Below are 70418 nucleotides of genomic sequence, written 5' to 3' on the forward strand. Positions count from 1 at the left end.
TTCTTATGAGGAAATAAATTATCACAAAGTAATCACGTATAGTCATAACATTGTTGTACACATATATTGTTAAAGAAAGTCAAAGCAACAACCAAACCTTTTTAAAGAAAAAAAAGCCAAAGCACAACCACACCCTAATAAGGGGGATTGTGTATCTTTCCTAATATAATGTTTTAAAAATCAATGAAAATATTTGCCAACTCTGAGTTGTGAGGGAAATTGTGATCATACTGTTTAGATTTACTTCTACTATAGCACCACCTATGAGGAAAAGCCTTTTATCAATACTTCTATTGTTTAGGTTTCGCTGAAGATACAATCCCACAATTTGATCCATAATGACATCAATACCTGCAGCAATTAAGGCAGTGGCAGCTGAGATAGATGCTTCAATTATTGCACAAATTAATTACAAAATTTAGAGAATAATATACATTTCGCTCTTGTTTCTTCTTTTAATCGTGCAACAGAGTCTTCTGTCTTATAATTGACAATAACATTAGCTCAAAGATCCTCACAGGCAGGTAGTCTTTCTTCTCTGCCTAAAATTCAACGCTAACTATATTGTTTGTTCTAAACTGGTCAATTATGTCCTCTTGAAATGCAAAGCAATTAGAGTTTGTAAACATGTTACTGCCCGAAAGAAAAGGTATTATGTTCACTTAAAAATTTTGGATTATAGTGATAAAAGTAGCTTCACAAAAGAAAGCTCATGCATTTATAAATATGAAAAAGAGAAAGCTATTAGATCACAATTTAATTTCAGATTGAGCAACGTGTTTTCTTTTGTTATCCTTTTTCAAATTTAATTTCAGAATTACACACATGTTCAAGTTAGAACTGAGCATAGAACTTAATTAATCTACATTAGAACAATATCATTAATCGGAATAACATAGAATGCTTTACTTACAATATACTCATTTAAAAATTTTTATTAAAGCAAATCGATAAAGGACCTTAATAAATACCAATATTGTTACCTATTGAAATTTGGAATGCTTTACTTACAATGATAATTATGCAGAAATGAAATAAATCAAGCTGCTTCTATTTAAACTCACACATGCATTTTAACTTGTTAAGTTACAAAGCTTCAATTTTATTTGAACACTACAAAATGGACAACTAAGATCATATTTAGCCATCATCTATGTATATATCTTAAGAAAAATTAAATCAACTTTTCTATCATCACCATCACTGCTATCTAAAATGATGGACAATTTTAAAAAGTGAAACACAGAAGAATTGAAAATTGATGAAGAGAGTTTGTTTGTATTCTATTAATTAGTCCTCTAAAATTAGCATTAATCCATGTAATGATTAAAATATTATACTATGTCAAATCATAATACAATGCTTCTGCAAACTATCCCTGGCTATGATGTCTTTGAAACTATCATAATATAAAACAATTTACTACTAATTACTATCTCGATATATTTTCTTTGAATGCAAAAATTATGTAAGAAAAATTATGCCTACAATCATGTAAGAAATTATTACTTTAGTAGCAAATATATTCTAGAAAAAAAATGTTAAATTGATTATGCAAACATTTCTTCTATATTGAAGGAAATTCTTAGCTTAGGTAGTAGTATTATACCGTGTGAAGTTGAAAACCAAAATTATGAGTAAATTTAGGTAATATATCTACATGAGTTTTTAGAAGGCATATCTCAAGCCCAACCTGACGCAAACCAAATAAATAAAGAAAACTGAACATAGCCAAACAGGGTATCATATTTTAGTTATGAAAGCTAAACTTCTTAGTATAATCTAATTAAACATAATAATACAAAGACCGAACACACTTATTGTGTTGTAGATAAGAGATGAAATTAACTAACATATATAAATATATATATATATATATATATATATATATATATATATGAGGAAATCTGAAAGCTAATGACCTAAACAAATAAATCTTTTCATAATGTAAAAATTGGTGGGGTGACTTTTGCAGATGAGAGATATTCTTACTTTTCAGCAATTTCAAGCAATTCAACTGCAGTTTCAACAACAATAACCAACTCTTGCCAAACCTCAAGTGATGTCATTGGTGTTAGAACACTCCCTACCAAAATTTATTATCAGATCAACTTTGCTATTTGGATTAAATTAAGATCATTCTCTTTCTCAACTTCAATTTCTTTTTCAATTTCCACTATAAAAAAGATACAAACTACTTTCAATCAAAAGTTATTTACTCCCATTTTTCTATAGTTGCCAACTATTTATTTTTCAGTGATCTATAGTTAAAAAGGCCAAAGGATATCCCACTAAAACAAAAAAGCACTAATATGGACCAATGAAGTACTTCATAATTCACAAATTCATCTTTTGAAATGTCTGAAAAATTCTCTCTCCCTCTTACCTGCTAATTCTTGAAGGCACATTCATTTGTAACAGATGACCACCATTATGTCACTAAGAGATAAAAATTTCTGCAAAAATCAGAAAAAAAGAAATAGAAAAAGAGAAGTAGATAAACAAATAATTTTTTAAAAATATTCAAATAAAAATTTTGCGAATTAATTAAAATAGTAAAGTAAACTACAAATTGATCTTCCAAGGAAAGTAAAATCAAAGACCAAACTTCGATTATATAATTTTCTTCTGACTTTTTATTTTTTTGAATAGAGTAGTAAACTACAGATTGATCTTTCATCTAGATATAATTAGTATCAAACAGAAGATATAAATTCTGATCCCATAAAAAAAAGGCAACAACTTGCACTAACCCAATAGCAAAGAAGTATATGGTGGCAAATATTCAGTATAATATATTTTTGTTTAAAGAAAAACACATGTTCCACATAAATGTCTCATGATTCACCACAAAAAATGCATAAAAGTTTGCAACAATGTAACATTTAGGGAGCTCCATATGCAACATAAATGATGAAATGAACAAAAAAAAAAAAAAAACAGGTATAATTGTATCATATTATAATTGAATAACTTCAATTGAAACTTACAATACTTGTTGATGATATTTTTCATAGTCTCTCTCTATCTAAATAGAATACCTATATGACATTAAAAATGAATTTTAAAAAATATAAAAGCCAATGGAATTGATACTTTTTCTGAAATGAAATATGTGAACCACACCTTTAAAAACCAACTTACCTTGTCTAGCTCATACTTAACAATGTTAACTTTTCTAGTTTCAAACAACATACCATGCTAATCCATTTCAACCACCTTTGCCAATTGTAAACTGCCTAGAACTCCAGGGGTCTAGACATATATTGCAGCAATAACAAAAAGTAATGTTAATGTTAAAAACTTATTAGTTTATGCATATTCTCAAGTTTAAAGCACCAAAATTAATATCCCTTTCTTTGATGAATATGATTTTAATGTATTCAATTATTTTAAAAAACTTCTACTTATTCTCTTCTTATTTGCTAAAAATGTAAAATTTGTAAATATTTAAAAGAATGTTTTAAGCATAAAAACACTAAATAAATTTTGGAATACTCAATTGATTTTTGAAAAGTAATAAAAAACATAATAATCTGCTTGGCGTATTTTTCTATCTATTTTATAGAATAACTTTGACCAAATTATTATAAAAATGCATAAGCAAATTATAGGTATTTGAAATTTTAATTTGCATTCTCATAATAACACCCAATTGGTTTTTCTTTAAAAAAATACCGTAAATTTTATCATATATATAATTAATTTTATATACCTTTTCTTAACAAAAAATTCAAATTTTATATAAAAAATTCTAAATTGATAGATATCAAATTAACAATCAGATAGCAAGAACTAAGTTGGGCATAAAATTTAGCTTACTTGTTGATTAATTAGCCTATACACTTGTCAAATACATCTTTAAAGATGACTGCACTGAACAACAAAAACGATAAGCAACAACAAACACGCTAAATCATTTGGTTAAACAAAGATAAAGCCTTCTCCAAATCATCATGGAGTTCCTACAACTCTACCACGTATAAATCTAAAAATAAGAAGCTATTAAATCAAAATTTTAGATTGAACAACAGAAACATGTTAGTCAAACTTTTCTATAATAATTTTAGGATTACACACAGATAGAACAAAGCATGGAATTTTAGGATTACACACAGATAGAACAAAGCACATGGAATGCTTATTAAAGCAAATCAATAAAGGATCTTAAGAAACACCAATATTATTGCTTATTAGAATGCTTTTTTTTTTTTTTGAAAGAAGGAGCTCAACACAAAGTGGAGCGAGGACAAACTAAAATAAAATAAAATACAACGCAGTAAAACAACTAGACCTACTGATCTACCCCTTTGTCATTTCCGGCATTGCCATCAACAACTAAAGGGGTCAGCACCTAACCACTCAGTGTAACTCTGAACAGACAAGTTGATAATCTCCTCAACACCTTTTTCTTTATTCTGAAAAATTCTCCGGTTTCGTTCCAACCAAATGTTCCACATAATGGCACAGAAGCACACCATCCAGCACTTGCGCTCCTCCTTATTAATTGATGCCTCGGTCCAACTCTGAAAATGCTCCTTGACTGTACCCGGGTATATCCATTGCAAACCAACATGAGATATCCAAGCACACCAAACCTGCCAAGAGAAATTACAGCCAAGAAACAGGTGGTAATCATTTTCATTGCATATTTTACATAAGACACATAAAGAATCTTCTTGGCTAACAACCCCGAACTGACGCAATCTCTCCTTTGTATTGACCCTGCCAATCAAGCCAAACTAGACAAATAACTCCACCCTAGGAGGGACAAGGCCTTTCCAAATTGACCTAGTAAAGTTGTAGCTTGAGATATCCTCCGGGGCCATTTCTACCTGCAACACCTGCACAAATGAGTTAGTAGAAAAAATTTCCTTCTTATCATATTTCCACACAACTCTATCCTCTCTCCCAAGTACAAGTTTGACTATGCTCAAGGTGTTGTGAAGCTGGTTCACTAGATCCAACTCCCATTGGAACAGCTCACGCCTCCATTGAAAGTTCCATATCCAAGTTAACCCATCCCAAAACCCACAATCCCCAATCACTGATCCTCTTTGGTTTGAAACAGAGAAAAGCCTTGGATATCGATCCTTTAAAGACCCTCCTATAATCCAGACATCCTCCCAGAACCGAGTACGTCTCCCATCACCCACTTCCATAGCCAATCCAGTAATCATCTTCTGCCTAACTTCTTGATCTTTGAACTGTAGTTGACAAATGTCCTTCCACAGACCCCCTGTCAGGTAGTCTCTGAGAGGATAGAAGCTCATTTGGGTTCAAGTTATTACAAGAGCAAACCACCCTCTTCCACAACGGGCACTCTTCCTCAGAGAACCGCCACCACCACTTAAACAGAAGGGTTGTATTGCGTAACAAAGCATCACCAACTCCCAATCCTCCTAGCCTCTTAGGAGCCTGAACCACTTCCCACTTCACCATGGCCATACCCGAACTCCCATCCTCCCTACTCCAAAAGAATCTTCTTTGTAAAGAAATTAGTTTCTCAGCAACAGCCTTTGGCATCTTATATAGGCTCAAGTAATAAACTGGCAGGCTACTCAACACAGATTTAATAAGCACCAACTTACCAGCTTTGTTGAGCACTTTGGCTTTCCAAAGGCTAAGCTTCTCCTCCACTTTGTCTATTATTGGCTTCCACGTCTTAACCAGTCTTGGGTTCGCGCCTAATAAGATGCCCAGGTATTTAACTGGAAGGGATTCTTGTTTGCAACCTAACACATGACACATACGGCGTACCCACTGCTCATCACAGTTAATAGGGATTAAACTCGACTTCTCAAAATTGATGCTTAAGCCTGACATCAACTCAAAGCACCGAAGTAATCTCTTGTAGTTCTTGATAGTCTCATCTTCAGGAGGGCAGAACAAGATAGTATCGTCAGCGAACTGTAGGTGCGACAACTGAACATGATCTCTTCCAACCAATAGTGGTGATAAGCGGCCATTCCTCACTGCCTCTTCTAACATTCTATGTAAGACATCCACCACAAGTACAAAAAGGAATGGGGATAAAGGATCACCTTGTCGCAGGCCCCTTTCCATCTTGAACGGCTTAGAGGGCGAGCCATTTATCAAAACTGACATTGAGCATGAGCTTACACATTCCATAACCCACGCCCTCCATCTCTGTCCAAATCCCATCTTCTGTAGCACAAGGTCAACAAATTTCCACTTTACTCTGTCATATGCTTTCTGGAAATCTAGCTTTATTATTGCCGCTTTCAACTTTCTCGCTTTGACCCACTGAACCGTCTCACATGCGATAAGCGCCCCATCATGAATCTTTCGACCTTTGACAAATGCGCTCTGCGTCTCACCCACTAACCCAGGCATAACAGCTCTCATCCTCCTCACTAGCATCTTTGAGATAACCTTATACAGACAACCCACCATGCTAATCGGGCGTAAATCTTTGATTTCCTTAGCACCAGTAAACTTAGGAGCCAGTGCCACCCACGTTACATTAGCATTTGCCGGCAGCCTTGAAGATTGGAAAAAACCCAGAACCGCTGTCATGAATTCAGAACCAATTTCTTCCCAACACTTCTTTATAAAGTTCATGTTGTACCCGTCACTTCCTGGTGCCTTGGACGAGTCGCAATCCCACACTGCCTCTCTAACCTCCTCAGGAGTTGGTAGTCTCTCCAAAGCCATAGCATCCTACTCATCAATCCTTACCACTAGTCCGTCTCTAAACCCCACCATCGGAGATTCCTGTTGATGATATAACTCCTTATAGAACTCCCTTATAGCAATCTTAATCCTAGCTTGATTCCTTATCAACCTCCCATTAATGACCAGTGCATCGATTCTATTATTTCTCCTTCTTGCTGAAGCTAAGTTATGGAAATACCTCGTGTTTTTGTCCATGTGTCTCGCATGTCTAGACCTCGACATCTGCTTCCAATGTATTTCTTTTCGCACATACCACTTCTCACAGCAAGTAACTAAGGCCCTCCTTCTAGCTTCCATTGTTCCATCATATGTCCCATTGCTAACCATATCATCAATTTTCTTAATCTCTTCTTCAAACTTAGTGATTTTATTTTCCATGTCACCAAAATTGTCTTTGTGCCATCGTCGCAAAGGGCCCGTCAATGCCTTCAATTTGTCAGTGAATTGTATATCCCCCAACCCTCTCCATTCCTCCTTGACCATCCTTAGAAATCTTTCATGAGTAAACCACGAATCAAGGCTATGGAACGGCTCGGACCATCCCTTATTCTCTTGTCTTCCACTATAATAGGACAGTGGTCTAATAATCCCCGCGGTCCACCTCTCAACTGGGTTCCTGGAAATGCCTCAAGCCAGTCCAGGCTGACCAGGGCCCTGTCAATGCGGCTACAAGAGCAACCTCGAAACCATGTAAACTTCCGGTCAGTAATCGGTAAGTCCACCAGTCCCATATCGTTTATCCAATCCTTAAAATCTTGCGCTGACAAAGACAAGCTATCCGTGCCTCGCCTTTCCTCCCCCTGTGTAATTTCATTAAAATCTCCTAAAAAACAAAAGGGTCCCTGACATAGCCCAGCCACATAGCATAGCTCCTCCCATACAACCAGTTTCTCATCTCTAGCATGTGCACCATAAACCAAGAAGAAAGCACAGTTCATAGAATTTTCTGACAGAACACCTTCAACACACAACCATCTCTCCCCTTTATAACTATTTGTCATTTTAAAAAAATCCTCATCCCACATTAGCAACAACCCACCAGAAGCACCATCAGAACTTACATACTCCCATTCCGCACAACCTCTACCCCAAATTTTCAGAACATCAAATCTCATCACTATCTGTCTTTTGGTTTCTAACAGTCCTAGCATATTCAATCTAAACTTGTTCTTAAGATCTTTCACCATTCTCAACTTTCCGTCCCCCCTTAGCCCCCTAACATTCCATGCACTAATAATCATTTTAAATTTATATGACACACCTCATTGAGGCATTTAGGTCTGCTTCGCCTTGCTTTAGCCTTCTGTTTTGCTAACCTTCTTTTCCGGGCAATTTCTTCATTCTGTTCTTGTAGAATGGCCATTATGTCCTCCTCTTCATTGCATAGCATTGCTCCAGATTCCTTTGCTAGATCCCACGTCTTTTGGTTTTCCCGCATTTGCTCATCCAAGCTTACCCACTCATTGCCGCTATCATCATCAGCATTGCCCTGCCTTTCTTCCTCGTTATGGTCCTCGGTGTCCCCATACCCCTCTCCCTCATTCTGACCCATCAGGTTATTGCCATCAAGGGAAAAAAGACCCAAGCCGTCGTTTGCTATCTCTACATTAGCAACTACCTCCTCTGGTGTAGCCTTCCATTCGCAGCTTCCTTTGGTGAGAGACCTTCAGATAATGTCGCTGAACCTATCTTCTTCTTATCCCTGGTAGCAACACAATCCTCTACACATTTTTGCTTCGCTGTATCTCCCGGAACAACTTCAATTCCATTAGAGATTTCATTAACTATCAACAGGGTTCTTCTACCTTCCTCTTGCTCAGTCCGCGACCCCTTACTCTGTATAGCCGCCGTGTCCCTCCTGAAACCCCCTCCCATCACCACGTTAGCCACTCTCGCTGTCTTAAGCTCTCCATCGGCATTCTTCAGATCCGGCGCTCCACCAGCAACCCTAGCAGCTCCTTCATCCAGGATCACCCGACCAGGCGTTCTTCCTCCACAGCCGCCCTGTACCGTTGCGGTCCCCCTCCTGGTCCAAGCGACGCCACCGCTCTCCATCCTCAGCTGGTACAGCGCCCTCCCCTTCATGGTGTCTGGCGTGCCCCCCGAGCCCAGGAGACATCCCATTCAATCCTGGATTGGTGCCCGACCCGGAGTTTGCCACTGGACCCCTAGCAACCCGCCCCGATTTTTATGCACTTCACCCTCCAGCCCATGATTTCCCTTCACTCCACCCTCCTTACCATGCGGTAGTCCCCTTTGATCCACTTGGCCCATTACCCTTTTGTTGAGGTCATAATTACTATTGGCCCAATTATTGTCTCTCATGCCATGACTTTTTATTAATCCCTTTGCAAGCCCATTAGTATCACCGTTATAATTCCACAGGATTGTAACCTCTGAGTCCGTTTCAAAACTGTCTTCAAATCCCCCAGATTTAGCTAGTCGCTCAGTATTTTCATTAATCGGATGATACGTTAATAAATTAGTTTGATTGGGACTTAAATTGTCATAACTCCATTCGTTCAAAATTGATTCTGAATTTACCATCCTACCCTCATCTTCAACCTCCGTCCTTCGCACTTCCATGGCCACTATCGCTGCTTGATCACCAGAATCCACCAAATCTGATGATTTTGACAATCTTATAGCCACACCATCAGAGATCTTTGTTGTTTCATTATTTGTGAGGACGCCACCATTAACTTCCTGCATATTGTTTTCCGAGTTACATTGCAAGCTATATACTTCCTGTCCCATCTCTTTTACCAGAACGTCGAATCCGCTGGTTCCTAATGTGATATGGATCCATTCATTGATCACATCCATAACACAAGTGTCAATCAGTATACGTCCAACAGAAAAGGAGGAACATGATTCCGTCGCTTTTTCGCACCCAACCACCTCTCCCCATTGGCCACCTATCAACTTGAACGTATCTATCGACCAAACATGTAGCGGAGCCCCAAAGCACTCCAGCCATACCCTTCGAGATTCACTTCTCTCTGATTCGTCCCATCTCCAAACCCTATGAAAAATCTGAAGTAGGCTATTCATTTTGAAAGTGTACGTCTCTTCAGCGTTCAACAGGCTATCAAAAGTCAATAAAACTTTATAAGCTCCCATTTCGCGGACTTGGACAACTTGCGGGAAGTTCTTCACCACCATAGCCTTCAAGGACTCAAAGTCAATAGCCGTCATCGTTCCGCCTATCAGGCTTTTCTGCAGCCAATCCAAGTTTTCTTTTGCCACAGCTACTTCCAGCTTTTTCGTCCACCCGTTCCCATGTGAGTCTTGGAGCTCTTTATCCCTCCTCCCATCTTTGGATCTACTAGCAGGGGGTAATGGCGCCTTTTGACTTTCTCGATGCTGCTGGAGATCTTCACCATTTCGTCTGTCACTACCTACCTGTATCTTTCGCGCGTCCTTAGCATCCGACGATCTTCTGTATTTTGCTTCACCAACAAATACGATCTTACCTCTCAATCTCATACGATTCATTTCTGTTATAGCCTTTAACGCTTCACTTTTTGTAGTGTAACGTATGAACGCAAAGATGTATATTCCATCACCCTTTTGCTTCCGTGATAGATATATATCATTTATGCGCCCAGTCCACCGGAAAAGGTGAAATAGTTCTCTCTTCGAAATGTCCTCCGGCAGATTATCTAAAAAGATCGAGAATGATTCGTTCTCTAGTCGACAAAACTCTTCTCGGTTCCAAACTCTAGGATCCTTGATTTGATTCCTAAAACTACCCTTCTCAGTGTTTCCCACCCACTCTCTCTCACCTCTCCCTCTCATCTCTCCCTTGGATGTTGCTTATCATCTTGCTTATTAGAATGCTTTATGATAACTTTGCAAAAATCTATTAATAGTTGATTCTTTGCGAACTCTAATATGTAATTAATTCATTGCATATGTATACATGTATAAAGAGAAAAAATAACTACTTAGTTGGAGTTTTTTTTTAATTCTTTTAAATTAAGATGTTGCTATTACATATTTACATTCATAAACTGAAATGGTGCAGTGCAGAGGAAATTAAAAAAGAAATACTTTAAGGTAAGTGTCTCTTGAGAGTACGGGGAGTACCACTCTGATTCTCAATTTGGAGAGTAAATGTAATGCAATTATAAAAATGAAACCTATGGAATTGGACAATAATAAAAATGAAACTTCTAATGTATCAATGTTCAAAGAATTGAAAAAGAAGCTCCACATTGTTGATTTAAGAAAGTAATGAACTTATCACAAAAGCAATATCTTCAACAAACAAAAGTTTAATGCCAAATAATGTCTTTTCTCTAATGTTCTCTCCACCAATAAGATTTTTTTTTACTTGAAATTCCTGCCCTCACTCCAGTAGTATATCAGTCTTCACTCTTCTTATTCTATTTATGAGAAGCACAAAATGAATTTGAAAACAAATTTACAGAAAAGTTTAAGAATATCTAGTTAAATTGAACAGGTTCAGCACATTTCAAGAATATCTAGTTTCAATCATTATAGAATGTAAACATTACCTATTGCTCAAACCCACTGGCCTCAAAATCTAATGTCAGTGATTCTAACTTGTCTATGGGTTCTTAAAATCCATCAGTAATCAACTTTTCATCTCCTAGATTTCTATCAACATCCACAACCTATAGATTTCTATCAACATCCAGATAAACAGCAGCATAAAGACAAAAACTGTACTCACGTAAGGAGACTTTCACATAAAAACTCCAAACTGGTTCTTGAATCTACAATATCTGACCCAGACACATAATGTACTCATTAAAAATTGGAAAGATAAAATATAGATTATAATAAAAATTTATACCAAAAAATTAAAAAGAATGAAGAAGAGCTTAATTGACTTCCTACCATGGAGCAGTGGAACTTGAAGCTGTCATTCACCGAAGACTGGATTATAAAGGATTCCTCACCATCCAACAGAATAGCATATGCCTAGTTGGAAGCTTCCTCTCTCGAACGACTTTCTACTTCAGTGGCGGATCCAGCATTAGCAGTGGCCTCCATTACCGCCATTGCCTCATTCCTCCTCCTTTCTTTCTCAATCTAACCTCCTTCTTTCTCCCTCACTGCTCTATTTGCTTTTGCTCTCTTGCATAAAATTCAGAGGCAGCTACAACCAAATAGTTTGCATTATGATAAGTTCCTGTTAGATCTGTTTTTTGAAAATTTATATATTAATTAAAATTTATTTACAAATATCTATTTTATCATGACTCGTTACATTTAGTAGAGAAATTTATTTAATGAGTTTTCAAATACACAACTTTGTAAATAATAGAGTTCTAAGCAACATCATCATCAGCTGCTGGTAATAATTAAAAAAGAAGCACTCCTCAACTTACTTTTCGTTGGAGAAAATTAAAAAAGATGAAGAAGAGCTTTAATTGACTTCCTACCATGGAGCAGTGGAACTTGAAGGTGTCGTTCACCAAAGAATGGATTATAAAGGATTCTTCTCAAGTGATAACAAAATCAAACAACAAAATAAAGAGAGAACTAACCATCCTTCATTTGCAGCATCCACCGGCGAACGAACGGCTGCGATTGTGTTTTGCCGTAGAGGCAGTTCTATGGATCCAACAACGGCTGTATCCTCCATCACCGCCGTCTCCTCATTCCTCTTCTTTTCTCTGTCGATTTAGCATCCTTCTCTGTGACCGTCGTTGTTATTGCCACCCTCTTCTCCTTCTTCCGTCGTGCTTTATTTCTTCACCGAACTTTTGTTTTTCTCTTCTCTGCGGCATCGAAAGAGAAAGCCTGGTGCCAACTACTCCCCTATCAGAACTGGCAACTATCTCTATCTCTCTCTCGTATTCTCTTCTGAAAAATTCCGAAACAAAATCTTTTTTAAATTTGAATTTGAATCAAATCCCGTCCAATTACTTCTTTGGATTGCTAACGGTGAAGTGCCCAACATTGAAAACATAAATAAAGGATAACCACCACCCTGATCAACAATCAAAAGATTTATTAATAATGCACTCATAAGAAACTAAAATTTGACATTAAGTAATGAAAGAAAACAATATATTAGATAAGTTCTCTATTATCTATGCAATCTAATAATTCAATGGGCATATGTAAATAGATGCATTTTCAAATGCAGATCAAGAAAATATCTATTCAACCATTATGGTATCACATAATGAGTTTGAATGATTTTTAATGAACATGAGAAAAAATATAATAACACACCATGCCTTCTTCAGTATTAAACCTGCAAGTTAGATTGTTGAATGTTGAAATTTGTATATGCTATATAAAATTAATTAAGCATATGCTACAGCTTTGACAGTATAGTATCATAGTTGTCGAAAAAATCTACAATTTTATAATACCTTAAAAAAAAGAACAAAAATGAATGCATGTGAAGATGCAACCGAATAAAACAATAGAAGCTGGAATTTACTTTATGTAGACAAATTAATCAAAACAAACTACAAAATCAACAAATCCCATATTGTAAGACATGCTACCTATACATGAAACATATCTGGGAGGGCAATCAACTTGAAACTAATTTGAGAATTCAATATGGATGCAAAAATATGGTAGTTGTTTAAAGAAATTAAACCTTAGCGAGCTTCAAAGGTGTTGTTGGTGCGGGGGAGAGTCTAGTCGCTTCGCCGACATATCGGCGAGGGCTATAATCCAGGATGATCACCCCTGTGGAGTACCGCGAACGGATCGAGCCTCGGTTTCTAGTGTTCCGGTGCCAGAACGGTTGCTGATCTGTGTCGTGAACTTGTTGCCAACTGCTCCTTCTTTATTGACGGCAGCAACACCCTAAATCCTGCCACTGTTCTTTTTCCTTGGAGCTATATCAATATCCACCGTCACCTTTAACTGATTGTTCTTCATCTCTGTTACTCGTCAGAAACAGATTCGGAGCCCATACCGTGGCTTCTTTGTTCTTCGCCAGATGCTCTTGTAACTACAGCATTGACCACCCTCATTCTCTATTTTCTCTGTCAATTATTGCTTTCATCACCGGCAAGTTTCTTCTTCTTCTTCGCCGGTGATATCTATGTATTTTGAACTAATCATATTGATAAAGAGAGAGTGAGCTCAAAAAAGAAAGAAGAGAAGAGAGAGATAAAAAAAGTCAAGAATATAATTGAATTATAAAACCTTTCCAGTAAGCTCTGATATGGAATGCTTATTCAAATTTCATGTTTAAATTCAGATCCTAAGTTCTTCTCCTTATATATGTTTTGAAGTTTTTATTTGACCTTTATTCACTTGTCAAATAATTAAACTGAACACTTGTCAAATACTGAATGTGCCACTTGTCGAATAAAGAATCTACTACTACTCTCTTATTATATACTAGTGTAGTACCCGTGCCATGCACGGACATAATTTATGCATATAATTATGAATTAATTGAAACAAATTAAAAAATAACTGTTGATGACTACATTAATAGAAAATATTTAAAGAAGTGAAGAAGAATATATAATAATTATTTAAAATAATGAAAAGTCATGATTAATAATATTATGTATACGTATTGTTGTTAAATGTTTATATATAATAGGAAGTAATTAATTTATGTGGTTAAAACAGTTTTAAAATAATGATGAGAAATAAATTTGTTTATGTATATATATTTTCACGACGTTTTAAACCAATATGTGAATTGAATAATAAAAAAATGAATGGTTAATCTTATATAATTTTATTAATAATATAATTTAGTAATAAAGTAAGATAAAATTTTAAGATATATTTTGAAAGACTTCTCTGTACACAACATTTATTGTTGTTGAAGTAGATATACATGTGTTATTTTGAATCAACACTCTTAAACCTAGCTTAGATTTAACCCTTGATAAAGCAACATATAGTTGTCCATGTGTAAAAACTGGCTTGGGTAAATACAACCCAACTGTGCTGAGAGTCTGTCCTTGTGACTTGTTAATGGTCATTGCAAATGAGACGACCAATGGAAATTGCCTTCTTTGGAATCTGAAAGGTAACGTTGGATTATTAGGAATCATGTTCATGCGAGGTATTAGAACAACATCTCCTGCTTTATCCCCGGTCAAAATAACACACTCTATTACATGATTACCTAATCTCCTTACCTGTAATCTTGTACCATTGCAAAGTCCATTAAATTGGTCAATATTTCTTAGTAACATAACAGGAACACCTACTTTTAATATAAGTTCATGAGGTGGTAAACCTGAGCAGTTAATTGCATTTAGTACGTCAGGAGTAAATGTATCAAGCTCTGACTCCATGCTACCTTCTTCAACGCACATGGAGTCAGAACTTAGATAAACCTTCTCGTCTGCTTCAATATGCTTCATTATATGATTATTTACCTCGTGCACAACATCTAGTGTAGGAGCAAGAATGGTTCTCTCCTTGAAAAAAGTTGACTGCTTCAAATTAGTAAGTATATCAGGATATACAAACCTAATGATATTGTCAAAGCCATCAGCATTGTCCTTAATTAGAATTTCTTCTGGAATATTGACCTCAGACTCACCATCAATTGAATCTCCTTCAAGACCATCACCAATTCTAAGAAGCCATTGAGCAAATTGTTTGATTTCAATAGAATTAGATTCAGGCACACCAACTGTAAGACGCATATTCTGAGAAAGAGTAATTACTTTGCATGATGACCACAGATAAGATGAGTTAATTGTAGCTTGTACAATATCTTGTCTAGATCCCATAGGTATGACAGGTAGAATTTGTCTAAAGTCACCTCCAAGTACAACTACCTTACCACCAAAGGGTAAGTCTTCATTGTATGATGATGAAGATCTAAGTATGTCTTTTAAAGACTTATCGAGTGCTTCATAACAAATCTTGTTTAGCATCGGAGCCTCATCCCATATAATAAGCTTTGCTTTGCAAATCAACTTAGCAAGCGGAGACCCTTGTTTTATACTACATACAGAATCTTCATGAAGTTCCAAAGGTATCTTAAACCTAGAATGAGCTGTACGACCTTTTGGAAGCAAAAGAGATGCAATTCCACTTGAGGCAACATTAAGAACAATTTCTCCTTTGACACGAATAGCTGCAGAAAGTGCCCTATATAGAAATGTCTTACCTGTTCCACCATAACCATATATGAAGAAAAAACCACCAAGGTTATTATTCACGGCTTCGCTTATTCTATGAAAAGCATTTTGTTGTTCACAGTTCATTTCGGACAACATAACTTCTAATTCGTCCCTTAGGGCAACAATATCAAAAGTTAGCTCGTCAGCTATTATCCGATCATCCAAGCCATCAATGATATCTAAATCAGGGAGGAATACCATTAAACTCTCGAAGTGACCTACCATTAGCTTGCAACATCATCTCAACCTTTGAAGAGTCATATTCAGTAGTTGATCATCACTAAGCTGAATGTCTAAAATCAAGATGAAAAGTTGTTAAGCAATTGACGATGTATTTTAAGATAAAGAATATTATTTAATCCTATAGTGAAATTGATTTAACATGTTGAATGATATACCTGGATTAAGTGTTGAAATTCTATGTGAATGTAACAAATCTTCAGATAATTGTTGGTAGCACTGCTGCCATACCAATTCAGGTCTAGATAGTTATTAGAAATCAACAACACAACAAACAGATTTCGTAAGTAGTTTCCAGACGCCCAAGTGCTTGCTTCTAGAATTGCATCAACAAATTCCTTGTCATCTTGTAGGAGTCCCAAAGCATAGCATGTTTCCTTGAATGAGTTGTATACCACACCATCCACAGTACGTAAATCAGTAAAACTCATGCATCCTCTTTGTATGTTTAACAATATTCTCATGTAATAATCCTCACCGTTACCACGTGGAACATGAGTCAGCCGTCCAATAGAAAAGCCTTGTTTGCGAGGAAACCACATGCATGAATCATCTTTCCATACAAATTTTGTAGGAAATTCGCTGTATGTTAAAGATCTAGCAAAAGGATACTCACGATTAGCCAACATCCAAGCAGCTAACTTAGTAACCTTATGGTGCACGAAATTGTGATCACTACAACTTCGCACAACTAACCAGCAAGTGCACTGGGTCGTCCAAGTAATACCTTACGCGAGTAAGGGTCGATCCCACGGAGATTGGTGGTATGAAGCAAGCTATGGTCATCTTGTAAATCTCAGTCAGGCAGACTCAAATGTATAATGGTGATGAACGAAAATAACATAAAGATAAGGATAGAGATACTTATGTATATCATTGGTGAGAGCTTCAGACAAGCGTATGAAGATGCCTTCCCTTCCGTCTCTCTGCTTTCCTAATGCCTTCATCCAATCCTTCTTACTCCTTTCCATGGCAAGCTTGTGTAGGGTCTCACTGTTGTCAGCAGCTACCTCCCATCCGCGCAGTGAAAGCTAATGCACACACTCTGTCACAGTGCTGCCAATCACCGGTTTGGTTCCCTCCCCTACCGGAATAGAATCACTCTTTTGCGTCTGTCACTAACGCCCAGTAGGTTACAGGTTTGAAGCACGTCACAGTCATTCAATCATTGAATCCTACTCAGAATACCACAGACAAGGTTAGACCTTCCGGATTCTCTTGAATGCTGCCATCAGTTCTTGCCTATACCACGAAGATTCCGGTTAAAGAATCCAAGAGACATTCACTAGAGCCTCGGATGCTTGTAGAACAAGAATGGTTGTCAGTCACCTTGTTCATGGGTGAGAATGGTGATGGGCGTCAATCATCACCTTCATCATGTTGAAGAACAAGTGATATCTTGGATAAAGAACAAGCGGAATTGAATAGAAGAACAATAGTAATTGCATTAATACTCGAGGTACAGCAGAGCTCCACACCTTAATCTATGGTGTGTAGAAACTCCACCGTTGAAAATACATAAGAACAAAAGTGATCATTGGTTTCGGCCCCAGAGAGGGAACCAGAAGAACCAAGATCTGATCTAAGAACTAGATGTCCGAAGATGAAAATACAATAGTAAAAGGTCCTACTTATAGAAAACTAGTACATAGATGAGTAAATGACATAAAAATCCACTTCCGGGCCCACTTGGTGTGTGTTTGGGCTGAGCAATGAAGAATTTCGTGTAGAGACTCTCCTTGGAGTTAAACGCCAGCTTAGTGCCAGTTTGGGCGTTTAACTCCCAATTAGGTGCCAGTTCCGGCGTTTAACGCTGGAATTTCTTGAGGTGACTTTGAACGCCGGTTTGGGCTATCAAATCTTGGGCAAAGTATGGACTATTATATATTGCTGGAAAGCCCAGGATGTCTACTTTCCAATGCCGTTGAGAGCGCGCCAATTGGGCTTCTGTAGCTCCAGAAAATCCACTTCGAGTGCAGGGAGGTCAGAATCCAATAGCATCTGCAGTCCTTTTGAGTCTCTGGATCAGATTTTTGCTCAGGTCCCTCAATTTCAGCCAGAAAATACCTGAAATCACAGAAAAACACACAAACTCATAGTAAAGTCCAGAAAAGTGAATTTTAATTAAAAACTAATAAAAATATACTAAAAACTAACTAGATCATACTAAAAACATACTAAAAACAATGCCAAAAAGCATACAAATTATCCGCTCATCACAACACCAAACTTAAATTGTTGCTTGTCCCCAAGCAACTGAAAATCAAATAAGATAAAAAGAAGAGAATATACTATAGACTCCAAATTATCAATGAAACTAAGCTCCAAATTAGATGAGCGGGACTAGTAGCTTTTTGTCTCCGAACAGTTTTGGCATCTCACTTTATCCTCTGAGGTTCAGAATGATTGGCTTCTTTAGGAACTCAGAATCCAGATAGTGTTATTGATTCTCCTAGTTAAGTATGATGATTCTTGAACACAGCTACTTATTGAGTCTTGGCTGTGGCCCAAAGCACTCTGTCTTCCAGTATTACCACCGGATACATACATGCCACAGACACATAATTGGGTGAACCTTTTCAGATTGTGACTCAGCTTTGCTAAAGTCCCCAATTAGAGGTGTCCAGGGTTCTTAAGCACACTCTTTTTGCCTTGGATCACAACTTTATTTCTTTCTTTTTCTTTCTTTTTCTCTTTCTCCCTTTTTTCGTTTTTCTCCTTCTTTTTCTCCTTTTTTTTTGTATTCACTGCTTTTTCTTGCTTCAAGAATCATTTTTATGATTTTTCAGATCCTCAGTAACATGTCTCCTTTTTCATCATTCTTTCAAGAGCCAACAATTTTAACATTCATGAACCACAAATTCAAAAGACATATGCACTGTTCAAGCATACATTCAGAAAACAAAAGCATTGCCACCACATCAAACTAATTAAGCTAGTTTTAAAGATGAATTTGAAATCCTGTACTTCTTGTTCTTTTGTGATAAAAACAGTTTTCTTTTAAGAAAGGTGATGGATTCATATTCATAGCTTTAAGGCATAGACACTAAGACACTAATGATCATAAGACACAAACATGGATAAACATAAAGCCTAAAATTCGAAAAACAGAAAAATAAAGAACAAGGAGATTAAAGAACGGGTCCACCTTAGTGATGGCGGCTCTTTCTTTCTCTTGAAGATCCTATGGAGTGCTTGAGCTCCTCAATGTCTCTTCCTTGTCTTTGTTGCTCCTCTCTCATGATCCTTTGATCTTCTCCAATTTCATGGAGGAGGATGGCATGTTCTTGGTGCTCCACCCTTAGTTGTCCCATGTTAGAACTTAATTTTCCTAGGGAGGTGTTAATTTGCTCCCAGTAGTCTTGTGGAGGAAAGTGCATCCCTTGAGGTATCTCAGGGATTTCTTGATGAGAGGGGTCTCTTGTTTGCTCCATCTTCTTCTTAGTGATGGGCTTGAGGTCATGCCTTCTCAGTTGAACCGGCTTTGGATGCCATAAATGGTTATGGAAAAACAAAAAGCAATGCTTTTCACACCAAACTTAAAAGGTTTGCTCGTCCTCGAGCAAAAGAAGAAAGAAGAGAGTAGAAGAAGAAGAAATGGGGGAGAGGGAGATGGCTATGTGGTTCGGCCAAAAAGGGGGAGAAGTGGTGGTTTATGAAGGATGGATGTGAGTGGTGAAGAGAAAGAGATGTTGAGGTGATTGGTGAATGGGTGAAGAAGAAGAGAGGGTGGTGGGGTTGGTGGGGATCCTGTGGGGTCCACAGATCCTGTGGTGTCAAGGAAAAGTTATCCCTGCACCAAATGTTGCTCAAAATCACGTTTTGAGCTATTTCTGGCGTTAAACGCCGGGCTGGTGCCCATTCCTGGCGTTTAACGCCAGGTTGTTGCCCTTTACTGGCGTTTAACGCCAGTCTGGTGCCCCTTTCTGGCGTTAAACGCCCAGAATGGTGCCAGACTGGGCGTTAAACGCCCAACAGCTAGCATTACTGGCGTTTGAACGCCAGCTTCTTCTCCTCCAGGGTGTGCTGTTTTTCTTCCTGTTTTTCATTCTGTTTTTGCTTTTTTCATTGTTTTTGTGACTTCTTATGATCATCAACCTACAAAAAAGATAAAATAACAAAAGAAAATAGTTAACTATAAAACATTGGGTTGCCTCCCAACAAGCGCTTCTTTAATGTCATTAGCTTGACAGAGGACTCATGGAGCCTCAGAAATGCTCAGAACCGTGTTGGAACCTCCCAACACCAAACTTAGAGTTTGAATGTGGGGGTTCAACACCAAACTTAGAGTTTGGTTGTGGCCTCCCAACACCAAACTTAGAGTTTGACTGTGGGGGCTCTGCTTGGCTCTGTTTTGAGAGAAGCTCTTCATGCTTCCTCTCTATGATGATAGAGGGATGTCCTTGGGCCTTAAACACCAAGGAATCTTCATTCACTTGAATGATCAACTCTCCTCTATCAACATCAATCACAGCCTTTGCTGTGGCTAGGAAGGGTCTGCCAAGGATGATGGATTCATCCATGCACTTTCCAGTCTCTAGGACTATGAAATCAGTAGGGATGTAATGGTCTTCAATCTTCACCAAAACATTCTCTACAAGTCCACGAGCTTGTTTTCTTGAATTGTCTGCCATCTCCAATGAGATTCTTGCAGCTTGCACCTCAAAAATCCCTACTTTCTCCATTACAGAGAGGGGCATGAGGTTTATACTTGACCCTAAGTCACACAAGGCCTTCTTGAAGGTCATGGTGCCTATGGTACAAGGTATAGAAAACTTCCCAGGATCCTGCCTCTTTTGAGGCAGTTTCTGCCTAGACAAGTCATCCAGTTCTTTGGTGAGCAAAGGTGGTTCATCCTCCCAAGTCTCATTTCCAAATAACTTGTCATTTAGCTTCATGATTGCTTCAAGGTATTTAGCAACTTGCTCTTCAGTGACATACTCATCCTCTTCAGAGGAAGAATACTCATCAGAGCTCATGAATGGCAGAAGTAAGTCCAATGGAATCTCTATGGTCTCATTTTGAGCCTCAGATTCCCATGGTTCCTCATTGGGGAACTCATTGGAGGTTAGTGCACGCCCATTGAGGTCTTCTTCAGTGGCGTTCACTTCCTCTCCTTCCTCTCCAAATTCGGCCATGTTTATGGCTTTGCACTCTCCTTTTGGATTTTCTTCTGTATTGCTTGGGAGAGTACTTGGAGGGAGTTCAGTAACTTTCTTGCTCAGCTGTCCCACTTGTGCCTCCAAATTTCTAATGGAGGACCTTGTTTCATTCATGAAACTTTGAGTGGTTTTAATTAGATCAGAGACCATGGTTGCTAAGTCAGAGGGGTTCTGCTTAGGATTCTCTGTCTGTTGCTGAGAAGATGATGGAAAAGGTTTACCATTGTTAAACCTGTTTCTTCCACCATTATTATTGAAACCTTGTTGAGGTTTCTCTTGATTCTTCCATGAGAGATTTGGGTGATTTCTCCATGAAGAATTATAGGTGTTTCCATAGGGTTCTCCTAGGTAATTCACCTCTTCCATTGAAGGGTTCTCAGGATCATAGGCTCCTTCCTTAGATGAAGCATCCTTAGTACTGCTTGGTGCATTTTGCATTCCAGACAGACTTTGAGAAATCAAATTGACTTGTTGAGTCAATATCTTATTCTGAGCCAAAATGGCGTTCAGAGTGTCAATCTCAAGAACTCCTTTCTTCTGACTAGTCCCATTGTTCACAGGATTCCTTTCAGAAGTGTACATGAATTGGTTATTTGCAACCATTTCAATTAGCTCTTGAGCCTCTGCAGGCGTTTTCTCCAGATGAAGAGATCCTCCGGCAGAGCTATCCAAAGACATCTTGGACAGTTCAGAGAGACCATCATAGAAAATACCTATGATGCTCCATTCAGACAGCATGTCAGAAGGACATTTTCTGATTAATTATTTGTATCTTTCCCAAGCTTCATAGAGGGATTCTCCATCCTTTTGTCTGAAGGTTTGGACTTCCACTCTAAGCTTACTCAATTTTTGAGGTGGAAAGAACTTTGCCAAGAAGGCATTGACTAGCTTTTCCCAAGAGTCCAGGCTTTCTTTAGGTTGAGAGTCCAACCATATTCTAGCTCTGTCTCTTACAGCAAAAGGGAATAGCATCAGTCTATAGACCTCAGGGTTTACCCCATTAGTCTTGACTGTGTCACAGATTTGCAAGAATTCAGCTAAGAACTGATGAGGATCTTCCATTGGAAGTCCATGGAACTTGCAATTCTGTTGCATTAGAGAAACTAATTGAGGTTTAAGCTCAAAGTTGTTTGCTCCAATGGCAGGGATAGAGATGCTTCTCCCATAGAAGTCGGGAGTAGGTGCAGTAAAGTCACCCAGCACCTTCCTTGCATTGTTTGCATTATTGTTGTTTTCGGCTGCCATGGGTTCTTCTTCTTTGAAGAATTCGGTTAGGTCCTCAATAAAGAGTTGTGCCTTAGCTTCTCTTAGCTTTCGCTTCAAGGTCCTTTCAGGTTCAGGGTAAGCTTCAACAAGAATGCCTTTGTCTTTGTTCCTGCTCATATGAAAGAGAAGAGAACAAGAAAATATGGAATCCTCTATGTCACAGTATAGAGATTCCTTGAGGTGTCAGAGGAAGAAAAATGGAAGACAGAAGTAGAAAATTCGAACTTATCAAAGAAGATGGAGTTCGAATTTTGCATCAAGGAATAGAGTTAGTCCAAAAATAGAAGGATGTGAGAAGAAGGGAAGTAATTTTCGAAAATTTAAGTAAAAGATTTTGAAAACATTTTGAAAAACACTTAATTGATTTTCGAAAACAAGAGTGAGAAAGAGATCAAGTAATTTTTTTGAAAAAGATTTTGAACATAGAAGTTAAGAAGATTTGATTGAAAACTATTTTGAAAAAGATGTGATTAAAAAGATATGATTGGTTTTAAAAAGATGTGATTGAAAAGATATGATTTGAAAACAATTTTAAAAGATATGATTTGAAAATAATTTTAAAAGATATGATTTTAAAAATTAATGACTTGCCTAACAAGAAAAGATATGATTCAAACATAAAACCTTCCTCAATAGAAAAGGCAAAAAATGTTCAATCAAATCATTAATTGTTAGTAAGTATCTTTGAAAAAGGAAAGAAATTGATTTTGAAAACATTTGATTGAAAAGATATGATTTGAAAAAGATTTGATTTTGAAAAACTTTGAAAACCTGAAAAAAATTGATTTTGAAAACAAAATCTTCCCCCTTTGCCATCCTGGCGTTAAACGCCCAGAATGGTGCACATTCTGGCGTTTAACGCCCAAAACTATACCCTTTTGGGCGTTAAACGCCCAGCCAGGCACCCTGGCTGGCGTTTAAACGCCAGTCTGTCTTCTTCACTGGGCATTTTTGAATGCTCAGCTTTTTCTGTGTGATTCCTCTGCAGTATGTTCTGAATCTTCAATTCTCTGTATTATTGACTTGAAAAGACACAATTAAAAATATTTTTGGATTTTTAATAATAAGGAATAATCAAAATGCAACTAAAATCAAATAACAATGCATGCAAGACACCAAACTTAGCAGTTTGTATATATGGGAAACAACAAAATACTCAAGTCAATAGAATTCAAAGATTAAAATAAGAAAATCATCAAGAACAACTTGAAGATTGATGAGCGGATAATTTGTATGCTTTTTGGCATTGTTTTTAGTATGTTTTTGATATGATCTAGTTAGTTTTTAGTATATTTTTATTAGTTTTTAGTTAAAATTCACTTTTCTGGACTTTACTATGAGTTTGTGTGTTTTTCTGTGATTTCAGGTATTTTCTGGCTGAAATTGAGGGACCTGAGCAAAAATCTGATCCAGAGACCAAAAAGGACTGCAGATGCTGTTGGATTCTGACCTCCCTGCACTCGAAGCGGATTTTCTGGAGCTACAGAAGCCCAATTGGCGCGCTCTCAACGGCGTTAGAAAGTAGACATCCTGGGCTTTCCAGCAATATATGATAGTCCATACTTTGCCCAAGATTTGATGGCCCAAACCGGCGTTCAAAGTCACCTCAAGAAATCCGAGCGTTAAACGCTGGAACTGGCACCCAAATGGGAGTTAAACGCCCAAACTGGCACCAAAGCTGGCGTTTAACTCCAAGAAGAGTCTCTACACGAAATTTGCTTCATTGCTCAGCCCAAGCACACACCAAGTGGGCCCGGAAGAGGATTTTTATGTCATTTACTCATTTCTGTACACCTTAGGCTACTAGTTTTCTATAAGTAGGACCTTTTACTATTGTATTTAGAATCTTTGGATTATTTTTGATCCTTTGATCACTTTGGGGAGGCTGGCCTCACGGCCATGCCTAGACCTTGTTCTTATGTATTTTCAACGGTGGAGTTTCTACACACCATAGATTAAGGTGTGGAGCTCTGCTGTACCTCGAGTATTAATGCAATTACTATAGTTCTTCTATTCAATTCCGCTTGTTCTTTTACCAAGATATCACTTGTTCTTCAACTTGATGAAGGTGATGATTGACACTCATCATCATTCTCACCTATGAACAAGGTGACTGACAACCACTCTTGTTCTACAAGCATTTGAGGCTTAGTGAATATCTCTTGGATTCCGGATTGCACGATGCATGGTTGATCGCCTGACAACCGAGTGCTCGCCTGACAAATGAGCCAGCCATTCCGTGAGATCAGAGTCTTCGTGGTATAGGCAAGAACTGATGGCAGCATTCAAGAGAATCCGGAAGGTCTAACCTTGTCTGTGGTATTCTGAGTAGGATTCAATGATTGAATGACTGTGACGTGCTTCAAACCTGTAACCTACTGGGCGTTAGTGACAGACGCAAAAGAGTTATTCTATTCCGGTAGGGGAGGGAACCAAACCGGTGATTGGCAGCACTGTGACAGAGTGTGTGCATTAGCTTTCACTGCGCGGATGGGAGGTAGCTGCTGACAACAGTGAAACCTTACACGAGCTTGCCATGGAAAGGAGTAAGAAAGGATTGGATGAAGGCATTAGGAAAGCAGAGAGACGGAAGGGAAGGCATCTTCATACACTTGTCTGAAGCTCTTACACCAATGAATTACATAAGTATCTCTATCCTTATCTTTTATGTTATTTTCGTTCATCACCATATACATCTGAGTTTGCCTGACTAAGATTTACAAGATGACCATAGCTTGCTTCAATACTAACAATCTCCGTGAGATCGACCCTTACTCACGTAAGGTTTATTACTTGGACGACCCAGTGCACTTGCTGGTTAGTTGTGCGAAGTTGTGTAATGCCATGGTATTGAGCCACCAAGTTCTTGGAGCCATTACCGGGGATTATTTGAGTTGTGAAAAAGTATTGTTCACAATTTCACGCACCAAGTTTTTGGCGCCGTTGCCGGGGATTGTTCAAGTTTTGAGCAAGCTTTTGGTAACAATGCCTGGGATTGTTCTAGTTTGGACAACTGACGGTTCATCTTGTTGCTTAGATTAGGTATTTATTTTTTTTCGAAATTCTTGAAGATGAATTCTAGAGTTTCATGATGATTTGTTGAAATCTGGCTGGCTGAGAAGCCATGTCTAATCTAATTGGACCGAGGTTTCAACTTATCACCACAAGAGCTTGTTGATTCTCATCAATTTTGCTCTTGGAGCAGTGATCTGCTAAGATTTGGCTGACCTTTGGTCATGTCTAGTGTTTTGGACCGAAGCTTTCTTTGAAAGCTTGGCTGGCTGTGAAGCCATGTCTAATTCCTGGACCGGAGTCTTAGACTAGCATTGCACTGATTCCTAGAATTCTCATCAAGGATTTTGATACCTTTTTCCACTTAATTTTCGAAAAACACAAAAAAATTTACAAAAACATAAAAACCAAAAATATTTGATGTTTCATGCTTAAGTCTAGTGTTTCATCTTAAGTTTGGTGTCAATTGCATGCATTCATTCATGTGTCTTAAGGATCCTCAAGTAATTCTTGATGATTTTTGTGTTCTAATCTTTGAATTCTATTGACTTGAAGCATTTTGTGTGTCTCATATGCATTCTCATATTGTTAGTGTCAGTAGTATACAAACTGCTAAGTTTGGTGTCTTGCATGCATTGTTAATTGATTCCTTTTGCATTTTGATTATTAAAAAAATCAAAAAATATTTTTAATTTGTGTCTTTTCAAGTCAATGATACAAAGAATTGAAGATCCAGAACATACTGCAGAGGAATTACACAGAAAAAGCTGAGCATTCAAAAATGCCCAGTGAAGAAGGCAGACTGGCGTTTAAACGCCAGCCAGGGCACCTGGTTGGGCGTTTAACGCCCAAAGAGGTAGCATTTTGGGCGTTAAACGCCAGAATGTATACCATTCTGGGCGTTTAACGCCAGGATGGTGCTAGGGGGAAGATTTTGTTTTCAAATCAATTTTTTTTTAGTTTTTCAAAATCAAATCTTTTTCAAATCAAATCTTTTCAATCAAATGTTTTCAAAATCAATTTCTTTCCTTTTTAAAAGATACTTACTAACAATTAATGATTTGATTGAACATCTCAAAATTGTTGCCCTTTTCTGTTAAGGAAGGTTTTATGCTTGAATCATATCTTTTCTTGTTAGGCAAGTCATTAATTTTTAAAATCATATCTTTTCAAATTGTTTTCAAATCATATCTTTTAAAATTGTTTTCAAATCATATCTTCTCAATCACATCTTTTTAAAACCATAACTTTTCAATTAAATCTTTTTAACCACATCTTTTTCAAAATAGTTTTCAATCAAATCTTTTTAATTTCTAATTCCAAAATCTTTTTCAAAAATCACTTGATTTCTTTTTCACTTTTAATTTTCGAAAAATTATCAATCAGATTTTCAAAAATGTTTTCAAAATCTTTTAAATGAATTTTCGAAAATTCTCTTCCCTCCTTCCCACATCCTTCTATTTATGGAGTACCACTCCTTCTGAATGCACAATTCGAACCTTATCTAACTAAAGTTCGAATTCTTCTTCTCCTTCTTCTTTCTATTTCTCTTTTCCTCTGACATTTCAAGGAATCTCTATACTGTGACATAGAGGATTCCACATTTTCTTTTTCTCTTCTCTTTCATATGAGCAGGAGCAGAGACAAAGGCATTATTGTTGAAGCTGACCCTGAACCTGAGAGAACCTTGAAGCGAAAGCTAAGAGAAGCCAAGGCACAACTCTCTTTAGAGGACCTGACCGAATTCTTCAAGGAAGAAGAACACATGGCAGCCGAAAACAACAACAATGCCAACAATGCAAGGAAAGTGCTGGGTGACTTCACTGCACCTACTCCTGATTTCTATGGGAGAAGCATCTCTATCCCTGCCATTGGAGCAAACAACTTTGAGCTTAAGCCTCAATTAGTTTCTCTAATGCAACAGAATTGCAAGTTCCATGGACTTCCAATGGAAGATCCTCATCAGTTTTTAGCTGAATTCTTGCACATCTGTGACACAGTCAAGACTAATGGGGTTAACCCTGAGGTCTATAGACTGATGCTATTCCCTTTTGCTGTGAGAGACAGAGCTAGAATATGGTTGGACTCCCAACCTAAAGAAAGCCTGGACTCTTGGGAAAAGCTAGTCAATGCCTTCTTGGCAAAGTTCTTTTCACCACAAAGATGGAGTAAGCTTAGAGTGGAAGTCCAAACCTTCAGACAGAAGGATGGGGAATCCCTCTATGAAGCTTGGGAAAGATACAAACAATTAATCAGAAGATGTCCTTCAGACATGCTTTCTGAATGGAGCATCATAGGTATTTTCTATGATGGTCTCTCTGAACTATCCAAGATGTCTTTGGATAGCTCTGCTGGAGGATCTCTTCATCTGAAGAAGACGCCTACTGAGGCTCAAGAACTGATTGAAATGGTTGCAAATAACCAATTCATGTACACTTCTGAAAGGAATCCTGTGAACAATGGGACTAGTCAGAAGAAAGGAGTTCTTGAAATTGACACTCTGAATGCCATATTGGCTCAGAACAAGATATTGACTCAACAAGTCAATTTGATTTCTCAAAGTCTGTCTGGAATGCAAAATGCACCAAGCAGTACTAAGGAAGCTTCATCTGAGGAAGAAGCCTATGATCCTGAGAACCCTTCCATGGAAGAGGTGAATTACCTGGGAGAACCATATGGTAACACCTATAATTCTTCATGGAGAAATCACCCAAATCTCTCATGGAAGAATCAAGAGAGACCTCAACAAGGTTTCAATAACAATAATGGTGGAAGAAATAGGTTTAGCAATGGCAAGCCTTTTCCATCATCTTCTCAGCAACAGACAGAGAGTTCTAAGCAGAATACTTCTGACTTAGCAACCATGGTCTCTGATCTAATAAAGACCACTCAAAGTTTCATGAATGAAACAAGATCCTCCATTAGGAATTTGGAAGGACAAGTGGGTCAGCTGAGCAAGAAAATTACTGAACTTCCCCCAAGCACTCTCCCAAGTAACACTGAAGAAAATCCAAAAGGAGAGTGCAAAGCCATAAATATGGCCGAATTCTGGGAGGAAGAAGAGGCAGTGAACGCCACTGAGGAAGGCCTCACTGGACGTCCACTGGCCTCCAATGAGTTCCCCAATGAGGAACCTTGGGAATCTGAGGCTCAAACTGAGACCATAGAGATTCCCTTGGACTTACTACTGCCTTTCATGAGCTCTGATGAGTATTCTTCCTCTGAAGAGGAGGAGTATGTCACTGAGGAGCAAGTTGCTAAATACCTTGGAGCAATCATGAAGCTGAATGACAAGTTATTTGGAAATGAGACTTGGGAGGATGAACCCCCTTTGCTCACCAAAGAACTGGATAACTTGTCTAGGCAGCAATTGCCTCAAAAGAGGCAAGATCCTGGGAAGTTTTCTATACCTTGTACCATAGGCACCATGACCTTCAAGAAGGCCTTGTGTGACTTGGGGTCAAGTATAAACCTCATGCCCTCTCTGTAATGGAGAAATTAGGGATCTTTGAGGTGCAAGCTGCAAAAATCTCACTAGAGATGGCAGACAACTCAAGAAAACAAGCCTATGGACTTGTAGAGGATGTTCTGGTTAAGGTTGAAGACCATTACATTCCTACTGATTTCATAGTCCTAGAGACTGGGAAGTGCATGGATGAATCAATCATCCTTGGCAGACCCTTCCTAGCCACAGCAAAGGCTGTGATTGATGTTGATAGAGGAGAGTTGATCATTCAAGTGAATGAAGAATCCTTGGTGTTTAAGGCCCAAGGATATCCCTCTGTCATCATGGAGAAGAAGCATGAAGAGCTTCTCTCAAAACAGAGCCAAACAGAGCCCCCACAGTCAGACTCTAAGTTTGGTGTTGGGAGGCCACAATCAAACTCTAAGTTTGGTGTTGGGAAGTTCCAACACGGTTCTGAGCATCTCTGAGGCTCCATGAGAGTCCTCTGTCAAGCTAATGACAGTAAAGAAGCGCTTGTTGGGAGGCAACCCAATGTTTTATAATTAATTATTTTCTTTTGTTATTTTATCTTTTTTGTAGGTTGATGATCATAAGAAGTCACAAAAACAATGAAAAAAGCAAAAACAAAATGAAAAACAGGAAGAAAAACAGCACACCCTGGAGGAAGATGCTGCTGGCGTTCAAACGCCAGTCAGCCTAGCAGTTGGGCGTTTAACGCCCAGTCTGGCACCCTTCTGGGCGTTTAACGCCAGAAAGGGGCACCAGACTGGCGTTAAACGCCAGTAAAGGGCAAAAACCTGGCGTTAAACGCCAGGAATGGGCACCAGCCCGGCGTTTAACGCCAGAAAAGGCTCAAAACGTGGATTTTGATGCCATTTGGTGCAAGGATGCCTTTTCCTTGACACTACAGGATCTGTGGACCCACAGGACCCTACCATCACTCTCTCTTCTTCCCCCATTCACCAATCACCTCAAACACTCTTCCCCAAAAACCCCTCACCTATCAAATCCCATCTTTCTCTTCACCACTCACATCCATCCTTCATAAAACCCCACCAACCTCACCCTTCAAATTCAAACCACTTTCCCTCCCAAACCCACCCTCAAATGGCCGAACCCTCATCCCCTCTTTCCTATATAAACCCCTCTTTACCCTTCATTTTCCCACTACCTAAACACCACTTCTCCCCCTCCTTGGCCGAATACACCACCATCTCCCTCTTCCTCATTTCTTCTTCTTCTACTCTCTTCTTTCTTCTTTTGCTCGAGGACGAGCAAACATTTTAAGTTTGGTGTGGTGAAAGCGTTGCTTTTTCGTTTTTCCATAACCATTTATGGCATCCAAGGCCGGAGAAACCTCTAGAAAGAGGAAAGGGAAGGCAAAGGCTTCCACCTCTGAGTCATGGGAGATGGATAGATTCCTCTCAAGGGTGCATCAAGACCACTTCTATGAAGTTGTGGCCTTGAAGAAGGTGATCCCCGAAGTCCCCTTTTCACTCAAAAAGGGTGAATATCCGGATATCCGCCATGAGATCCGAAGAAGAGGTTGGGAAGTACTTACCAACCCCATTCAACAAGTCGGAATCTTGATGGTTCAAGAGTTCTATGCCAATGCATGGATCACCAAGAACCATGACCAAAGTGTGAACCCGGATCCAAAGAATTATCTTACTATGGTTCGGGGGAAATACTTGGATTTTAGTCCGGAAAGTGTGAGGGTGGCGTTCAACTTGCCTATGATGCAAGGAGATGAGCATCCTTACACTAGAAGGGTCAACTTTGATCAAAGGGGACCAAGTCCTCACAGTCATATGTGAAGAGGGCGCACAATGGAAGCAAGATTCAAGAGGAAAGCCAGTCCAATTGAGAAGGCATGACCTCAAACCCGTGGCTAGAGGATGGTTAGAGTTCATACAACGCTCAATCATTCCCACTAGCAACCGGTCCGAAGTTACCATAGACGGGCTATCATGATCCATAGCATCATGATGGAGAAGAAATAGAGGTTCATGAGGTTATAGCCCAAGAACTCTATAGGGTGGCGGACAAGACCTCTACCTTGGCAAGGTTAGCCTTTCCTCACCTCATTTGTCACCTCTGTTATTCAGTGGGAGTTGACATAGAGGGAGACATCACCATTGATGAGGACAAGCCCATCACTAAGAGAAGGATGGAGTACACAAGAGATCCCACTCATCATGAGATCCCTGAGAGTCCTCAAGGGATGAATTCTCCTCCACAAGACTATTGGGGGCAACTAAACACCTCCCTAGGAGAGTTGAGTTCCAATATGGGACAACTAAGGGTGGAGCACCAAGAACACTCCATTCTCCTCCATGAAATTAGAAGAAAACAAAGAATCATGAGAGAGGAGCAACAAAGGCAAGGAAGAGACATTGAGGAGCTCAAGCACTCCATAGGACCTTCAAAAGCAAGGAAGAGCCGCCATCACTGAGGTGGACCCATTCCTTGATTTCCTTGTTCTTTATTCCTTTGTTTTTCGAATTTTAGTGCTTTATGTTATCCATGCTTGTGTCTTATGATCATTAGTGTCTTAGTGTCTATGCCTTAAAGTTATGAATGTCCTATGAATCCATCACCTTTCTTGAATAAAAATGTGCTTAATTGAAAAATGAAGAATTGCATGAATTTTGAATTTTATAATAGTTTAATTATTTTGATGTGGTGGCAATATTTTTGTTCTCTGAATGTATGCTTAAACAGTGCATATGTATCTTGAATTTGTGGTTCATGAATGTTGGCTCTTGAAAAATGATGAAAAAGGAGACATGTTATTGAGGATCTGAAAAATCAATAAAATGATTCCTGAAGCAAGAAAAAGCATTGCTATTCAAAAAAAAAAAAAAACCGAAAAAAAAAGAGAAAAAAAAAAGAAAACGAAAAAAAATAATAAGAGTTGTGATCCAAGGCAAATAAGAGTGTGCTTAAGAACCCTGGACACCTCTAATTGGGGACTTTAGCAAAGCTAAGTCACAATCTGAAAAGGTTCACCCAATTATGTGTCTGTGGCATGTATGTATCCGGTGGTAATACTGGAAAGACAGAGTGCTTTGGGCCACAGCCAAGACTCAATAAATAGCTATGTTCAAGAATCATCATACTTTACTAGGAGAATCATTAACACTATCTGGATTCTAAGTTCCTAAAGAAGCCAACCATTCTGAATTTCAAAGGATAGATTGAGATGCCAAAACTGTTCAGAGGCAAAAAGTTAAAAGCCCCGCTCATCTAATTAATATTGATCTTCACAGATGTTTTTGGAATTCATTGCATATTCTCTTCCTTTTATCTTATTTGTTTTTCAGTTGCTTGGGGACAAGCAACAATTTAAGTTTGGTGTTGTGATGAGCGGATAATTTGTATGCTTTTTGGCATTGTTTTTAGTATGTTTTTGATATGATCTAGTTAGTTTTTAGTATATTTTTATTAGTTTTTAGTTAAAATTCACTTTTCTGGACTTTACTATGAGTTTGTGTGTTTTTCTGTGATTTCAGGTATTTTCTGGCTGAAATTGAGGGACCTGAGCAAAAATCTGATCCAGAGACCAAAAAGGACTGCAGATGCTGTTGGATTCTGACCTCCCTGCACTCGAAGCGGATTTTCTGGAGCTACAGAAGCCCAATTGGCGCGCTCTTAACGGCGTTGAAAAGTAGACATCCTGGTCTTTCCAGCAATATATGATAGTTCATACTTTGCCCAAGATTTGATGGCCCAAACCGGCGTTCAAAGTCACCTCAAGAAATCCCAGCGTTAAACGCTGGAACTGGCACCCAAATGGGAGTTAAACGCCCAAACTGGCACCAAAGCTGGCGTTTAACTCCAAGAAGAGTCTCTACACGAAATTTGCTTCATTGCTCAGCCCAAGCACACACCAAGTGGGCCCGGAAGAGGATTTTTATGTCATTTACTCATTTCTGTACACCTTAGGCTACTAGTTTTCTATAAGTAGGACCTTTTACTATTGTATTTAGAATCTTTGGATTATTTTTGATCCTTTGATCACTTTGGGGAGGCTGGCCTCACGGCCATGCCTAGACCTTGTTCTTATGTATTTTCAACGGTGGAGTTTCTACACACCATAGATTAAGGTGTGGAGCTCTGCTGTACCTCGAGTATTAATGCAATTACTATAGTTCTTCTATTCAATTCCGCTTGTTCTTTTACCAAGATATCACTTGTTCTTCAACTTGATGAAGGTGATGATTGACACTCATCATCATTCTCACCTATGAACAAGGTGACTGACAACCACTCTTGTTCTACAAGCATTTGAGGCTTAGTGAATATCTCTTGGATTCCGGATTGCACGATGCATGGTTGATCGCCTGACAACCGAGTGCTCGCCTGACAAACGAGCCAGCCATTCCGTGAGATCAGAGTCTTCGTGGTATAGGCAAGAACTGATGGCAGCATTCAAGAGAATCCGGAAGGTCTAACCTTGTCTGTGGTATTCTGAGTAGGATTCAATGATTGAATGACTGTGACGTGCTTCAAACCTGCAACCTACTGGGCGTTAGTGACAGACGCAAAAGAGTTATTCTATTCCGGTAGGGGAGGGAACCAAACCGGTGATTGGCAGCACTGTGACAGAGTGTGTGCATTAGCTTTCACTGCGCGGATGGGAGGTAGCTGCTGACAACAGTGAAACCTTACACGAGCTTGCCATGGAAAGGAGTAAGAAAGGATTGGATGAAGGCATTAGGAAAGCAGAGAGACGGAAGGGAAGGCATCTTCATACACTTGTCTGAAGCTCTTACACCAATGAATTACATAAGTATCTCTATCCTTATCTTTTATGTTATTTTCGTTCATCACCATATACATCTGAGTTTGCCTGACTAAGATTTACAAGATGACCATAGCTTGCTTCAATACTAACAATCTCCGTGGGATCGACCCTTACTCACGTAAGGTTTATTACTTGGACGACCCAGTGCACTTGCTGGTTAGTTGTGTGAAGTTGTGTAATGCCATGGTATTGAGCCACCAAGTTCTTGGAGCCATTACCGGGGATTATTTGAGTTGTGAAAAAGTATTGTTCACAATTTCGCGCACCAAAGATCAATGAGGACACATGCATGAATGTAATAAGAATAGAAACATGCAATTGACACTAAACTTAAGATGAGACTCTAGACTCAAACAAGACATATTTTTGGATTTTATGATTTTGTAATTTTTTTTTTGTGCTTTTTTTCGAAAATTAAGTGGAAAAGAAAATAAAGGTATCAAAATTCTTAATGAGAATTCCAGGAATCATGCAATGTTAGTCTAAAGCTTTAGTCTAAAGGAATTAGACATGGCCGGCTAAGCTTCAGCAGGACATTGCATTCAAGAGCTAAATTGATGAGGATCAATCAGCTTTGGTGATGATAAGAACATCACCTTGAAACACTAGAATTCATTCTTAAGAACTCTGAAGAAAAATACCTAATCTAAGCAACAAGATGAACCGTCAGTTGTCCATACACAAGAACAATCCCCGGCAACGGCGCCAAAAACTTGGTGCACGAAATTGTGATCACTACAACTTCGCACAACTAACCAGCAAGTGCACTGGGTCGTCCAAGTAATACCTTACGCGAGTAAGGGTCGATCCCACGGAGATTGGTGGTATGAAGCAAGCTATGGTCATCTTGTAAATCTCAGTCAGGCAGACTCAAATGTATAATGGTGATGAACGAAAATAACATAAAGATAAGGATAGAGATACTTATGTATATCATTGGTGAGAGCTTCAGACAAGCGTATGAAGATGCCTTCCCTTCCGTCTCTCTGCTTTCCTAATGCCTTCATCCAATCCTTCTTACTCCTTTCCATGGCAAGCTTGTGTAGGGTCTCACTGTTGTCAGCAGCTACCTCCCATCCGCGCAGTGAAAGCTAATGCACACACTCTGTCACAGTGCTGCCAATCACCGGTTTGGTTCCCTCCCCTACCGGAATAGAATCACTCTTTTGCGTCTGTCACTAATGCCCAGTAGGTTACAGGTTTGAAGCACGTCACAGTCATTCAATCATTGAATCCTACTCAGAATACCACAGACAAGGTTAGACCTTCCGGATTCTCTTGAATGCTGCCATCAGTTCTTGCCTATACCACGAAGATTCCGGTTAAAGAATCCAAGAGACATTCACTAGAGCCTCGGATGCTTGTAGAACAAGAATGGTTGTCAGTCACCTTGTTCATGGGTGAGAATGGTGATGGGCGTCAATCATCACCTTCATCATGTTGAAGAACAAGTGATATCTTGGATAAAGAACAAGCGGAATTGAATAGAAGAACAATAGTAATTGCATTAATACTCGAGGTACAGCAGAGCTCCACACCTTAATCTATGGTGTGTAGAAACTCCACCGTTGAAAATACATAAGAACAAAAGTGATCATTGGTTTCGGCCCCAGAGAGGGAACCAGAAGAACCAAGATCTGATCTAAGAACTAGATGTCCGAAGATGAAAATACAATAGTAAAAGGTCCTACTTATAGAAAACTAGTACATAGATGAGTAAATGACATAAAAATCCACTTCCGGGCCCACTTGGTGTGTGTTTGGGCTGAGCAATGAAGAAATTTCGTGTAGAGACTCTCCTTGGAGTTAAACGCCAGCTTTAGTGCCAGATTGGGCGTTTAACTCCCAATTAGGTGCCAGTTCCGGCGTTTAACGCTGGAATTTCTTGAGGTGACTTTGAACGCCGATTTGGGCCATCAAATCTTGGGCAAAGTATGGACTATTATATATTGCTGGAAAGCCCAGGATGTCTACTTTCCAATGCCGTTGAGAACGCGCCAATTGGGCTTCTGTAGCTCCAGAAAATCCACTTCGAGTGCAGGGAGGTCAGAATCCAACAGCATCTGCAGTCCTTTTGAGTCTCTGGATCAGATTTTTGCTCAGGTCCCTCAATTTCAGCCAGAAAATACCTGAAATCACAGAAAAACACACAAACTCATAGTAAAGTCCAGAAAAGTGAATTTTAATTAAAAACTAATAAAAATATACTAAAAACTAACTAGATCATACTAAAAACATACTAAAAACAATGCCAAAAAGCATACAAATTATCCGCTCATCACCTTACCATCTACACGTTGAATAACATCAGCAATGTTCTCATGGTCCTTGAAAACAACTGGTTGCTCGTCAGGTAGGTGGAATGGTAGACGAATCACTGCAGGTTCTTTAAGCTGAATCTCATAACCAAATATCCGCCAAGCTGCCTCACATGCAGAAATGTAACGACAATCATAGTAGTTACGTATCTCATCAACAACTTGTTGAGAAGACCCATCACCAGATGTTTGGTAAAATGAGGCAGTAACCCTATCATTACCCTTATGGACGTACTTGAATAAATATTTAATAGAAGAAGTCTGACATGTATGCTCTACGTTAATGTGACAACCATACTTTAAGAGTAGATCAGGATTGTAAGGTACAATATAAGAATTATCCAAAATTGCATTCTTCTTAGTTATTGTATGACCATTATCCATCCTTTTATATTTTGGGAAACCACCCTCGTCAATAATCGTTCTATTTCTGAATGGCTTTGGAAAAAACTTAGAACACCTTCCATTTATCATGCATGGACTACTGATGTTGTGCCTCCCACATGGACCATGAACCATGAACTTCTCAACAGCTGCATAAAGTCTAGGCATGTTAGTCTTATCAGGGATTTCAGCAGATATTACGCGGTCAATATCATCGGGTGATTTAGGCTTATATTGTGGTTGCATGAACAACAGAATGTGAGCATGTGGTAGACCTCGTTTCTGAAATTCAACTGTGCACACATCTGTATAAATAATTGACATCAGAATACAAACAAAAAAAGTATAAGAATAATAAATTAATATATATATATAACTTACATGCAGAAATATTGCCAAAGAACCTCCCATTCTTGAAATCAGATATCAACTCATCTAACTTAATACTAAAGATTCTTGAAGCAATATCAGGACGATCCTCTGCCTTAAGGCCAGTGCCATGTAAAAGGCGTTTGATCTCTTCCCATTCAGGATTGCAAGTAATTGTGATAAAATAACTGGGGTATCCAAAATACTTGCAAATGGCAAATGCATCTTTACAATTATTAAACATGTATCTAGGACCACCAGTGAAACTGCTTGGAAGAATTATTCTTTGACCAGAAAGAATCGCATCAGCTTCTCCCCTAACTAAAGATTCATGCAATGAGTTGTACTTGTCAACCCTGAGCTTAGGTTGGTTGTTGCGTAAATATCTAAGACGCTCAGACTCAATCATAGTATATGAATCAACTAAGAACTGCTGAAATAATCTTCTTGAATGTAATAGTATAGATGACTCTTCCAAACGCATTTGTATTCTGTATGAAAAGAATTCTCTTATGCTTATAGTCTTTCTCTTCTTAGTACCAAAAATATCAAACGTGGAAGAGTTCTCAATACCTGGCCTAAAACCATCCTCCCCATAGGGAAAAATCAAAGGATACTGTAGAGACAGGTAAGACGGGTGAAGGACATCTATCCTTTTTAGCCTGTTAGAGGTAGTCTCAAGAATGATGTCTCTCTGCAAACTTGACTCATCAATATCACCAACAATAAGTATTGCAACCTCAGAAGCTGTTGGGAGGTTATACCTCCTGCCATCCTTTTCCCTTTTTCTAATTAGTTTGAGCTTGATATTAGTTTTTGAATCTTCTTTGAAGCGATCGCGTGCATATCGAAATGACTTTGCAAGAGGATTGTGAAGATCCATCATTTGTTTCAACTCATTAACAATTGTTTGCTCAATAACATTATTCGAATTGGAAGACCTGTTTAAACAAAAAAAAAATTATTGCTACTCAAACTTTTGAAAATATAATATTTTTATTAAACTATTAGGAAATTTTCTATAGTAAATAACATAGTATATTTTGGAAAAAAATTATGTACCTGATGGCAGATATGCGATTTTGAATCTCATTTTCAGTGTCGTATATGTATAACTGTGCAAACTTTGGAATATCACTTGGTGAGGGAAGCAAACTTCCAATTGAATGGTAATTTTGACCACTAAGAGAGAACGTAGGAGGTGCAGATCCATTGTTTATATTGTGATTAATTTTACCAGCCATGGATGTGAAGCAAAACATGGAATTAAAAGAACGTATGTTCTTGCGAAAGTATCTACCACGTTCATCATCCTCAAAATGCAAATCTTGTAGAATCTGGGGTGCCTCCCTAAGAAAAGGAAGCTCAACCTTCCCACTCATGCAACATGTGCGGAATATAGGGATATTACTTCCTTTGCTCTTAGATAGCTTTTCACCGTCCCACATCATAGCTTTGCAATATCGACATACATGAATTGGATCCCCAGCATCCCAGGTAACTAAATTTAATAAAAAAATATTTAAAAAATATCATATACGGATTCTTTTTTTAAGAAAGGAAACAATAAATATATCTAAAATATATATTTTAGGTTAATATCTACCTGATTCGCATGTCAAATTGCAATTGGATAATGTGTTTAAGCTAGATGACCCTAAAAAAAATAGTATTCATTAAAAATGTGAAAATTAAACAAATGAAAAAAGGAAGAAGATTTAAACGAAAAATATGACAATTAAAAAAAAACCTTTATTATTATTATTATGAATTTCTTGTTGAATATAATCTGAGTCAATCACTATATCATCAAAGGCATCAAGACCTGAATTAAATAAAAATATTCAGCAAAAATATCCAACAATTGTTTGGATTATACAAAAGAATAATAATTAAATAAAACTTTATAACACGTTAAATATATGTGAAAATAATTTACCTTCATAATGTCCATTGTTAACATGTGATACCGGTTTCTTATTGTAGACAACTTGGTTAGAGCTCTCACCATTGAAGAGTTGAGAAGAATTAAACAACTCTTTGCTATTTCTACATAATGATTGGATGATTGATTTCTCCCTAAGCACTGTACTCTTACTTGGGAGTATTTGTGTGCTGCCATGAATATTTAAATGTTTATAATTATCCAATTATAGTGAACTTAATAAATACTCTGAATATATAGTAATTAAATCTGAAACATAGAAAATTAAAAAAAAATATGCTAAACAAAAAAGAGTTTTATCAAATATAACCTATTTAAATATTACATTGAATTATGTATAGAGTACAAAAAAACTTATCAGTAATTAAATGTTAACTTGAATTATGTATAGAGTACGAAAAAAAGAGTACGAAAATAGTTATTAATAATTAAATATTAGCTTAAATTATTTATAGAGCACGAAAAAAGATAGATAAAATACTAAAGATGTTGAAGAAAGTAAAAATATAGAAACAATAATATGTGAAAAAATGTAATACCTTTAAATATAAGTTACCTTGGTAGCATATGAAGTATAAATCCACTAAATATATAACAAATGAACATTACATTGTTAACGCATTTAAATAAAAAATTAAGAAAAAATTGAATCAAATTTTTCTATGAAATCACTATATCTAAGATATAAATATAGAAATAACTACAAAGTGGTTACCTTAAAAAAACTATTGAATTTTTTTGTCCCTTAAAAAAACACTAAAATTATATAAAAATAACAACAAAGATGAAAAAAATCATACCATGAATCCAGGATAATGTGTTTCTTGTTAGTTGAGTTGTTAGTAACATGAGGATTAATTAAACTTGACCTTGAAGTGTTAGCCAATTGCTCATTGTAATTCTCTTTTCCCTTATTTTCTGAGAATGTATTTGATGAGTTGAACACTGCCTGGTCAACTAAAGGAATGACAAAAGGTTGAGTAATGATATATATAAATATTTGGTTCTATAATAAATGTGAATGAGAGGTCTTACCATTTGATATATTGGACAGAGGAGTTCTGGAATGTTGAAAGCTATTATTTTGAGAAACTCCATCACCAGTTGAATATACTTGATTGATACATAACGTTGAATTGATTTTCTTATTGAGCAAATATTGAGAAACAAAGCCAGTACTTAATGAACAAAAATCAGTTATGTTGTTATTAGAAATCATGTGGGACCTTCTCTTCATTGGAAGCAATGTGTTGTTTGCAAAATCTGGTATTAATATACATAGTATGTTAACAAAGATTAAGAAAAATATAAAAAACTTAGAAACCATATGAGTATAATGATCATATTACCATTCTCAGAAACATTCTGTATGGAAGCTTGTATTTTTCTATTTCTCTTCTCCTTGATGATACAAATCCTCCTCAGCCTAGCTAACTTAGGACTAAGCTTATATTCTGCTGAATCCATCTATTATTTGATAATACTTAACAAAGTTGAAAGTATGACCATGAAATATCTGAAGTATAAATGATGTAAACATTAAAAAATATAAAGGTGACGGGAGATTGTGAAAATTTATTTAAAATTTCATGTGATTCAAAATGTGAGAAATCATGTAACTAAAAATATAAAAGCTACCTAAAAATTGGAAAGAAACAACTAATTCCTTAAATAGAGTCAAATCATATATATGTTCAAAATTTGAACATCAGTGAATGAAAAAGAGTAATGTAATGAACTCTATTGATTGTACATGTGTACTTGAAAATGTTAGCTCCAATGAAAGTGTAAAGAATACATGACGGTTAAGTAACTAAAAAATGTCCATGAAAAATACGGTTTATATAATGATTCCATCGCATGGCTTCCAATCTTAGTATTCAAAATGAAGCATTTGTTTTTGTCTAAAATATGGTCAATTCATGTTTAAATAATGTTGGTTAACAAAAAAATGTCTAAATCAAACAAAAAAAAAAAGATTAGAACTAAGCTGATGAAAACTTTGAATTAAGTTTCAGCATAGTTTTAGTAACATATTTAAAAACGAAGTTGAGAAGAGAGGTTATCGATGAGTATATTGCTATGAAATTAATAATTGTAAGATTGAATCGAATAATTTAGTAAAAAAATTATGTAAATATAAATGATAAAATAAATAAATAGCAAAATAGAAATTAGTAACTTAGGATTAGATATTACACGGGAAAGACGAACAAATTTTAAAGTAACTCACTGAACCATAAAACCTCCCCTAAAACCATGATTAAGAATGGCTCGTGAAAGAGGTAAACACTTATAACTATTCAACGAAAGAATGGTTCAGAGGATTACTAAACAAAATACAAAATACTTAACAAAGCTGAAATCTAATCCTAATAATCTTATCATCGAAAATAAAGCAAGAATTCAGATCTTCATGATTTCAGCCAGCATAATAGTCTCATCAATTGAGTTAACTGTGAGCCTCACTACACTTCCCGGCCTAAGGTGGTTCTCAATTAGAAACTCTCTCCATCCATTGGTCATGAACACCTCAAATAAACGATTAGAAAATGTCCATTGTAGAGTCATGTTGTATGAACGGCCACCTTCCATAATGAGTCTAACGTGAGTACACATAGGGAATGCTTTGAAGACAAACTTGATTGGTAGTATCTGAAAGATACAAAATGAAAAAAAATAAGTAACACATTGTACATATTTGATTAGTTTGAGTTAAATATAATATTTTCAAAATAAAAAAAAAACATTACCAATGAACCAGAAAGAAGTTCTTGTTCTGTAATGAGACATACGTATGATGATGAGTATGAAGAGTTGGGTTCCTTAGTAGGGAGAAACTCAAATAAAGAATGAGCATTATATCCAGCAGAAGAAGGATGGTGGTTAGGAATAAAAATAATCTGTTCCTCACTGGATAGCTTAAAGAAATCATGAAACTGTACTGGTATCATCTTTTGATCATTTATATCTGGTTCAAGGTGAGAAATCCCTTTAGAGCTAATCACTGGATCAGAATGTGTGAAACTTTCAGATATGAGTTGGTGATGGTCATCCAGAGGAACAACATTTAGATCAATTAATGTTGATTGACAACTAACTGAATGCATGTCCTGTTTTGGTTGTGATTTTTTAACGGAAGTGGTGGACACCAACTTAGGAGAACTTCTCAATGTAGAGTGCAGCTTCATATTCTTTTTAGATGAATGCTTGTAACGTTTGTGATTCTTCTTTGATGGCTTGTAAGTAACTTTTTGGTAGTGAACAGCCTCAAGTACATAATGATCTTCTAATATACACTCTTTACCTTTAGACGTAAATTTTGAATGTAACAGTAACTTCATATCCGAAACACTGGCAGACAATTTATTCATGAACCTGTCTCTAACCATGATGACAAAGAAGATGTCCTTGTAAAGATACCTTAGCTTAATGGTACCTCCATTGAATAATCTATAGAGATTAACTAAGTTCTCAAGACCTTCGATTATAAAGCATTCGAATGACCTCTTAGAATACGTAACTGAATCTGGTTATGTTTAGAGTCAATAATCAGAATTTTATCCTCAAAGGATTTCTTGTACTCTCTGTAAAATATGCTGGGAATCTCATGGATGTTCTGTGACCATAATATAAAATTAGATCTATGTATGAATATGTATTAAATTAACTAAACATTAGGAACAAATTAAACCAGAATTATTAAATAAATCAAAATCAAAATCAATAACAAAAGGGTTGTTGTTGTGAGGGAGAATATAATACCGAAAATGGGTTGATATATAGGTAAAAAATACGACTCTCTTCCACCAATTTATGAGAGCTTTGTTGGGTCTTCATCTGATATGAGAAAATGTCAATTATTCTAGCAAGATAAGTAAATCTTTTGGGGAAGTAAGAACTAAAACAATAAATGAACTGAAGCTGGAAATGAATGTTTAATAAAAGAAAAATACAAATACCTGATGGGGAAGTAAATCTTTTAGAGACACACAAATGTAACTATTTTATTAAAAGTAGTATGAATGAAACTGGTGAAGAGGACAACAACATTTATAAACTTAACCATATATGTTTATAAATTCAAAAATCGTTGTAGTGCTGTACTTATAGAATGCAATTGAAAGAAAAAAGAAGGAAAGAATATTGTGTAAAAAATATAAAATAAAATTTTCAAAATGATGATACTATGGATGTCATATCTGTGAAGCTATAGCTTAGAGGTAATTATTGAATGACTTTTTACTGATAGCAAATAAAGATCAAGAAGAAACGTTTACTATTTCACTGAGAATGTAACAGAGTACTATAAGTAAAAGACAGATACATGAAGATGAAGTTTACTCAATTAATGTTTATTGGTGGAGTAAACTGATTAATGATTACATGAGAGAGTATAGCTTGTGGAAGGGTAATGGCCTAGCAAACCATTGGTCATGAAGAAATCATAGCAGACCGTGGGAAAGAAACCAAACAGTTATTCTTCATAAAAGCTTATAATACAAAGAAAAGAAGACAACAAAGTCTTAAATAGTAAAAAAGATTGTGTTCATTTAAAAAATTGAAAAGGGTAATGAATTCTCAAAATCTGTAGTTGAAAAAGGAACTAATGATGCATGTATGACACGAAAAATCATGGTTGGAATAAAAAAATTAATATAAAATACAGGAAATAATGTATAGTTCATTCACATTACTTGGCATTCAGATCTGTTATTTAATATCAATATGTTATATAGGTTAAAATGTAGGAAGCTCATGTTTAATAACTATATAAAAAATTCTATAGGAATATAGAAGAAAAGAAATAACTAAGTTAGAAAAATATTATTTTAAATATTATGATACTTTGGATATCATAGCTTCCAAACTGTAGCTTAGGGATAATTATTGTCTAATTACCTTATGTCAGAAAGTAAAGATAAGAAAAAAAAATGTCCTGGTTTTATCGAAAATGTAAAAAAGTACTAAATATAAAAGACAAATATATGAAAATTAACTCTTACCCAATTGATCAGTATTGGTGGAACTATGTGAGTAATGAGTACATGACAGGGTAACTTGTGGAAGGTAATAGCTTAGAAAAGCATTGGTCACAAAAAATCAGAGCAAATAATGGGGGAAGCAAAAGGCCAATTACAGTTCTTCAGATTGGAAATTGAAGTTGCAGACACGGCTAGTAGGTGTACAAGATAACCAATTCATAAAAAGAATAGAATTTTTTTAAAAAAAGTCAAGTTAAGGTGGACAGTTTTTCTGAACTAAATGAGAAATTCATGATACATAATATTCAGCAAATTTATTATCATATCATTTAAATTAAATGGAAATTTAGCAGCAAGATAGGTAAAGATATACATGTAAATTTGTAAGACATACTTGTAATTTTTTTTCTTTTCAAATTTTAGACAGGTAATGTTTAGAGTACTAAATATCTGTGTTAAAAAAAGGTAAGTAATAAAAAATCAGCTATTACATGTGCACAATGTAATATTAGAAAAATTACTAAATGAATCATATAATTAGCAACGTGTATATAAAGATTCAACATTACTGTAATTATAGGTGAAAATTCTAATATATCGTGATTTTAGTTCATATATTCTACATTTATGAAAACAACATGATACAGGTGGTAAGGTAACAAAAACGAAGGAAAAAAATTCCAATGAAAGATAACTAAACTTTCTTATATGTTGTTGTCTGAGTTCACTTGATGAGTCCATTCATGGAAATTAAACTGAAATGAAAAAACGATGATTAGTGATATTAAGAGACTAAAAACTAAATTAGTTGCTTTGATTTTATTTGGACAATCTTAATTTAAAAACTTGAGAAAACATAGCTAATAGTACATCACACAATGGAAAGATATGATCTGTAGAAGAATTCAATCAATTAAGAAAGAAAAGCGGTTTAGTGAAAGGAAAAAAATAAAATACATTGCTAAAAAGGGAATTAAATAAACACGCATAACAATACATGATCCCGGTTAAAGGAAATACATAACTTAGAGATAGAAGTGATCATGAGAGTGAACTGATCGAGAATATGATGAAAGAAAATTAAAACATAAGTAATTAACTAAATGCATGTCAATATAGTTTACATTGATAATATCTTTATAGACTAAGGACCTTGAGATGCATGTTAGATTCATCATTGGGGTATACAGAAAATCTCAGTAAAGTGCCATGTCTGAATCCATTAGACTTTGCAAGATGCTTCCAACCTCTAGTCAGATATAGCTGAATCTTCCTTTTTTTATTCCAGCGTAATCCCAGTTGGTATGAACATCCATTATCAAGAACAACTTTCACATTGTCAGGCTTGCTTGGAAAAGCATTTTGTGCGAATCTGGTGGGCAAAACCTGTTAAAAAAAAATATTACTACTAAATTGTGAACAAATTTAAGAAAAAAGATATAAACTCTGAATAAATATAAACTCACCACAGCACTATTTTGAATCTGGTTGTATGAAACTTGTTTAATGCACCAAAAAGCATTATTAATTAAGTAGCAGGTGTCTTTGGTATTAAAATCTAAAGTTTTAGCACGGCGGACATAACCTGACTTTAAGGGAGTGGAAGAACCTAAATCTATGTTGGATGTAGTTCCATTTTTAAAAGAGCCAAAGTTAAAACCCAATGCATTACCATAAAGAACAGGTAAAGGATAATCCGTAGAGTTGTTGCCAATATTATTAACTGAACCATAACGAAATGAATCCTCATAGTGTTGGGATTCATAAGAGTTGTTTGCATTTGGATTTGTTGTCATTAGCTGGTTGTGAACATTATATTGAGTAAAGGCAGAAAAGCTAGCACCAAGATCAACCTTCTGTGTAGGAAAAGAACCATTAGTGTTACTATGTGGAGTTGAAATAATAGGAGAAATAGGAGTATAAGAGTAAGCTGGGTTTGTATTTTGAGGTAATGAATGTGGTATATCTTGAAGGATATCTGCAACTGACTCAGTGTTTAAATCTCTAGTGGGGTGGTCTACAATCATCTTACACATGTTATTGTCTTTGACCTTTAGCAAGACAAATACATCTTCCCCAACATACATTAACTTCAACCAACCACCTTTCTTAAGAGAGTAGAACTTCAGTAAATTTTCCAAACCAGATAGAATATAACCAGAAGTTTTGCCTTTCCCCAAACGCAGTTCTATTTGATTATCATTGAGATCAACAAATAACATCCTCTCCTTGAGATGATCTTTGTAGGTGCGATAAAAAATTGAAGGCAACTCGTGCATTATCTAATACATAAAAAAATAAAAGGTGTTTAAATATTAATATACAAAATAATTATTGAAAAAGTGCAAATATTGATCAATAAATAAGTTGATGAGCAATCATTTAAGAATATTACCCCAAGAGGATCCACTTGCATGTAGAAAATTCTATCATGGTTAAATTCGGGAGGCATGAAATGAGTAGTATCCATTTCTGATATTAGTAAGTAACAAAAATAAGAAGCAAATTTAAAGGTATAATGGTATAAAAAACTGATTTTGTGTAAAAGATATGATATTGAAGAGACAGTATTGAATTCGAAGAAGAAAGAAACTATAAACGTAAGAATGAGGAAGAACCTGTTAGTTGTTGAAATATCTCTGGAAAAAAGGCAATGAATTGCAAAGGGTAGATGTACTTTATATAGATGTAATAGTCTTCTTGAAAATGGTAATGGCTATAGTAAGTACATATAAGATATAAGATATAAATTACATTAGTAGAGTGGGGATAACCAAAAAAATCTTACATAAGTAATTAGTGCATGTTGTAAAATATCAATGTGTCAGGGTAATGTCTTGAAGAATCAAGTCTAGTGAGAATAGTTGTATGTGTACTCATTGCATAATAAATTAGTACGGAAATAAAAAAATAAATAAAAAAGATTAAATTTTTAGCCATTAAATTAGAAGGAAGTATGGTATAAAGAACTGTTTGATCAATAAGAAAAAAGAGAATATAAATATAATGTGAATATAAATATAGATTAATAAGAGGTTATACATTAAGAAGAATATATAGAACTTAAGGGTTTTTAATACACAATTTTAACTGTGATATGTTAGTCCATGCACGAATTGGTTGACATCAACCTGTGAAATAAGTGTAATTAGATTTTATTAATTAATAACGGTATTTACATGACATTTTGTCAAGAAGATGTCAAATAAAAGTACTCATTGTGTTAAGATTTAAAAAAGGAGTGAATACAAATTGTAAATAAAGGAATAATAAAAACAATAAAGATAATAAACCTGATTTAAATATATGAAATTGAGTTAATAGATAAGAACCAAGCATGAGTTACATATGACATAGAAATTTGGATACAACTTACTATAATAGAAGGACTATGAATTGTGTGCATAGCACTAACATTCTTATTGGAATAAAAGACACATTGAGACTAACTTAAAACATAACCTTGATGTGATTAAATCACAACAGACATTATTTAGCAATCAAAACGAAACTACAGAAATATAAGAAAGGTTCTTGAAAAGCTATTCTTCATGAAGCTTTGCAATATTATGAACTTCTTCAACAATAATCTTCCGAGACTTAGTAGATGACTGGTTCTCAGAATCTGGATAAACATCAAAAAGACTTTTGGTACATGAAGCAGCCTCGATGAGTCCCCTTTTTGGAGTCGAAAATGATTCAGTATTATCATCACCAATTATCTCAATGGAAGGCGAACCTGTTTGCTGTATAGAATGCAAAATTGCAATTAAATTATATAGTTAATTATAATAGCCCAAAATGGTAAGGAAAAATGAGGAATCAAGAATTTGTAACCTTGGGAGTTTCAGTAGAGTCGGAGAGAATAGTAATAAGTTCAGAATTTTCATGGACCAAATTTTCCTGAAATAAAATTAAAAAATATATATATAGAATGAACCAATAATATAGATTTAAAGAAACTTTAAATCTTTGTAAACATACATTATATATCTTGTGTTTATCAAGAAATTTTGAGATGATTGAATTATCAGCACAAAGCTTAAGTACAACAATTCTGCATGGTTGGAAAGCATTGATATCTTCCATCTTAACTGATATTTTAAATATGAAGTTCTTGCCAATGAAAGCATTGAGCTCCTGAGGATATTCATCCTTTAAACCTCCCTGATTAAAATGTAACATATGGATTGAATTAATGAGGCGGAAATTGGCATATTAATAACAAAAAATAAATTAAAAAATAGAGAAAGATTTAAAAAATCAGATACAACCTTGTTGACATGAGACAGGCGCATATCAGAAGCAGATACACCAAGGTATTTGCTAGCTTCTTTGTCGTATAGTATAAAGGAGGCGGTATCTAATTCATCAGCAACTCTTAAATTTATACTGAATCTGAACATGTTTGATGTTAGTAAACAAAAAATTTGGCATTGATGAAGGTTAACAAAAAATAATTATAAATATAGAACTATATACCTAGGAACATGAGAATTTGGGAATGTGTCACATGTAACACAATGGAATGAATTCTCAGATTCCTTTAGAGCATGGAAACAATGCTTGCAACTCTTGTACCACCAGCCACTCTTGTAGTCAATAGCAACAACAGTCCCATATGTGACATAGGTACCATTCTAGAAAAAAATGGATTTAAGATCATTTCAATATATATATATATATATATATATATATATATATATATATATATATATATATATATAAATAAAGGAAATAGAAAAATCAAACCTCAGAGGATTCCTTAAGATCACATATGTTCTTGAAATTTGTTTGGTTAATAAGATCATCCTCAAGAGAGTATGATGGTCCATCAGATAATTGAGACAGCTGGTTTGCAGGTGGAACCCCAATCATTATAACACTGTAACAATTATAAAACAACGAAAAATCAGCTTTGAATAAATAATAATGATTGAAAAAATATAAATTAATCAACGTTACCTCTTTCTAAAATCCTTCACCTCTGGAAAGTCAGCGTTGATGTACAAAATGGAGTTGCAATTTGTATTACATACACCCATTGAACCTAAAATTTGATATAAAAAAATATAAGAATGTAAATAAGAAAGTAAAATTTTACATGTTGATTAGTAGATTTGGATAGAACATTTATACTAACCCTTGAAGAGATTGAACTTTGCAAATTGAATTATTATTATATACTCAGATGTGGGTTGATCCTCAATATGCTTAACTAACATCTTTGCATACTCTTCCCACAGAGTACACCTAATTTTACCATTACCCCTATTTAAAAATGATATAACAAATTTAACGACGGTGAAAAGGAGTAATGAAATTATAAAATATAAATAACAGAGTTTAATAATATATAATGGTTGGGAATACTTCATATCATCAAGTTCAACCACAATGTATACACAGCTCTTGCCATTCCTTGTAAACTCAATCGTGTCACCCTTCCCAGTAATCAAGCCAATAACATCTAGCAAAAGAATAGGAAATTACGTGTATAAAAGCTGGATAACATAAGAAAATTGATCTTAAAAGTTCAAATAATTTATACCAATTAAGTGGGACTGAGGGTTGGAATGCTTGAGTATCAGTTCATTAGATACGAAATGGAAACTATGATCAATGAAGCCAGGCTCATCAACAATCCTAATCTGAGTTTCTCTCTTAAAATATATACGATGAGAATGAGTTGTTGGTTTGTACTTCTGATCATTTAGTGACAATGAAAAGTTGGATATTATGTATACTTTGCCATCAGATAAGTCACCCTCAAATAGTCTCCTGAGAGGATTCCTTATGGTACATTGAATACGATCTCCCTGAAAAAGCATAAAGATATAAAATTAATAACAAATTCTTTGTGATCTACTAAAATATCTTATATGAAAATTAGCAAACTACACAAACCATTTCATCCATCACGACCAGTTCTATCATCGGTTTCTGATACTTAAGCTCAGAATAAGTTAGTGACCAAGACTTAATGAGCCTTACTTTGATTTTATAGACCTGATTTTCAGATGAGGGGTCTATATCCTTCAAGAGAGTAAACTGTGAAGCCATTTCAAGTGAGAAAATAATTAAAAAAGAGAAAAAAAGAGAAAGTTAGAAAACTAATAAAGAGTGGGATATAAGTTGGATGTGAGGTATGGGGAGTGCCTAGAAAGCAAAATATATAGAGGTTGGAACGTGATTGCTTAGAAATTGGTAACAGGACACCATAAATGGACAATAGCAATCAAACAGGAAGAAGTGATGAACATGTTAGAAAATAGTAGTGCATGAATCAGAAAAAGACAAAAATATGTAGAAGTGGATGAAGAGTAATTATAAACTATATGTTCAATGAATTCATAATGCATGAGAAAAGTGTATGTCATCTTATATAAAAAAATAGATCATGTACATTATTAATTAATTTTGAAGTTTAGAAACGTCGAAAATGACATCGATAGTGAACGAAAGATAGAAACTGTACTTGTATGCTTATGAAGTACAACTGAAAAATTAAATGTATGAAGTTAAGTTTTGTTGACTACATGACAACATTATAAAAAGAAATTCATGACTTAATAATTTTTTTTTGTTGTTCAAGTGTACCTAAAATACTTAAAACAAAATTATACTTTGGATGAATACCTGGTCAGAATAAAAAGAACATTGAAGTATGATACATGATCAGTAATTAATTAAGCATTTAATTTGAAAGACCGATATACTGAGTACATAATAAGACTAAATATTAGCTAATACTTTTCTGAAAATCATATTTCATATAGGATTCATTATATTGTCTAGAAAGTGTGATCAAGTAAGAAAGAAAATTGTTAAATGTCTGAATTATATGAAATGAACCAATAAAAAAATATTAGATGTAACAAAGAAATTTAACATCTTTTCCGATACAAATTGTGTGATTTTCAAAGAATTAAAACAACTACTGATATGAGAAACACATGGGCTTAAAGAGGATTGATTACATTAGCTTAAGTAGAATAATAATATTATTCGGATTGGAATGGAAAATTAAAGAAATAGAGCAAAATTTAGTATTCATATACTTCAGATGAAATAAGGATTAAGTAAGTCAATCTTGAGGTATGATACAAATATACAATGAACGTAAGGATGCTGTCATAAAATTAAAGTAAGTTAAAAGGAAATTTGGCATTAATATAATGAAGATGAAATTACAATATAGCCATAGTTGACATAATGAAACATTACAATTAGGAGAAAATCATAACATAAACTCAGACGGCAACAACTAAACTATGATATTGGCAACAAAATTAAATACTAATAATTGAAATCGACATGGTGGTCTCATCATCAGAAGAAACAGTAAATCGAAGAAGACTTCCAGCCTTAAGTCCATGTTTCAAGGAAAATCTACGCCAGCCTTTTGTAAGAAAAGCCTCAAAAGATGTTGAGCTTCTCCAGCGTAATTTCATCACAACATTTGGTCCATCAGGTTGGATGACATTAACATGATCAAATCGAGATGGGAAAGCCTGGGAGGCAAATCTTGAAGTCAAAAGCTGAATAAAAAATTTATTCAAAAAAATAAAAATTAGAAAAAAATAAATACAGTCATAATGATGATAAACAAATAGCAACTTGAATAGAGTAACATGCAATGTTATTACCATAGAGTAGTTTGAAGAATGAGAAGCGGATACAGGCTTCTCCAAAGTGTACACAACAGGAAAAACAGGAGAAGGTGGTTCAACATTAATATTAACTGACGGTAAAGAGAAAACTACAGGGGTAGAAACAGGTTGCTGGATATCAGGCAATAAGTGGGAATATATGGAGAGGGAAGGTTGATCATTAGATACATGATAGCAACTCGAAAACTAACATTCAAAGGATTAGGACAAATTGAAGAAGAAGGGACCTCCTCAAATGACAAAATTTGTTTAAAAGGATCAGAAATATTTGCAGGACCAATAACCATTTCACATGGAATATCGTTGTCCGTAACACTGTCTTGGATGTGATCTGCAATGCAATTAGAATAAACAGGGAGTTCTTTATGTAAAAAATCATGAACAACATGAACAGAAAATGGTGACTCAAGAGGTGATGAGTTATTAAAAGAACTTTGATTAGATTCATTAAGGGAGACATTAATATCTGGAAAGTTTACAGAGTGTAAAACAGGATTAAGAACATCAGTAGACTCGGAAAGATCTATGACATCCTTAACAGAAATAGATGGCTTAATATCACCAGAAAGCTTAATTGGAGGAAAACAGGGCTCTTTAAAACGCATATTGTGGTCCTTAACTTCAAGAATAAGAAATTTGTCCTTCCCAGCATAACAAATGCTCAACCAACCACCTTGTTTAAGCCCATACAACATGTAAAAATTGCTGTAACCAGCAACAATTATTGCAGTGCGGTGACCCTTCTCAATGATAACTTGGAGCTCATTGCCAGAGAAATCATAAAAGGATAAATTGGTGGATAATTCATCCTTGAATCTCTTGTAAAAAATAGATGGCAATTCACCCATCTCCTGTTGTAAAACAAAAATTATGATTTATTATGTCAGCGTAAACAAACCAAAGATGAAGATGACTTAACAAATAGAAGTAAAAAAAAAAACTAAAAAAAAGAGATTATTCAATTGATACACTACCATATCAGGATTAACTTCCATGAAAAAATAACGGCCTTGATCATGAAACTTCATTCTGGATAGAAGAGCTAAACGTAAATAATAAGAAAAGGATGTGATGGTGGAGTGAAAAGGAACTAAAATAAACTAAAAATACGTTGATCAGTAAAGAACCATGAGAGGGTATGGTAGTATAAATAGAAAAAGTGGTTAAATGGAAATACTTACTCTGAAATGAAAATAAAAATCAAACCAAATATTTAAAATATTAAAAAATTAAATTACAATAACAAACCAATGAGAGTGTCATGCAATCTAGAAAATTGTACAACTGATCATGAACACAGAGTAGATAAGTCAGAAAGATTTTGAAATTATGTTAACAATATAAAGCAAGCAATGATGATTGGGCATTGATCAACATGAGCAATCATGACAAACAGAAAATTGATTGCAATTTAAGTGAAAAAGCAGTAACCAATTGACAAATCAAAAGTGAAGAATATGACAAAGGTTTAAAAATGATAACACTGAGAGGTGTATGAATTTTTAAAATTATATGGTTCAGTGTACATGAAGTACTTGAAATAAATATAATGACAGGATAAAAAGTTCATTCACGTGTGATTGAGATCAATACATGAGATAAGTAAACAGTTCCTATAGCTGTAATAAAATTTTGTACTCGGGACGTTCTCCTTACTTTACAAATATACTCAAGCTTGCATAATTCTCAGCAAAAAAAATTGTATCTACTATAAATATCCTTTTGGCTAAGATAAATTATGTAGCTACTCTTGTTAGTATTCACTTAATATAGTTATTTATTTTTTATTAAACATTTAAAATCTAGTAAAATTTAAAAGTGAATTATAGTTAATTATAAAGGGATACTTGTAAATACAAAAAAATAAAAAAGCAACATATTCAATAAAAAAGTTACATATTTAATTAAAAATAAAAAATTTACAATCTAATAAAAATAAAAAAGGCAAGAGAAAAAAAATAAAAGAGTACATACAAAAGGAAGGTGTATGAATCACTAAAACATGGCATGTAATGGATGGTATAAGCCAATAAACCAATAAGAATATATGTATGAATCATTACATGGCATGAGGTAGATGATATACATATCATGAATAGTACATCCATAGTTGAGAGCATTGACACGTTGGAATTCCACTATTTTCAAAACCTTGCTTTATAAGAATGTTATAGGATTAAAATAGATATAGATACATAATTGTACACATAAAAATGTTATTTGTATACCAAAATCAATTCTTAAAATAGCCATTAAAATCAATTAAATTACTAATGTATTTATATAAAAATATATATGGTTTTATTTATTTTGAATGTGTATTTATGTTTTAACATATATTTTATATTAGTCGCTGATTTTAGTGACTAATTTTAGTATACACGTGAACCTGTAATCTCTTAGCAAGTATGAGAAAATTATGTCATTTGAAGTATAACTCATTAACAAATATTTATTTGTTTTACTTATATAAATTACCCTAATAATAATACACTTTTATTGCTAGCTAAGTTCAATTTTATATATTATGCTCCCATGATTAGCTGACTAATTAATTTTTACTAAACAATGTAATTAATATTTGAGCCTGACACATACAACAAAAACTATCAAGAAATTATGAATGAGAAAATAAATTAAAGTGCCAATATGAAGGCTAAGAAGGACCAAGGAGAAGTTAAGGATGAAATGAATTACAAACAAAATCAAACTAAGTCCTTTACGAATTATTTTTGTCAATGATATAAATTTTTAAGATTTTTTTTAATATTCCAAAACTTTTCAAAATTTTCCAGAAAATAACAAATACTTTAAAGTTTGTTTAAACTCCATACAAATGTCATTAAAAACAACAATTTAAAAATTTACCGTGATAATATTTTCTCAAAGCATTCTTAGTTGTAAATATATGAAATAATATGTTGTTATTTGCATATCAAATATACTATATAATTAAAGCTCAGTTTATATATTTAAATAAAATATATATTATTTAATTTATTTTAATATATATTTTATATAAAATAATAATTAATTTTTTATATATACATATCATAATTGTTTACTTATTGTAACCGTTGATCGACCTATGCATATTGTTAGTGTTTTTAGAAATGATTAGTATAATATTATAATTTTTTTTCATAATAATTAATCAAAATAATAAAAATTACTCATATTTTTATATTTATATATTTTATATTTATTTAAAAATAAAAAATTATATATTAAAAGATATTTATTTATATACTAAAATATTTTATATTTATTAAAATCTATCATCACTATTTTTTTATGTTAATTTTAATTTTTATTTAATAAAATCTAATAATTTATATAAATATAACACATTTAATACATATAAAATTATGGGTAAAAAACGTATATGAGCCAAGGGGAGTTTAAAATTATCTAAATCAGCCAAACAAAATTTCGATACATCATTCTACCAAAGAACAAATTAATGTAATTCGAATCAATACAATTCGAATTAGATTTGTATGTAATTCAAATTGATATAATTCGAATTACTTGAAAGCATTGACAACACTAATTCGAATCAATATGTCACGAATTATAAACTTAGAGTTCGAATTGTATCAATTCGAATTAGTAGGGAGACATGCTTTGAAGGGAGTTCGAATCAAGTTGATTCGAATTACTCTATTTTCGAAACTAGTAGAAATTCGAAACGATATAATTCGAATTACTCCCTTTTCGTAACAAATTCTAATAAATTTTTTTAATGAATTTATTTAAATTATACTACAAAAAATATTTTATTCAATGCAAAATAATTTTAAAAAAATAGCTTAAAAATTATTTTTTAAATTATTTTGCATACAATAAAATATTTTTTGTGGTATAATTTAAATAAATTTATTAAAAAATATTCATGAGCTATCAAGAATGGGCAAAAGAGTATTGTATAAAATTCAAATTGCTCACCGTATAATTTGAATAAGGCTTGGTTTGGTAAAGCTTTTAATTTTTAAGAGTAGCTTATGAAAGCTGTCTTTTAAAAGACAACTTTTTAAAAGCTACAGCACTTGCGTTTGGTAAAATCACATTAAAAATAGTTTTTAATAAGCACAAGTACTATAATTGTGTTTGGTAAAACAGCTTTTAAAAATTAAAAAAATATAATAAACATATTTATAACGAAGAATAATATTTTTTTTCAAATTTTAGAGACCAATAATTTAAATATTTATTTGATTTATTCTCTATATTAATATAAATAGAGTTATCATTAGTCAATAATAAAACTTGTACTGATACGTCTATTACCCACTTATATATATTGACTCACTTATACAAATCACAAAATATGAGACACATATCTCAAGTAAAATTATATGAAGATTGTGTTAGAATTTGTGAAGGTTAGGTTGAGAAATTAGAAATATATGAGGATTCCAATGGCAATATTGATGGTTTCAGTGGCTAAGAGAAGGGGGGTTGAATCTTAGCCCCTTTTTTAAAGCTAACACTTGCTGACCTTCAGATGAGACTTTTCTGTTTTTGCTCGTCACTGGACACGAGCAACTCGGTTTTGTCTCGTCCCTTGCCACGAGACTTTTTGTTTTGTCTCGTCACTTGGCACGAGATAATTCTGGCTTTTGCTCCTGTGTAGTTGAAAACAGAAATGGAGTAGAAAGAGAAGAAGATTGCACCAAGATATATCCTGGTTCGGCTGCTAAGTGCAGTGCAGCCTACATCCAGTCTCCATCACAAACATGATGGAATTTCACTATAATCAATCTGATTACAACTTGTAAAGTGCTAACCCAACTTACAAGGGGATTCCCACAGAATCATGATACACAACATAGATGAACAAAGGACCTCTAAGACATCTATGGCTTTTTCTTTCAATTTTGCACTCTCTGCCTTTTTCCGCTCTATGGCTTTTTCATTACAAACCTCACTTGTTTGCCTTTTTCCATGAGACTCAAGACATGACAAAATTAAACAGAAAAATACAAAACAGAATACATTGAAGGAGAAGAGAAATCTGTTAGCTCAGGTAGCTCTGAGAACTCTGTGCCTTGCACTCTCAAATTTTCTCCTTGCTTCAAACAGTGGTTGTTCCCCCTTTTTAAAGAAGAGGAAAGCCTCCACACTTGAAGCCAAAACCGAACCAACTTTCTTCCTCCTTCAACAAACCGGTTCGGCCACATAGAGAGAGAAGAGATAACCATGCTAAACCCAACATGCAATTACCTCTAGTCCTTTCTTGATCATCACCCTTCATCAATCCGGGCTCTCCATCCTTGGCTTGCTCTCCAAGATGGATTTCTGGCCCTTGATGCCTCATGATGATAATGACTTCATCTGCTTCAATCTCTGCCTTCAACCATCACTTCGCCACTCTAGCTACTCCCTGTGGTGGTTGATCAGAATCGAAGACAAGCCATGCTTCAAGAATCTCCCTCTTGGCCGAATCTTCAACGTCCCTTTTTGAGCATGAAAGGCTCAAGATTACCTCACCAAATCTAACCATATTTGGTGGTAATCTCAGCCACAGCTCATCTTTCTTTTGGTATGTTTCCTTGCCATCATTAGCTTGATGGTCTTGAGGCATGCAACTTCTTCTTTTTCTTGGTTGAAGAACATTTCTTCCATTGTTTCCTGGACAAGGACCGAACAAAGAAGAAGAGTGGGATGAGAGAGAATAAAAGAAATCAGAAAGAAAAGCAATACAAAGTGGTTGATCAAATTAATTAGGCATAGCTTGCTTTTACTTCCCTAACATAGAGTGGCGTGTAAGTCATAATAACCATCAATCACTTCAGCTGAATTTTTCTCTCTCATGTTCCCCATGCATTAATTAACAATGTAATAGATTTTGAAATCCATCACATGGTTAATACTTGGTTCCGTTGGAAGCACTTGGCTTTCATTTTTCTTTTTGTTTCGGACCAAGAATGGAACCTATTCTCTTTAGTATAATTTGGGCTTGTGACAATATGATCAAAGCTGGCCCATTTGGTTAACATTTGCTTTCCTGATAAAATTGTTTTCGGATCAAGCATGGAAAGCATTTGTTTGGGCTTGCAACAATTTATTCTGGCCCAATTATAACTAGCTTTAATTATAAACACAAGGCTGAACCAAAAATTGCAACAGTTGGGCTTTGTTAATTTTCTTTTGTTTCGGCCCAACAAAAATCTGCACAACAAAATTATTAATTAAGCAAATGAGAATTAAGATCAAATTAATAATTTTGTAATTTAATATTTCAATAATGTTTGTTCATCATCAAAATTAAATAAGAGTTTTCCAAACTCATCAATCTCCCCCTTGATGACAAACATTATTAAAATTGAAATGGAAAGAAATTAAAGATTGAGTAAAGAAATACTCCCTTTGAATTTGAATTTCTCCCCCTTTCAAATTGTCACATGGCTCCCCCTTAATATATGCCATTTTTATCAAGGGAAGCTTTAACCTGTAACAATTTAATCAAGCTTCAAGTAACAATGTTATTCAACATATTTATTTTGAAAATGTTGAATGCTTGATTTATGAGCAGAGTTTGGTGATAGTCAAAACTCATTTGATATCATAATTGATTTTCTGCTCAAACATACAAAAAATATCCAAATATTTTTCAAACATTTTCCTGTTTAGGATATAAGAGCAAAACAACATGATGAAAAATATTTGAAGAACAAATCAAGGCAGTTTTGATATTTTACACAAATTAAAGGAACTGCCAAAAATAAATTTTCAATCCAACAAGTTTATCAATGATGAATCAACAGCCAGGCATCAAAATAATTCCAACATCATTATCATCCAAATGTCAAAATAGACTAATCATGATAAACAAATGCAATTCAAACAGCCATGACCACAGCAATTCAAACAGCAATGACCATATTAAAACAAAAGCAATAACAACATGCATTCCTTGAGCAAGGGTGATCATGAATTTTCAAATTTGAAAATTTCAATCCCTGTTCCCTTGTTTTTCCAGCCCCTGTTTCGTTCCAATTTCAATTTTGGAACCTAAATTTCCTCCCCCTTTTGTCATCATGGGGGCAAATGCAAACAGAATTTATTCTATGAAACAAAATATGCAAAATATAACCAATATCCAAAATGATCAAATGTTTAACAGAGTATCACAAAAGTGATCAATCAAAAGTTCAAACAGGAACCGAATAACACTAGAATTCACATAAGACATCAGATAAATTGTACTCCTGATTCAGAATCAGCATTCTTGTCACCAGCTCCTTCGCCCTTTATGAGTGAAACCTTGTTCTCAACATCTTCATTTGTTATATCAACTTTAAAGTATTCAAAGATGCAGGTGAGGAACATTCCATATGGAAGATTAGGCCTTTTTGAACTTTTGACAGATTTCCACATGTGCCTTATCATAAGGTATGCAAATGATATTTGAGATGAAGTAACGAGAGCAAAAAGGACAAGAAAGTCAGACACTGTTACCCGATATCGTGGTCCACTTTGTGGCATGAAAACATGAGATATGATTTTGTAAAGAAGAATTGTCTTATCTGGACCAAGTTCTTTGAGAGTTGGTGCCGTACTATCCATTTTGGAGAGACCTTCGCAGGTGTAATTTAAAGCCATCTGGTATGTGATTCCAACCCTTAAATCCCATTTCTTAGACATGTATGCTCTTGGTCCTTCTTCTTTGTAACCTAGAGCCATCCCAATGATTCCAGCATCAAGAGTGATATGAATCTTCTTTACATATGAGTGGATTGTGCCATCCATAAGTCTCATGTTGGCGTAGAACTCACGGACTAAACCTGGGTAAACTGGCTTCCGGATATGAAGCAGAGGAGTCCATTGAAGATTATCAAACAGAGAGGAGACATAGATCCCTTTGTTGGAGAGTGAGTCCAGGCTGACTAGATAAGTAGCACAGAGATCTCGTTCTTTCAGATCTTCATTGTGGAATTCATGGGAAGCACATGAGTCGAACCTAGATGGATCATAGTGAGAGTGTGGCTTATGAAACTTTTTCTTGAAATCCCATGACTCCAAATTTGCAGGCTTCTTTGTGTCATTCAAGGCAATCCCTTTAAACTTCTGAGTGCTCTTTTCGGGTGTGTCCTTTTTGTTCATGATAATGAGAATGAAAGGGTAGAAGATGAGAGAGTGAATTGAACCGAATTGTGTGAGAGAGGATGGATGGAATAAATGTTGTGTGAAAGGAGAATATGAGATAGTTAATGCACAAGGTGGGTGATTAATGACCATGGGGGTTTCCAAGAGTTTGAAAAGATGGTTTCCTTAAATCAAGGGATTAGTTGAAAAAGAAGGATTTGATTTGACCTATGCTTCTTCCAAAAGATATGATAAGACAATCAAGAGATTCTATGGATTTATTTTTCAAACAAAATGGGAAGCTGACAAAACTGTTATGGTGGGGTCATGGAATTTTGGTGGGGCCCATAAAATTTTGAATTCTGCGTTGCCTCCCCCTTGACCACAGCTCTTCCATTGTGCCATTATTTTTTTTTTATCTCGTCCAAACCTACGAGCAAAACTGAACAGAGTCACAAATTCACAGATTTTCAATGAAACTTAAATCAAACATTCCCAAACTTTTTCTCAAGGTACAGAATCTATCTTCACAGAGAGGTTTTGTAAAAATATCAGCAATTTGGTCTTCAGATTTTACAAATTGAATATCAATAGTACCCTTTTGCACATGTTCCCTAATAAAATGATATTTTATCTCAATGTGCTTAGTTCTTGAGTGCAGAACAGGATTTTTTGAAATGTTTATAGCACTCATATTATCACAAAATAAGGGTATACTATTGATTTTTAATTTGTAATCTTCTAATTGTGTTTTTAACCAAATTAATTGTGAGCAACAAGCAGATGCGGAAACATATTCGGCTTCAGCAGTGGATAGAGCCACTGTGGCTTGTTTCTTGCTTGACCACATGTTGAGTGAGCTTCCAAGGAAGCAACACATGCCGGAGGTGCTCCTCCTATCCACCCGATCTCCCGCATAATCTGCATCACAAAACCCTACTGCACAAAAGTCATCAGATTTAGGATACCATAATCCATAATTACAAGTTCCCTTAATGTATCTAATGATGCGTTTAACAGCCGTAAGGTGGGATTCTTTTGGATGTGATTGAAACCTTGAACATACACCCACACTTTGGACTATATCCGGTCTAGAGGAGGTAAGGTACATGAGTGAACCTATCATTCCCCTATACCTTGTTTCATCCACATCTTGGCCATCATCATCCTTTTCAAGTTTAGTATTGGGATGCATAGGAGTGCCCATTGATTTGGAATTTTCTAGGCCAAACTTTTTGATAAGTTCTTTTGCATACTTTCCTTGATGAATAAAAATACCACTAGGAGTTTGCTTAATTTGGAGGCCAAGAAAGAAAGTAAGCTCTCCCATTAAACTCATCTCAAACTCACTAGTCATGAGTTTTCCAAACTCTTCACACAAGGAAACATTGGCCGAACCAAATACAATGTCATCAACATAAACTTGAACAAGAAGGATATCATCATTAGATGTCTTAATGAATAAGGTAGTGTCGGTGGTTCCCCTTTGAAAATGATTTTCCAACAAGAAGGCACTAAGCCTTTCATACCAAGCTCTTGGAGCTTGCCTAAGACCATAAAGAGCCTTAGTTAACTTAAAAACATGATTTGGAAATTCTTTATGTTCAAAACCGGGGGGTTGAGCCACATACACTTCCCTATCAATAAAACCATTAAGGAAAGCGCACTTAACATCCATTTGAAACATTTTAAAACCTTTATGGGCAGCATAGGCAAGAAGCAACCTAATTGCTTCCATTCTAGCTACCGGAGCAAAAGACTCATCAAAATCAATACCCTCTTCTTGATCGTAACCTTGGGCCACTAATCTAGCCTTGTTACGAACAACTTGTCCATCCTCACCAAGTTTATTTTTGAAAACCCATTTAGTACCCGTTACCTTCTTACCATCCGGATGAGGTACTAAAGTCCAAACCTTATTCTTGTCAAATTGAGCAAGCTCCTCTTGCATGGCCTTGACCCATGATGGGTCTTCAAGAGCTTGTTTGACATTGTTGGGCTCTATTTGTGACAAGAGAGCAAGATTGTTAGGTTCGGTTGGCCTTTTGGTGGATGATCTTGTTGTTACTCCTTGAGAGGGATCACCAATGATGAAGTCATGAGGATAACCCTTCATAGACTTCCATTCTCTAGGCTTTAGGACAGGTGTTGAGCTTTGATGAACTTCTGGTGGTCTCACTGTTTCAGTTTCTCGTCCCTGCTCAGGAGACAAATCGGAAGTTTCTCCTTCAATCTGACGAGACAAAATTGGACTGGCAGATTCTTCATTCTGGACAGATTTATGATTTTCTTTGCTTGTTCCGGCTCCTTCTTCATCTGAATCATTGTCTATCACAGTACTGGGAATTAAGTTAGAATCACAAAAGGTAACATGTATGGATTCCTCTATTGTCCTATGTTCTTTGAGATAAACTCTATAAGCCTTGCTTGTGGTGGAATATCCAACAAACATTCCTTCATAGGATTTTGGATCAAATTTTCCAAGATTTCCTTTATTGTTAAGTACAAAGCATTTACATCCAAAAACATGAAAATACTTAAGATTTGGAGGGGTTCCTTTCCATAGCTCATAAGGAGTTTTCTTCAACCCTTTTCTAATGATTGTTCTATTCAAAATATAACATGCTGTGTTCACAGCTTCAGCCCATAAAAATTTGGGAATTTCATTATTACATAGCATGGCCCTAGTCATTTCTTGAAGGCTACGATTCCTTCTTTCAACCACCCCATTTTGTTGGGGGGTTCTAGGGCATGAAAAATTGTGAGAAATCCCTAAGTCATCACAGAATTGTTCAAAATCTTGATTTTCAAATTCTCTTCCGTGATCACTTCTCAAATGGGCAATTTTCAAATCCTTTTCATTTTGAATTTTCTTACAAAGTGTGGAAAAGGCATAAAATGCATCATTCTTATGAGTAAGGAAAAGTACCCAACCAAATCTAGAGTAATCATCAACCACCACAAGACCATAGTGTTTACCTCCCAAACTTTGAGTTCTAGTAGGACCAAAAAGACCAATATGTAACATTTCCAATGGCCTTTTGGTTGAGATTCCATCTTTTGATTTAAAAGAGGATTTTACTTGTTTGCCCAATTGGCAAGCATCACAAGTAAGATCCTTATCAAACTTGATGTTCGGAATTCCTCTAACCAAATTCCTTTTGACTAGCTTAGAAATTTGGTACATGCTAGCATGACCCAACTTTCTATGCTAAAGCCATTTTTCAGATTCAAGAGAGGTAAAGCATGTTACATTTTGTTCCTTTAAATCCTCAAGAGTTAATCCATACACATTATTACATCTTTTAGCTTCAAATAGAACGTCCCCAGTTTTCTCACAAACCACTAAGCAAACAAGTTTCTTGAAAATAATTTCAAAACCCAAATCACACAATTGACTAACACTAAGCAAGTTGTGTTTCAATCCATGTACAAGAAGGACATCATTTATACAAGATGAGAGATTTTTACCCACTTTCCCAACAGCTACTATTTTTCCTTTTGCATTATCACCAAAAGTGACAAATCCTCCATCATATTCATCAAGCTTTATGAAGAAGGCTGTCTTTCCGGTCATATGCCTAGAGCATCCGCTATCCATGTACCACGTGTTCTCTTTTCTTTTGGATGCTAGGCACACCTACAAAACAATGCTTAAGAGACCTTAGGTATCCAAATCTTTTTGGATCCTTTAACGTTAAACCATCTTCTATGTCCTAAGCCATTGTAATCAAAAACAACTTTACAAACTTTGTCACCAATCATTCTTTCACCAAAGAAACATTGGATAGGAAAGTGTCCATTTCGATTGCATAGTCTACAAAATCTTGGAGTTGCTATTTTGTTAAAGTGAGTTGGGTTTTGATACTTTGTATCATTTGAAGATGAAGCAATGTTTTCAAAATGTGATTTTTCAGATTTATAAAAGCCCAACCCAGCTTTATCATAAAGAGGTTTTTGACTAGCCAAGATTTGATTCAAATTTTCAGAACTTTGGGTGAACTTGGCTAAGTCTTCCTTAAGTCTGTTAACCTCTTTAAGCAACTCTTCATTTTGCTTAAAACAATTCACATATGCAAGGACTGAATGGTCACTTTCACAACTTTTAATTTGGGCTCTTAACTGCTTATTTTCTTCAACAAGATCACAAGCAGTTTCGGCCTCTCTCACTTTTTCTTTTAGAAAAATGTTTTCAGCTTGAAGAATGGTGACTTGTTGTTCAAGTTCTTGATTTTCCAGTAGAAAGCATCTTATTTTTTCAGATAGGTGGTCTATCATAAGATGAAGATCTTCAGTGTCAGGGTTATGAAAGACTACCTGATGTACATGATCTGCCATAAGGCACTGTTGGGACTTGGTTTCTGATTTTTCATCATCATCATCTGAGTCATTTTCCAAATCTTCCCATGAAGCCATTAGTCCTTTCTTCTTTCCTTTCTCGGCCTTTCTTCCTTCTTCAACTTGGGACAGTCAGATTTGAAATGCCCCATTTCCTTGCAATTGAAACAGGTTACCTTGCTAAGATCTTTCTTTGTCCTCCTGGAGCTGCTGCCTTTGCCTTTGAGCTTTGCCATTTTCCTGAATTTTTTTGCAAACAACACAAACTCATTTTCAGAAGAGTTATCACTGGATTCATCATCCAGAGGGTTAGTCACAGAAGAAAATGCAATTCCTTTCTTTTTTGAATCTTTTTTCAAATAGGAGTTTTCAAAAGCAAGTAAGTTTCCTCTCAAATCATCAAGTGTCATAGAATCTAAGTTACTACTCTCAGAAATAATTAAGGCTTTTGTTTCCCACTCTTTTGTGAGACATCTCAACACTCTTCTCACTAGCACATATTCTGAATGTGTGATTCCAAGAGCATCTAAGCCAACAGTGATGATATTGAACCGTTCGAACAGTTCATCAATGGACTCTCCTTCCTTCATTGCAAACATTTCATATTCCCTGTTTAACATGTCTGTCCGAGTCTTCTTAACAATGGTAGTTCCTTCATGAGTGATTTGCAATTTGTCCCAGATTTCCTTTGCCGTTGTGCATCGTGATACTCGTCGGTACTCCTCAAAGCTGATAGCACAGTTGAGCAGATTGGTTGCCTTGGCATTTAACTCCACCGTCTTCCTATCTTCCTCGGTCCAGCTTGCTTCTGGTTTAAGAGAGACTACTCCTTGAGCATTTGTGGTAGTTGGAAATTTAGGACCTTCCAAGATGATCTTCCAAAGTCTGTAATCCACGGCTTGAACAAATATCTTCATCCTCTCCTTCCAATAGGTATAATTTTTCCCATTGAAGAGGGGAGGTCTGTTGCTTGATTGACCTTCAGCCAGATTGTATGATAACACATTTGTGCCACTGTTTTCTGCCATGAGGATCTTTACTCCAAGCTGCAAAGCTTGATCTCTTTGAGACCAAGCTCTGATACCAATTGATGGTTTCAGTGGCTAAGAGAAGGGGGGTTGAATCTTAGCCCCTTTTTTAAAGCTAAAACTTGCTGACCTTCAGATGAGACTTTTCTGTTTTTGCTCGTCACTGGACACGAGCAACTCGGTTTTGTCTCGTCCCTTGCCACGAGACTTTTTGTTTTGTCTCGTCACTTGGCACGAGATAATTCTGGCTTTTGCTCCTGTGTAGTTGAAAACAGAAATGGAGTAGAAAGAGAAGAAGATTGCACCAAGATATATCCTGGTTCGGCTGCTAAGTGCAGTGCAGCCTACATCCAGTCTCCATCACAAACATGATGGAATTTCACTATAATCAATCTGATTACAACTTGTAAAGTGCTAACCCAACTTACAAGGGGATTCCCACAGAATCATGATACACAACATAGATGAACAAAGGACCTCTAAGACATCTATGGCTTTTTCTTTCAATTTTGCACTCTCTGCCTTTTTCCGCTCTATGGCTTTTTCATTACAAACCTCACTTGTTTGCCTTTTTCCATGAGACTCAAGACATGACAAAATTAAACAGAAAAATACAAAACAGAATACATTGAAGGAGAAGAGAAATCTGTTAGCTCAGGTAGCTCTGAGAACTCTGTGCCTTGCACTCTCAAATTTTCTCCTTGCTTCAAACAGTGGTTGTTCCCTCTTTTTAAAGAAGAGGAAAGCCTCCACACTTGAAGCCAAAACCGAACCAACTTTCTTCCTCCTTCAACAAACCGGTTCGGCCACATAGAGAGAGAAGAGATAACCATGCTAAACCTAACATGCAATTACCTCTAGTCCTTTCTTGATCATCACCCTTCATCAATCCGGGCTCTCCATCCTTGGCTTGCTCTCCAAGATGGATTTCTGGCCCTTGATGCCTCATGATGATAATGACTTCATCTGCTTCAATCTCTGCCTTCAACCATCACTTCGCCACTCTAGCTACTCCCTGTGGTGGTTGATCAGAATCGAAGACAAGCCATGCTTCAAGAATCTCCCTCTTGGCCGAATCTTCAACGTCCCTTTTTGAGCATGAAAGGCTCAAGATTACCTCACCAAATCTAACCATATTTGGTGGTAATCTCAGTCACAGCTCATCTTTCTTTTGGTATGTTTCCTTACCATCATTAGCTTGATGGTCTTGAGGCATGCAACTTCTTCTTTTTCTTGGTTGAAGAACATTTCTTCCATTGTTTCCTGGACAAGGACCGAACAAAGAAGAAGAGTGGGATGAGAGAGAATAAAAGAAATCAGAAAGAAAAGCAATACAAAGTGGTTGATCAAATTAATTAGGCATAGCTTGCTTTTACTTCCCTAACATAGAGTGGCGTGTAAGTCATAATAACCATCAATCACTTCAGCTGAATTTTTCTCTCTCATGTTCCCCATGCATTAATTAACAATGTAATAGATTTTGAAATCCATCACATGGTTAATACGAACTTTTTTTTTTAGTATTGGGTCGAGGTTGGTGTTATCCACCAAAATGACGAAACAGGGGAATTTAACGTCGCTATGGGAGTCGTCAAATGCTGCAAGGAAGACGTCAACGTCGTTATGTGGAAAACGTCATTGACGTTTTGATCAAAACGTCACCGACGTTTTGTTTTGCATGATCAACACGTGGCAATTACTTCTCTCTTCCCACACGATTAATGAAAACGCCAACTCTCTTCTTCCTTCATTCTTTCTTCTTCAGGCCATAGCTTCCATTATCCACTTTGTTTGAAGAAGGTGGAAGTTACCATTTATTTACCCCACATCCCCACAACAACAAAAAATGGCAGCCCCACATTCCCGCAACAAGAAAAACGGCAACAGTCAAAGATAGAAAAAAGTTAGTAATTTAAACGTATTATTAGTAGTTAGTTAGGGTATTATTGTTTTGAACTCAAAAAAAAAACAGTATATAATATTTTTAAAATATTTTTTTGGTTACGTAGATGAATAAATTAATTATTAGTTCTTGATTAGGAGTTGTAAAAAATATATTATCTTTGTTATAGTTATAATTATAATAATAATATTAATTGTTAGCGTATCGTTAGTGTATATATTATTCGTTGAATGTTAGTATAGATTTTTTTAATTTTAATTTTGTTTAATTAATTTTTTTTAAAAAACAGAATTTTTATTAATTTTAGTTTGAATTTATATAATTTATGTGAAAAAAAGGAAAGGCCGCTTTAGAATTTTTGTTTAGTTTTGTTTTAATTTTTACCTATTTGAGAAACAGAGGTTTTTAGTAATTTTAGTTATATTTTAAATAATTTATTAAAAAAAATTAATAATTTTAGTTTTATTTAAAATAATTAATTTCAAAACAGAATTATTTATTTAATTCGGATAAAATTTTTTAGTGATTTAGGTTTTTAGGTTAAAATTTAAGTAAAATATATAGTCTTAATTATTATCTAATGAGCATGGGTTATTTTTTAAATTTTTTTATATAAAATATTAGGTGTTTTAGATTTTATTAGTTTAAATTTTTAGTTAATTTATATGTGCAGCGCGTGAAGTTTTTAATAATAAAATTGAATTATTATTAATTATTAATATATATATATATACCATTACGTTTTTTTATTTTATTTAATTATTGGAAAACAAAATTATTGTTATTAAATTTTAGTATGTTTAGTAATTTTAGACATTTTTGCAATATATATTAAAAATAATAGAAACATATTTAAATCGGATAATTAGTAATTCTTAGTATATGTGTTTAGTAAATAGATTAAGAGTTATTATTATTATTATTTTTGGTAAAAAATAAAAAAAGTATATAAGTAATTTCTTTCTATATTATTTTAGTGTAACGTTAAAGACAAAAATGGGAAAACGTGACATCACACGTGCTGACGAGCATATATCAGAATATCTTCAACATCCTATATATGTAAGTAATTTTTGTATGTACTGTTATGCTTAATAATGAATAATTCAATTAGTATTTATAAATTATTTGAATTTTTAGTAATTATTAATTATATTTGTTACTAAACCGAGTATTAGTTTAGTAATATTGACTAGTTCTGGTTATTGACAGTTAGTTATTATTTTTGTTATCAGGGTTCAAGAAATTTGCACACCAGACACTTACACCAAATAGACTCATATGATGCTAGGGTGGAAGAACAACTCAGAGAGAGCGGATTCTATCATATATCTCAGATTGGAAGGATCATGTCTCACGGTCCAACTATAGACGCACTAGTTGAAAGGTGGCGGCCTGAGACGCACACATTCCATCTTCCACATGGCGAGTGCACGATTACGTTGGAGGACGTTGCCATGATTTTTGGACTCCGAACTCACGGCTTGCCAGTTACTGGATCAACTGACCACAACACAAGTGGGTTAGAAAATGAGTGCATGACCCAATTTGGTATTGCTCCTGGCCCGAACGACCATAGAGGAAGCGGAGTCAAGCTAGCATGGTTCCGCACCCTAAAGCGGCGCCAACATTTGACTGACACAGTAAGTAGGGAAATTTATGTAAAATGTCACATAATGTGTCTATTTGGAACAACTTTATTTAGTGACAAGTCTGGAGTCAGTGTGCACTGGAAGTATTTGCCGTTGCTTCGTGACTTTTCTCAGATTCACAAGTTTAGTTGGGGTTCAGCTTGCCTTGCACACATGTATCGATCCTTATGTCGGGCATCTAGGTATGATTGCAAGGACATTGATGGTCCTATGCCATTGCTCCTTGTATGGCATGGTTACGAATGCCATCAATAGGACCACTGCCGATGGATACTAGCTTTCCACTTGCTCGCAGGTAAAATTTAGCTAAGATATGGATTTAGTGATTTTTACTGTAGTAACTGATATTATGAATGATTTATGATTTAATTTGATGTGGTGAGTGGTTGATGGTTGAAATGATTTATGAATTGAGGGAACCCTTAAGGGTGGTTAAGTCCAGTTTTAGGGGAGGTTATGTCCAAATTTTTATAAAAATATGAGTTATTGTAATATGCCAGGTGGAATGATTATCAATCAGCTGTAGAGCAGTATAAAAATTGGACAACTGCTGATGTCAGGAGAAGGTTGGACAATCTTTCTCCGGACGAGGTATGTGTTTCATCATTTAGATTTGATGTTAAAAATTGATTGCTCATTTATAACTTTGAGATTTAATGTGTTTTTTACAGTTTGTGTGGGATGCATACAGTCCCAATCGGATTGCGCCACATCTTATTCCATTTGAGATCAACGATGGTGCAGAGCTCTGGAGTGCGACTGTGCCTTTAATATGCTTTGAGACTGTGGAGTGGCATCCCACTGATAGGGTCAGAAGACAATTTGGCTTTCATCAAGACCCGCCAGTTGAACCAATGAAACTCGGCGCGTCCCACAACATAGTGCTGACGGGACCCAAAAACAAGAACTGGGGCGTAGAACACGAAAAATGGATCTCACAGTGGTTAAACAGTCCTGCATCCGTATTGACCGGTGCACATGGTGACCATTATCAACCTTCTTAGCAGTACATGGACTGGTATGTTCGTAGTTTCGGTCATCACCTGCGTCTCTTCGAGCATGCCAATGAAGAACAACAACCACAGCAAGAGCAATCACATCAAGAAGAGCAACCAACTCAGCAACAACACCCATCACTGCAAGATCAACAACCATATTCACAGCCATATACATACCCACCATATCCATACCTACCACATCCACAAGCATATGCATACCCACCATGCGCACCATCATATTCACAACCTTTCACTCAGCCTGTTATATCATATCCACCATTCTCACAGGAATATGCACAACATTTCACTCAGCCTACCATACAGCCATACACACAGCCCTCTACGATGCACGAGGAATACATACCGTCCCAGGCACCGCACTATTCGTTGACACAAATACTAGGGACATCGACACATGATGAGGAACAGTATAGGCATATTATTGATTGGGTTCAGGGTCCTGAGTCATCTCAATGGGTAGATAATTTATTCTCTACCCAGGACCCTATACAGGTGCCGGTGCCTCAAGAGGGTCCTGGTCGATTATCTTTGGATGCGAGCCGTCCACCGCGGTCCGTTTCTGAGTACTCTATGTCGAGGAGGTCTGTTGATTCTGGTAGGAGTGTCCATAGGGGGATTGGATGTCGGCAGACTCCGACACGGATTTCTATGCCCGAAGAGGATGAGGAGGAGATTGACAATGCAGTTGAGGGGACTAGTTTAGGGGAGCATGAAGTCGATCAGGTTGGTTTAGTTCCTGATGCGGTTGATGAGGGCGGTACAAGTGATGAAATGGTTGACGAAGCTGGTGCAGGTAATTTGATTGTTATGCATTGAATGTGATTGATATTTATGTTTATGAGATATTATTTAGTGATATAGTAATAGTATTGTGTTAAATTATTTTTGGCTGTTGATTTAGGTTTGCTATTCACCCCATTGTTTCTTGATTAGGGTTGGTAATCATAT

General features: G+C 35.6%; 3 protein-coding genes and 2 non-coding genes across 5 annotated transcripts; 1 reads left to right on the top strand and 4 right to left on the bottom strand.

The window, feature by feature from the left end:
- Nucleotides 1–14441: 14441 nt before the first annotated feature.
- On the bottom strand, nt 14442–16034 carry LOC130939271 (uncharacterized). The gene is made up of 2 exons (XM_057867389.1): nt 15348–16034; nt 14442–14963 (listed from the first exon to the last, which is right to left on the bottom strand). The coding sequence occupies exons 1-2, from the start codon at nt 16032–16034 to the stop codon at nt 14442–14444; spliced, it is 1209 nt and encodes a 402-aa protein (XP_057723372.1).
- A 5913-nt stretch (nt 16035–21947) lies between these two features.
- On the top strand, nt 21948–22051 carry LOC130943080 (small nucleolar RNA R71). The gene has a single exon (XR_009071615.1). It is a non-coding gene; the product is annotated as a small nucleolar RNA R71 (small nucleolar RNA).
- A 5608-nt stretch (nt 22052–27659) lies between these two features.
- LOC130942595 (small nucleolar RNA R71) lies at nt 27660–27767 on the bottom strand. Its single transcript, XR_009071162.1, has one exon. It is a non-coding gene; the product is annotated as a small nucleolar RNA R71 (small nucleolar RNA).
- Nucleotides 27768–36032: 8265 nt separating this feature from the next.
- LOC130939272 (uncharacterized) lies at nt 36033–40248 on the bottom strand. Its single transcript, XM_057867392.1, has 9 exons — nt 40131–40248; nt 39817–40044; nt 39651–39738; nt 38776–38951; nt 38587–38661; nt 38443–38493; nt 37899–38337; nt 36849–37777; nt 36033–36772 (listed from the first exon to the last, which is right to left on the bottom strand). The coding sequence occupies exons 1-9, from the start codon at nt 40246–40248 to the stop codon at nt 36033–36035; spliced, it is 2844 nt and encodes a 947-aa protein (XP_057723375.1).
- A 7060-nt stretch (nt 40249–47308) lies between these two features.
- On the bottom strand, nt 47309–49829 carry LOC130939273 (uncharacterized). Its single transcript, XM_057867393.1, has 11 exons — nt 49674–49829; nt 49318–49585; nt 49140–49236; nt 48910–49019; nt 48732–48816; nt 48519–48651; nt 48249–48406; nt 48041–48164; nt 47751–47933; nt 47604–47669; nt 47309–47512 (listed from the first exon to the last, which is right to left on the bottom strand). Exons 1-11 carry the CDS (start codon nt 49827–49829, stop codon nt 47309–47311), a joined length of 1584 nt encoding a protein of 527 aa, XP_057723376.1.
- Nucleotides 49830–70418: the final 20589 nt, after the last annotated feature.

The sequence above is a fragment of the Arachis stenosperma genome, chromosome 7 (assembly GCF_014773155.1).
Source record: "Arachis stenosperma cultivar V10309 chromosome 7, arast.V10309.gnm1.PFL2, whole genome shotgun sequence".
Taxonomy (NCBI): domain Eukaryota; kingdom Viridiplantae; phylum Streptophyta; class Magnoliopsida; order Fabales; family Fabaceae; genus Arachis; species Arachis stenosperma.

Bases quoted from the DNA above. Each gene is read 5' to 3' on its own strand.
- LOC130939271 (XM_057867389.1), bottom strand. From the start codon at position 16,034: ATGGTAGGTCACTTCGAGAGTTTAATGGTATTCCTCCCTGATTTAGAT. The intron at 14,964-15,347 runs GTAATTACTCTT...GGTAGCATGGAG, and splicing joins ATCTGTGGTCATCATGCAAA to TCAGAGCTTGATACATTTAC.
- LOC130939272 (XM_057867392.1), bottom strand. From the start codon at position 40,248: ATGGATTCAGCAGAATATAAGCTTAGTCCTAAGTTAGCTAGGCTGAGG. The intron at 40,045-40,130 runs GTAATATGATCA...TATTAATACCAG, and splicing joins ACAGAATGTTTCTGAGAATG to ATTTTGCAAACAACACATTG. The intron at 38,952-39,650 runs GTCAAGTTTAAT...TATTCATGGCAG, and splicing joins CAATTGGCTAACACTTCAAG to CACACAAATACTCCCAAGTA.
- LOC130939273 (XM_057867393.1), bottom strand. From the start codon at position 49,829: ATGGCTTCACAGTTTACTCTCTTGAAGGATATAGACCCCTCATCTGAA. The intron at 48,165-48,248 runs GTATATAGTTCT...AAACATGTTCAG, and splicing joins CCAAATTCTCATGTTCCTAG to ATTCAGTATAAATTTAAGAG. The intron at 47,670-47,750 runs GTATGTTTACAA...ATTTTATTTCAG, and splicing joins ATAAACACAAGATATATAAT to GAAAATTTGGTCCATGAAAA.